Source organism: Accipiter gentilis, chromosome Z, assembly GCF_929443795.1.
Source record: "Accipiter gentilis chromosome Z, bAccGen1.1, whole genome shotgun sequence".
NCBI classification, from domain to species: Eukaryota; Metazoa; Chordata; class Aves; order Accipitriformes; family Accipitridae; genus Astur; species Astur gentilis.
This window is the reverse complement of record NC_064919.1, coordinates 8,575,047-8,647,135: the sequence shown is the minus strand read 5'-3', so window position 1 is coordinate 8,647,135 and position 72,089 is coordinate 8,575,047. Positions and strand designations below refer to the sequence as shown.

The window sequence follows — 72,089 nt, the reverse complement described above, 5'->3', positions numbered from 1 at the left end:
GAAAGACATGGAGGTGCTGGAGCGTGTCCAGAGAAGGGCAACCACGTTGGTGAGGGGTCTGGAGCACGAGTCTTATGAGGAGCAGCTGAGGGAACTGGGGTTGTTTAGTCTGGAGAAGAGGAGGCTGAGGGGAGACCTGATTGCTCGCTACAACTACCTGAAGGGGGGTTGTAGTGAGGTGGGTGCTGGTCTCTTCTATCAAGTAACTAGAGATAGGATGACAGGAAATGGCCTCAAGTTGCACCAGGGGAGGATTAGATTGGATATTAGGAAAAACTTCTTCACCGAAGGAGTTGTCAGACATTTGAACAGGCTGCTCAGGGAAGTGGTTGAGTCACCATCCCTGAAGGTATTTAAATGTCATGTAGATGTGACACTGAGGGACATGATTTAGCGGTGGACTTGGCAGTGCTAGGTTAATGGTTGCACTCAATGATCTTAAAGGTTTTTTTGAACCTAAATGATTCTATGATTCTATTTTGTTAATCTTTCAACCGCCCTAGATTTATAGCCTACACGGCTAAGGGTGCCTCCAAGTACAAGTCATGGACAGGAATGATACTATGCTAGGGACTGCATAATCAGAGTTAAAAACTGTTCCTATCCCCCAAATAGAGTGGATGCAGCAGTGCTGAAAGGTTAACTGGAACTTGTTTGGTAGGATGCTTTCTGAAATATGCCTCAGAGGTGTGATGAAACCCTTGTTCCCTGCAGATCAAATCTGACCTGAAGCCTTGCCTCCCAATTCTTTTGGCACCCTTTCTTTTGGCAACATAAAACGACAGCAAAATTTCATATTGCATACTTTGCATAGTCACTTAGTGCGGGTCCAGTTTCACACTTACATACGGACAGGTGGAGCAGGTGATGTGTGGCCCAGCAAGGTTCTGGCTGTCTCCTGTTTTTTTGCAGTAGGCAAGATAGCTTGGAGTTCTGCTAGATTAGCACCACTGTCACCTTTTGCAAAAGTAGGCAGGATTGGAGGATTTGGGTTACATTTTGCATCATAGACAGCAGCAGACACATGGGTTATCCAAAAGCGGTGACATGAATGTGCAGAACCAGCTAAAGTTGTATAGTGGGCTCTTGAAATATGCATTAAAAAAGTAGGCTGTGCATATGGAATAGTCGTCATGGTGGCTCAGTTTTGTTTGGAGTTATATTAGGAGAGGATTAGGTGGGCAGAAAGAGGAGGGACTAAGGAGCAGCAGTAAAGCTGATGTAGTAGAAGGAATTTGCACTGTGAAAAGTGCAGGAAACACTGATGGCACCATCAAAGTTCACTGATGTCTGCTTGGATAGCTTCTGTAGTGGCTTGATCAGACCTTAGTCTACGATCATCTCCCCTTTGCAGTTTCTGTCCCAAAGTCCACGTGGCTTTGAGTGTTAACAAGGAGCAAAACCAATGCTAGCCAAAGACTTGTTTTGCATATTTCTGCTTCCGTATTAATGCAGGTGTGGCAATAAGTTTTTATTGGTTTTTTTTAGTGTATTTTTTAGACCTTTTCTATAAAAGTTAGAAGACCAAAAAGTAACAATGCTGACTGATCTTAGTTGTTTGCAGCGGACATTATTTCTATTTTTCCTGAGTTTTGTAAGATCCTGAAATTTATACCACTCTTGTCTGCAATTTGAATGTTCCTGAGTACCTTTTCTCTTACGTGTTTCCACCTTTTGGTTAACGAAAAGATCTGTTCAGTCACTGTAAGAACTACTGAGATTTGTTTTGCTTTCATCTTCAATATTCACCAGCTTTTCTTTAGGTTAATAATATGACATAATTTCCTTAGTATCAGGAATGGTACAATCCATTGCTTTAAATAATCGGTTTTTTAGCTGTTTCTATACTGACTGGAAGGGAGCTGACACATTAGTTTTGAATAGATTTGCTGGTACCTACCTATGTATAAATTTACACTTATATAGTCTTCTGATGTATAGGTGAATAGATCAAAAAATGGTGGCTACTGTCTATAATTTTAATGAAAAAATCAGGTATATAAATCCACTTAAGCTTACCTAGTGAATAGTAGCAGTTATTAAATAACTTCTGATTTGAGACTAAGCTAATTGATCTGTGCCCAATGGGAATTTTAATGATGTGGATGGTAACCATCTCTACCGCATGCTGACAGTCCTGGCTCCCACTTCAGTTACAAGTCAGTTCAGGATTGAAACACTAGGAGCCACCAGTATGCTAAACGCCACCATTCAACAGGTTTACACTTTGCAACTTCTTCTGGTGCTTGACCTCAAGAAGATCATATGTTTTGCTTCTGCAGATCTCTCTGCATGGGTCAGTGATGACTTGCACATCTCCGTCTTCATGAGGGGCAGTTCATCTCCATCTCTGTTGTAGTGCAAGTCTCCAGCATTGCTCAGAACATTGCCACAGGTTTTTGAAGCGGGAGTATAAACAATCCCTTTGTCCTTAAAACTGCTCTGTGTTCCTTCCATGTCTGTGCAGAAGTATTTGCTAGGAAATAGCATGGTAGATTGTAGAAGAGGAACAGAGTCAGAGGCTTCTTTTTCTGAACACTGCAAGTCCCAGTAGCTTTGACCTGATCCAGCTCAATTGCCTCAGGAAGGTCCAAGGACTCCATGTATTATTCTCCAGCATAACTGGCTTTAGCTTAGGGCCTAACTCTGCTGAGCTGTTCTGACAGCTGCTGAATCTGGAGCCTACCTGAGGTCTACTGTCACTCAAAACTAAGTCCTGAGGGAAAACCTTGAGGTAAAGCCAGACATCCAAATGGAAGGACGCTAAGCCAGTGTACAGAGAATAGTGGGTATTCCACTCCATTCTATTTCCACAAGAAAATGTTGTAAACATGATTTTCTTCAAAATCAGTCTGCAAATTTAAGTCTTGGACAGAGAGAATTGCTTGAGGACTTTTGGATTCTTTTTTGTTTCCATAAAGAACAATAAATTATAGATTTTTTGTGAAGAAAGAAGGAAACACATCCTGGCTTTCTGAGTTGTTTGGTATTTAAAAACAAGGTCAGAATGGAGTTCATAGATTTCTAGTTATATTTTGAAAAGAAAAAAGAATTTCTTTGATTTAGTTACTTCTTTGAAGTCTTGTACCTGACGATGTACAATGAGTCAGCCACTTGGAGTTAAATTCACATGTGCATCTATGCTCAGCTAAGTTCTTTTCTTACAAAACTGGAGATCTCCATTTATAGCTTCAAGAGATCAACGTTAAATACTGACAGTGTGGATCTGAGTGAACATACTGCTTAATCTCTGCAACAAGCTAATTACTGCTTAAAAATTGGTGAAAATATGAGGATCATAGAAGTTTGCTGAAGTGATCTTTAGAGGTTTTCCTTTTTCCTGTCTTGCTTTTTTAATTCTTTTTGCAGCTGAGAACTGTCTCTGTAGGCTTCTTTCTATTTTTCTTCCAGCTTACTGAAACTTCTTTTCCTTAAAGTTACTTTGATAAAGACTCCACTACTTTAATATATAATTTTCATTGTGACTTTCATTGCTGCAATTAAGTGGCTAATTGAACAGTTTGTAATGTGTATGCCTAATTGCTTCTGCAAGAGGTTAACTGTGAAAGGCATAGAAAATTAACACACAAAATGTTGTCTGCATTACCTTTTACTGAGTAAAGCCTCAGAGATTTTGTTTGCTTTGATGTTTATGGGCAATGAAGCTCCTGACGATATTTTAATATGAAAATTCCTTTGATAGTGAATCTTAGATGTCAACTACAGTGTAATATGACACAATTTTTAAAAAAATTCCATGAAACATAACCATAGAAAATATATTTGGGGTATATAGAGCTGCAATTTTGAGTTTTTGGATTGTCTTTAATAAAAATAGAGCAAAACTAATACAAACTCTCAGAATACCTCCAACAGGTTTCTCACAGAATAAATAGACATTTAATCTGCCTTTGCTATTTCTAATAATACATGGGCTTTAGAACTTCTCTTACGCAAAAAAATACTGAAGTACTGGTCATATGGAAAGGTGTTCCCAGATTTCCCTGGACTCTGCACCAAGTGAAATGGAAAGCAGCAGAGTGTAAGATCAAATCTAACAAACTAGAAAAATGTAAACTTGTCAAGTGTATCTTCAGAGTTATCAATTGTTTTTCAAAAAATGGAGTTTTAATATAATTGTATTATTATTATTATTGAAATAATGTAATCATGTGTTTTCTGTATACTTTCCCACTTTCTTGTCACCCCAGTGGTAAAAAAATAAATAGCTTATTTGAATAGTCTCTGTTGACTAGGAGAGCGTGTACAATACCGCTCTTACAAAGGAACATTTCTTGTGTTTGCCTTCTTCTCTGTGTTTAAACTATTATCCTTCCCTATTTCTTTACCACTTCTGAAATTTACCTCTTTCCCCTTTCTAAATGATATTCACATCCCCTCCGTAATCTGCTTGATTACAGGATCTCTACATTTTTGGTCTCGTCCTGTTTTTTAATGTTATTTTCTTCCATACTGAAGGGAGACCTTGATGTTAATGATGCAGGCAAATATTCTTTATCTTTCTAAAACTGAGTGCTGACCCAAGGAGGTGTCTGTATTAGTTATGATGGGCAAGGCTGTGTACTAGTGATCTTGAAGAATTTCACCAGTCTAAATAGTGGTATTTGAAAGGCTATATAGGTATCTTTCCTTTTATTACACATAACTGTTCTATAAGCTTTCGGTTTACCAAAGTTATTCATACCCTATTTGAATTTTTTCTACCTCCATTAACTTTAACATGTGTTTTTTCCACACAGGATTTACCAATTCTGAACGCATGTGTGACAAAGAGTTCATAATACGCAGAGCAGCCACGAATCGTGTCCTAAATGTCTTGCGCCACTGGGTCTCCAAGCATTCTCAGGTATTCTCCTGTTGCACTGGTCTCTCCATCTGTAATATGTCTACATTCTCCCTATTTCAGCAGTGCTGCTGTATAGTGTTGCAGAGGTCAAACAGCCTGAAAAGTCAGTGCTGTAAAGATAACATGGAAAATTAGCTTGTAAAACCACACTGTTAAGCATGTGAAGAATCCTTCATCTAGCCTTGCAAAGCTGTCCTCAAAATATCCAGTTACAACATTGCCACTGGTAAGATTGTGTGTGAGTGCTTTATTGTTGTAATGTGTGTTGAAATACACAATGAGAAGTTTGGATTAATCTTTCACATTGTCACCGTTCATGCTACAGGCAGCTTGGTTCAGTTACTTTGACTGTGTTAAAATACTTGTGTTTGCATAGAGATATTTATTTATTTGTTGTAAATCACATAAGGAAAGAGTCACCATTCCTTCATCTTGGTCCCTCTACAACCATGACAGGATTGTGGGTCTGATATGTAGTCATAAAACTGTGCTGGCAGAGGAGGGAAAAAAAGAAATCTGAGTAGCTGGTAGAATTTCCTAGATAGAAATATCCTTTAAGTTGCCAGGTGAGACAAATGTTGGAAGGTTTTGGCATGCATATAGAAGACTACCAGGAAAATTATTAAAAGAAACAAAGGAGGGAAGGACAGAAAGAGGGATTGAGAGAAAGAGGGAAGGAAGGAAAGAAGGAAGAAAGGAGGGAAAGAGAAGGAGTGAGAGTGCTTCGAAAGCAAATGAAAGGGTTTTATACACCTTGGATAGATGGTACTTCATGGCAGTTATAGACTGCTTTGTCACTATGTGCTAATAATCAAGAACACTTGATCTAAAAAGGGTTTCTTGCACAGCTAACTGCAGCAATGTCAAACTGTCCTATGTCAAACTCAATTCCCTTTTTTCCATGTAGTGGGTTTAATTTTCATAGAGGTTAAGTTTGCTAGAGAATGAAGTCAGTAAGAAATGTGTAAGTGGGAAAATTGGTTGTGTTTGAAAAGCTGAACAGCCCAGAGGAGATTAATAAAATCTCTCTTGGTATCATGGGAATGATGAAACATTTTGAGTTATTGGAAACAACCCATGTACACCAAGTTTTCTTTGACTACTTGTTAAATGAAAATCATTGCATGGCAAAATCTTGAGCTGTAACGGGAACAGCAGAAGTCTGTTACTATTGTTCTCTGTTACAGTAGTGTACTTGCTTACTGTGTCCCTGCCACACTCCATATTAACTAACTGCTGTGAGTTGAGTTTACCTTCTATACTAATTAAAAGATGGTTAATTAATGTGATTGTGAAAATGTTAGGAGTCATCAGACTTTTGTCTACATTAAGCAACGGTCTATAACTAGTTAGACTGAAGTTTATGTTTCAGAACTGATTCTGAGTTGTGATGATTCTCTATCATAAACACAAAGTAACTGTGAAGAGCTCAAGCATACTCTGTCATTGTAGCAATTTACCAAAAATATACTTCTCTCCTTAAAAAATACAAGTGTTCTCTGTTTCCATTTCAAAAGTACCCATGATATGCGAAAATGTAATATTGTCCTGAACACTTTTGCACCTACTTTTGCACAATGTTTACAGTTAGTATTCTTTGAAAAATATTAAGAGGACAAAGATAATGAGTAATAGTTCAACATGGTGCATTTTTGAAGTGGAAGCTATTACCTGGTCTCCACTGCCTTTTATTTTTTCCATGGCAAGGGTGGCAGCTTTTAATTCTCTAGCTCTCTTAATCCAGTATTCCAACATAGCAAATATTTTAAAATGCAAGGGCTTTGGCACAGAAAGTAACGAACGCTACGGCAACAGAGCATGTAATCAGCTTTTTGTGTTGTTTACTTGTGAGACTAGGGAGGCAGAAAGGACAGAAGACCTAAGCTAACCAGAAATGACTGACTAGTTTCTGCCAAAAAAAAAAAAAAAAGGAACAGGAATTGAGGAAGACAAGTGAAGAATTACTATCTGGCCAAATAGTATGAAATGTTGGCAGTAAAGATGTATCTCTCCTGGGAAAGCAGTAGCTCAGAGCCTCGTTTTACAATAACAACACAAACTGCAAGCCAGAGAATCCTTAGCCACCAGTGTCTGGTGAAGAAATGCTTATTAGATTTCCAAAATGATAAAACAATATAAGCATTAAAATTCTATGGGATCATCAGACCTGCCAAAAACTTTTATTACATTGTAAGGTATTTGCATCATTCTCTGGCCACTTAGTACATTTGAGACATCCTTCACCTTCATCATCAGCCAAGGGCAGGTTTTGTTCTCTTAAAAAAAAAAAAAAGTTAACAAAATAAGTTGATATTTGCAAAGATAAATGTGAAATTCAGTATACTTTGCTTGTACTGTTTTCTCTCCATTTGGCTTTGAATTTGCTTTTGCTGCAAAAACTCCCAGCACCAAATAGGCAATTTTCGTCCTCTGTGGGAGAAGCTTCTCCCACTGTCTGGTGTCTACTGGTGTTCTCCTTCTGATGTGCCTGAGATCCTTGTGGTCATTGCTAACCTGCACCACTATAAAAGGTGACCTACTACGCACATTTTTTCTGCCAGAATGCCATTTCCTTATTACTAGATGCAAAGAGAAGTAAAGACATTAGATGGGTAAACTGTGGGGCTTTCTTTAGTTCCCTTTTTAGGGTGCTAGATGCTAATACAGACATGCTTAGTGTTGCAGCATGTGAATAACTTTTGCAGCATAACTAACTCTGTCTTGGTGCTCTCTGATCCACCAGTGACAGTCAATTCTCTGCAAGTTATTTGTCTGCCTAAATTATTGTGCTGATTTATTTCACTCTAGTGCCCAGAGCACGTGAGGTGCTGCGCAGCCCTATGAGAGTGTGCTGTGTTCAGAAATGTGTGCAACATAAAGATACTAATGTACAACCATCTGTTAAAAATGCTTTTACGTATATCATCCCACTTAGTTATTCCCTACACTCCCTCCCTCCCTCTGGATCCCTTTGGGTTGCTTCAGTGTGCTGCTCTCAAGTGTATCGCAGCATGGGTCATGGTTAGTGCATGAACCGAGGGACGGACAAATTATCCAAACAAACGGTTCAGAGCCTTGTGTTTCCTCACTTTTCTCTAGCAAATCCTTGGCCAGGGTCTTTCCTCTGCTGGGCTACAGAATGAATTAGCTTCCTACAGTATCTTGCAACTGTGTCAAAATCACAGTTGTGGATGGTTTAGGGTTGTTTCTTAAAGCATGTGTTTTTTATAATTTATCTGAGTGTAGACAGTATTTAATATGTAAACTTATCTGTGTCGAGAAAACAGAATCATTAAAATTAACAATTCAGCCTATTCAGTGAGGATGTGCTTTCATAAAGCAGTTTTGTTATCTTGAAATCATACTAAACAATGCTTAGAAAAAGGATTCATTGTTTTTAAAACTTGGGTCATACACTGTAGGAGCCTCACTTAAATTCCAAGTAAATATATAGCCGTAATGCCAGATCTGCAGCCCTTTCAGGAGGGCAGAATGAACTAATTAATGTCTCCAGGATCTCCCAAGGCACAGATAAAAATTTGGAAAAAAACATCCTCACATAATGTGACACATACTTTTTGTTTTTACCACACTGAGCAAGAGGAATCATACCTGTATTGCTCATCAGCCAAAACCAGCACACCATGAAAGATGGCTCATTTAGGTTTATCCAGGTTTATTTACATTTTTGTTCTGTTCATTCCCTATCCCTCATCTTTTTTCCCCTACTCTTCTGTCTCTTTTTCATTCAGCCACCTACAAGCCAACAAAGCTTTCTTTTTGCCCAAAATAACAGCAGAATGTTCATGTTTACATTTCATTTTTAAAATGTAATTGAGAGGAACAGCGTAGGATTGTCCCGTTGTAAACAATGAAAACACAAATGACAAGGCAGACAGTCATTGTGAAGACAAGAGTGTTGATGGGAACAGAGAGGGCTCACAAGGATAAAACTCCCACTGAATCCTGCAGAGGTGGAAAAATAGGAAGGGAAAAGGAGGCCAAGAGGAGAAACTCTTGGTATGATTTTCTTTATCCTAGTGAGGTCTTGCCTCATTTTCTTTAACAATACTTCTCTGTCTTTTATCTAAACACTTCATGTTACAAAATCAAGCCTATTCTGCTTCTGTGGCAAGCAGATTGAAATGGAACTTGTCCAAGAAGAAAGCTTTGCATCTGTTGATGAAGAAAGAGAGGCTGGCTTCTCCAGACTTCCCAGTTCTGAATGACAGCTGGGTGCTTGTTCCTGTTGGCTTCTTTGAAGATCTCAGCTGCAATGAATTGGCAAATCTTAACTCTCTTACAAATTAGGTGGCTGCCAGACAGTGTCAGTGAGTTATGAAGTTACCACAAGACCTGGGGAGCAGACCATGGCTTGAATTTTGAGAGTATAGGTCGTGATTGCGTGCCTGATGTCAGTCTTGCTCCAGCTGTGAAATAATCTACTCCAAGTCATTTTCTCACTCATACTGAAAAAGCTGTGTTGTGTTTTCAACAGAAGGTTTTGCAGATGTAGTCACTGATAGCACTTAGGGATTATGGAGGACACCTGAATATAGAGAATTGTCCAAGCAAAGATGATTTCAGTTAGTTAAAAATAGTTTTAGTGCACATGAATCGGCCAATTCAATTTTTTTACATTGCAATAAAAAATAAGATAAAAATTCCTTTATATGAGCCCCACTTGGCTCATGTTTAAAGGCATAAAGTAAGGAATATGATGCCTGGCAAAGTTATGGCAAGTTTATTGTAGAAATATGAACAAATTACACTTACTCCATACTTCTTGTATGATATCAAGATGTGCTGTATTTTAACTACACTTCAAATAAACCCCTAGGATCTGTGGCCTCTGCCTTCAACCACCAAAGAAATTTCTGGGGTTCTTTCTGGAATAAATAAACATCCTGATAACAAATTGTGAACTGAAGAAACAGAGAGGCTGCCCAAGAGAGAGGCAGAGCTAGGGAACCTTGAGTGAGCCTTCCAGCATGCCGTTGGTCACTTAGTGAAGAAATCCAGTTTGCATAAACTTTGGCCCTTTGCAGAATACAGTTATGTCTTGAATAGTAATGCACTTAATTGCTGCTATGCTCTGTCCAAACATCGCAGAAGCCTAAATGCTTGCTGTACCATGACCCTTCAGGGAATGTGAGTCACCCCCAGAACAGTAGCCAAGCTTGCAGTCAGTCAAACTAATTAGTGGTACTCTGCACCCACTTTTGTTGGAGCCTGACAGGTCCTTCTTCACTGAGGTCTTTCTGCAAAGCTCTTGAATGTACTACATCCCAGGACTTAGAGGCAGGAATGTCACATTTCTTATCTGTCCTGACCGCTTTAATCTGACAATACATAATGGCTAGATTCTTCTTCCAAGGTTTCTTTGTACTACAGGGGTTACACAGTGCTTAGATAAGGAGAGGTTTGTATTGTATGTGCTGAGAATTACTCAGACATGCTATTAACATAGCTTGTACTTTTAACCTGATTGTATTCCATCAGGAGTGACAAGCTAATGCTGATAGTGTAGAATCAGGACTGGCACTCTTCCCACAAACGATGACTGTCTCTTTGCACTTGAAACTAAGTAGAAGATAAAGCTGTTGTCCTTTGCTTGCTTCTTAAAGTAAGCCAGAATTCACTTCAAGTTCAGGGATGAATTTTCCTGATAGCCAGTTATAATATCTTTTATCTCTGCCTTCCACATGCAGAAATGTTTTGTTGCAGGTGAAACATTTCCCTCAGCACAATTGTATATTATAGTTGAAGTGTGTGCTTTTATACTGGAAAATTAAATATTGTTGTAGAGGACTGCAACACTGGAGTAAGTTCAATTAACTCTGATACAGTGTGATCTGCTGTGTACAAGATTAAGAGTCAGTCCACTGATGCCACTGAAATAATTATCTGTTTACACTTTGGCATGAGAGCAGATATATTAAAATTGTAGGGCAAAACCCATCTATTTAAACATATTCCAAAATTCCTTGTAAACAATCTTTCAATAGATCTCTCTCCCTCCCTGCCCCTCCCTCCCTCCCTCCCTCCTTTCCTTCCTTCCTTCCTTCCTTCCTTCCTTCCTTCCTTCCTTCCTTCCTTCCTTCCTTCCTTCCTTCCTTCCTTCCTTCCTTCTTTTGTTTTCTGTAGTCCTTATCACTGATGTACTCAAATATAAATTAGGTTCTCAGGTTTTAGCTCCCTTTTATTTGTCTGGGTTATTCAATGTTTCTTCACATTGTTTAAATGAAGAATGTTTCCTCTCACTTAGGAAGATTTATAGAAAGAGAGGAGGAAAAGATTTTGGGGTTTCACTGAGCCCATGTCAAAACTTGAAAATTATCTTCACTGTATAAACCACTGATAGTAAATCAACATATTTCTAGTTGTACCTCACCAGCATAGCTAAATTTTCCTTTTCTTGCTTTCCACTGCCTCTGCTGCAGTCTCCTTTCTTCTGGCCCGTGATTCCAAATCCATCATCTCCCCCCCCTTACCCCCGCCCCCTTTTTTTTTTTTAAAATCAGCTGGAATAGGTTGCTTCTGAAGCACTTCTCATACTGCAGCACAGTTTTCCTAGCTCCTCCTGGCAAGGGAATGTGCTTGCACTTTATAGAGAGAATGTTGCTGCCTAATCCTGTGCATGGCAGAGATCAACAGGCTGGTTATGAGTCTACTTAAAATGTAATGATGCTGATGTTAGTGCTCTGTAGTTATAAAGGAGGCTTTTGCTTTCATAGTGCAGGTGAGTGACAGCAAAATTAATACACTTCTCTATTGCTGCAGTCTTCTGCTGCTAGAAACTTCATTAAGGGGTGCTGAACATGGTGCACGGTGCTTTTGATGGGTTGGGAACTTCATACATCCTATTCTTACCCTAGGTGACTCCAGGGCAGACCTCCTACTTAACTCATCAGATGTCATTTTTTCTGTATCTGCACATTTCATAAGTGGCTTTGCTGTATAAATATTGATTAAATGGGGAAGAAATATCTTTTCCCATTAGTGACAGTAATGGACTTAAAATTTTAAATTTTGCTTGGAAATCTTAGTTAATTTCTCTGCTTAAGTCAAATAAAAATCTGAATATGACCCACAAATCTTCAGGCTACTATGGACTCTAAAATATACTAGAGGTATGTGCCCTTTCATGAAGGATTAGACCACTGTCACATTGAAATGTGCCTGCTGGAAAATTGAGCAGTTCTTGTCTGACCAACTGTATTCCTCCTGTGACGTGTAAATTTCAACTAAAAGTCTCTTTGAACATTGGGGTAGTCTAACACATGCAGCAATTTAAATGTAAGCCAGTATAGTGGGTTTACTCAGGCTTGCCAGGCTTCACTGCTGAGGATGGTGGCAGGGTCTCGTTGCCAGTCCTTCCAATGGCTGGAAGAAATAGTGAAACATATTAACAGGTGATACAACAGACAGAAATGTTACAAAAGTGGTCTAAAATTGTATCTAGAGATGTGATATACATGTATATAATATATCTAGAACTATATATAGCTACATATAGATCCATGTGTGCCTATACTATAAATAGATATAATATACATACATAATATATTAATATATAAACATATATAACACCCATAATACAGATATATATAATCTGCATGTATTTGTAGTTATTTATAAATTATATTTGGAATCGGTTGCTAAATATTTTGGTGTTTGTATAATTCTCATGTTAACCTTTCTAGAGTTAAGTATATGTACATGTCTAAGTGCAATGATTTCCCTAGGTTCTTTTGTATATTGCTCATCACACTATAATCTCAGTACCCCCTAGATCATGAACTTCAACAGAAAAAGAGATTAGCACTCCAGTTTTCTTCTCAATCCCAATTTTTTTCATTTTTTTTTCCTCCCCACATTATAAGAAGCAGCTGGCACATTGCTGTAAAAAAAAAAAAAAAAAAAGAGCGCCTCCAGGCACAATAAAGAGATTTGGGGCAGTAAGACAACAGCTGCAGAAATTGCATGGACATAGGGCCAGGTCTGCCCTGTGGGAAGGCTGTGCTGAGAAGCATCCCTGCAGTGGTCAGGGTGCCGTGGAGGTGTGACAGCAGACGGGACTGAAGGAGTCGCACAAACCAGTGCATCCTCTGTCTATAATCCCTAATCAGTCCCTGTCATCCACAATAGTTTGGGCTGGCTATGCTGATAAAGACTTCTTGTTTCTCTGAGGTTAGAGAACTGGATTTTTCTGCTATGAAGTTTCTTCCAAAGCCACTGTAATTGAAGTGGAAGATAGCCCTAACCCTAGGAACTAAGTACTTATATAGCTTGCCAACAATATGACTTTGCCCAGCAATTCCAGGATTACTATCTTGTGGAGATTACTTAGCAAATGTGTTTTGCTGTTAATGTACAATGTATTAATTCTCATTACTTATAAGAATTAGCTTGTAAGCCTGCAAAAACTGGAAATGCTTTGGTTTTGCTGAGTCTGATATTCACTGGTAAGGCTTCCCCATCCTATTCACAAATGAAATAATAACTTTTGAAAATATGGACTTTCTTGGTCATACATCTAGTTGCAAGACTTCTTGAGAAAAAATACAGCGTAATTAAATAATTAACCAATTATGGTTTAAAAAACATATTAGGAGATAAGATACTGATCATGTTGTTGTGATCTGCCCATTTACAGTGGCAGGTGGAGAATTTTACCCAAAATGCTAAATGGGGATGTTAGATTTGTCAGCTTTTGGATACCTTTTCTGTTAATTTATATTTTTGTAGCACAACTAGCAAAGATGCCCAACTTCTTTTATACAGTGTCCACCATCAAACTATAGGACAGGCAGTACTAATATTAATCACATTGGTTGTTTAAGCTTGTGCAGACTCAAGGTTTCTCCTTTAGCTAAATTTTGATAGTTTCCTATTCCAATTGTTGGGGTTTTTTAAATCACTGGTGCAAACAGTGCTCTCCTGTAGTTTAGTTACGTTCCTTGTGCTTTCACTAATTAGTCCCATTTCCATACCCTAAATAAAGAAATCAAAATCTCTGTCTTCTTTTGCAAACAGGCTAAAACAGTTCCTAAAGGAGGCATTTTGGACAATGGCTATAGAAAATTTATTTTATGAAATAAACACAATGCAGTACCCAGAACTATTTTTTGTTTGGCTTTGAGGTATATGTCTGATACCCCATCCAAAGCCTAATACTGTGTGGCTTCCTGTTCTCCAACATCCTCTAATACCGACAAACGTCACAAAAACCTAAGAGACAGATACTAATTGGTTTCAAAATACGAATTAGCTGTGGCCAAGGTGATAAGACTTTTGAAGAATGAAAAGGGAATGCTTGGAGCAGGAGGGAAATGCCCAGGGCATTGCTGGCAGACAACAACAGTGTGTTTCTGAGCACTGACATTTTGAACAACAAGCTTTCTCAAAAAGTGCTGTAAGCATGGCTGTGACACCACCTTCTTTAATGAACATTCATTTTCCTCCTCGGCTTAAGTATTTCATCCCCTTTCTGAATTAAGCATCACTTTCCTTTCTGACTTTGGGTGTGCTCTGATGCTCCTGCATCCCCTCAAGTGAAACCCATGGTGTGAAAATGTGTGTTTTCACCACGAGTGGTTCTCCCCAGAGGCACCCATCTCCAGAAATCCCGTCAATTTAGGAGCCTTTCGCAACAGAAGGGGTTGTAGCTGGTTGTTTGGGAAAATGAAATGCATGGCTCTTGCACAGAGGTGCCAAATATTTCTCATTTTCAGTAACTTTGTGGCTTCTGTTCCCATGGAAACAAGCAGGGGCTTGCCACAAACATGGTCCTGCTTACAAGTAACTGTGGGTTATCAAGGAAGATCTACGATGCACTGAAGGTTTCAGATTTAGTTTTCGTATCAAAATGCTAGCTTTGAGCTAAATACAAGCATTTTTGGAGTCTACTCCAAGACTTGCCTGTAAGCTCTGACCTTAAAGCTCATACATTTTTCTATTCTTTGGTTTTCTCCAATATCAGAGATAAACAGAACTGGTTGTTGTGTGTTCCTGTTCTTGAATTGCAGTCCTGTGTCAGATATCAGTCTGCTTCAGAAGTAATTAAAATGCTGAAGCTCTTAGGTGCAGTGCCAGAGAGCACTAGTCTGATTTATTGAGCTTATTAGGTTGACTACTCCACTACGTGGAACAAAAAGCAGACCTTTCTGAAAGAGTGAGTATGAGATAAGAAATACCAGAGTAGGAGGCAGATAAACAGAGAAACTCAAGAAAACATTGAAAACAAACCCCAGTGTCCAGCCTTGCTAGGCAGTGGTCTCAGTATTGCGATTAAACTTTTTTTCCCGCTTCTATGGTCATCACAGGAGAAGAGGGAGTCAGGCATTTTGTGGGTATTGCTGAGATGCGGTTCTCACTTCAGAAGAGAAATGTTAAGTAAGTGATTTGCCCATTTCCACACAGGAGATAAAGGTCAGAAAAGGAGATAGATTACAGCCTTTTGGGGCTCCTGCTTTTATGGCCTGTTCACTACAACAGCTTTTCAAGTTTCTCTAAATATTTGCAAACCTAATGGCAAAAAAAAAGAAAAAAAGGCAAAACTCACAAAAGTATATGCTTTCAGTTATTTGATCAACATTGTTAAGACAAAAGGAAGTGTTTTCCTTTGTAGGATTTTGAGCTGAACAATGAGCTGAAAATGAACGTGTTAAATTTGCTGGAAGAAGTTTTGAGAGACCCTGACCTTCTGCCACAAGAAAGGAAAGCTACTGCAAATATACTGAGGTAAGTAAGTACACTTCTAATAATTTAGTATGTTAACTATAGCATGTGAAATAGTAAGAGGATCATGTATCGTAGAATTCACAGGGTTTGGTTTTTCTCCAGAGTATTTAATTTTGAAGTATTATGTAGTGTTTTATTAGTTATAGAACAGAGTGTGTTTCTAAGTTTCATTCATAAAAATACCTGTATTAGAAAATTTTGCAGCAGAACAGCTGGCAGCCATGGGTTCAGTCTTTATGGAGCTGGGAAAAATGCTGACCACTAAAGCAACAAGACCACTCAGTTTGATACCTTGAGTCTCGGTAATGAGCCATCCATTCTGCTAAGCTCGTAAGAGGCTGATGATAGCCTAACGTGTCATGCCATCCTAAAAAGAGCATGCTTGTACCTCCCTTTGTGTTGACACTGTGTCCAAAGTTCTTTCGGTAGCTTACAGAGAGGAATTCTTTCTTAATTAGTGCCAAGAAATAAAAGACATTTAAGCTTCTGCATAACCAGAACTGTTTAAATTAGGCTTATAACACCTTGTTTTGTTACTTAGGGTTGGTATTACAGAGTTGAGTGTCTAGACATGCCAAAAAGACAAATCTTTATAAGTATTTATCAGTGAAAATAATTCCATCTACTAAGTGTGCATATTTTATAACCACTGATTTTCATGTAAATTGTTCTACATTACTAAGGAGCAGCAAATATTTAATTAGGCAGTGGTTAAAATAAGATAGAATGAAAAAACAGATAAATATATGATGTGCTTTGTTAGTATTTTTGTAAGTATTCTACAGGAAAGCCAGTAAGGGTGCAATAAATGCAGTGTGTCTGAATTTTCTAAGACCACTTGACAGGTTTCCCCATCAGATACTTAGGTGAAAAAGAACGAGGGGAAAGTTGTTCACTTTGGGGGGGGGGGGGGGACTCAAACAAAGGATAAGAAACAAAGGTGAGTTCTTAATAAAAGCACTTCACGTCAATGGGATCCTACTTAATTTTTACATAAATAAAAATAAACCTCCTTCCTAATAATACTGCACGTGCTGTTACTTCAAGTAAAAATAGTAAGTTTGTTTCATGTATTTCCTTGGAAGAAACAGCAAGCAAGGAGAGCAAAAAGGATTAGGATAATTGTTTTTAATAATATGTGTGACAGCAATGGTTCTGTCAGATTGCTCACACCGGGAAAAATTACCTTAAAACCTTCGGCTTCTTAAGAAAATATGAGAAAATAAACCTGGATTGCCCTTTCCTGGAAGAGTAATGCAATAGATTTATAGGCGTTTAACATACAAGTTTGTTAGCAATTTCCTGTATACAGTTTCCAATTAGCCAATTTCCATTAGCTGTTGCATCCAAAAATGGGACCTTGGTAATTATGTGTAAACTGAGTTGCCCCCATTTGCATCCTTTTACTGCTATTCTATGAAATGGTAGGTAATTGTTTGCCCTCTTTTCCCTTCTAGCACTTATTACTGTAGTATTTGAGCACACTGTATATACTAGTGAATACAGTTAATCAGATATTTTCATTAAACATTTTCCAGAATTTTTAAAAAAATCAGACTGAATTTTTGACCATTCTGTGAATTTTTACACTGTATTTTGTTGGGAAAAAAAGGGAAAAAAGTTAAATTCTGTAAGAATGAAAATTCTGCAAGAAGTGAAAATTCTGCAGAAGTTAAATTTTTAAGAACTGACAAATGGGGAAAAGAAAAAGCAAAAGGAAGGAGTAGTGAAATAAAACAATACTTGAAAATAAAATTTTAGTAAAAATGTAAATATAAATGCACAGAAATGGAACTAAAACTTAATCAAAATTAACTAATTTGAAATATTTTGTAGAAACAGATTGCATTTTTAAAAACCTGTCTTTCATAGTCATTATCCTGACAGTATTTCTGGAGAGGATTATGGCACTTTACTTTACAAGCAGGCAAGTAAAGCATGAATAAAATGACCTGTCCAAGTTCTCAGTGGGAGTTTCTGTTGGAAACAGGTAGAGAATGAGGATTTCCTGAGATATGGTCCTCAGCCAAGCCATCTTTCATCAGGGTTTGCAGCTGTATACCCTAATCCTGCCAGATTTTTCAAACAACGCAGTCTGATTGTAGATTTGGTCATAGAGAGTCATAAGTACTTGGTTACATCCCACAAACAAGCACTGGAAAAAGAGCCATTGGTGGCTCAGTGTGCAGAACTAGCCTTTTGACTGAATGCTGCATGGATGTCCTACTTTTCTTCAAAATGAGGCATGAAATTTAAGCCTTGTTTAACATTGGTTATCAGAAATTTCTTACTGCTTTTCAAGACTGGCCATGCTGTTAGCATATATGCATGCTGGACAATTTGAGTGTGGACTATTTCAATACTATTTCAATTTCAATTAAATTTCAATACAGTTTCAAAACTATTTCAACACTGAGCCAATAAGCATCAGTGACACAGTATTGCTGTCCCAAGGGTTTAAAAAACTACTATGTTCCATTTTCAGTAGCAATCATATTTCATTAGCAGCTGAATTACTCCTATGTCTTATCCGTTTGTTTATTACATACACAAACTGCCCATAAATTTTCAAATAAGAGTTGTGGCATAAATAAACTTTCAGATGGAAGCTGTTGCATAAATACAACTTTCATAATTTAAACTGTTGTTAAGATGCAGTCAGCAGGATATCAGGACATTGTCTCCAAGTTAAAAATGTTGTCGCATAAAACAAACTGTCCCAAAGTCTTATGCTGAGTGAAACTGCTGAGCAAAACTGTAATCTGAAGTGCTTGGGCTCATTCTCCAGCCACACAGGAGGCAGTTATTTGCCAGGCATGTAAAATTTGTTAACAGTCAGCTAGTAAGGAGAAATTAATTTCCCAGGAATGGGAACTGCTTTAGTAACCTTATGAGAAAGAGTGTATTGGAGCAATTCTGATTTTGGACAAAAAATCATTCAGCTGGGGTGAAATACACAAAGGTGTTGTACATCTCACCCTTTCACTGAAAGGAGGAGCTTATGTTCCTAAATCACCTTAGGAAGATGGGTTGTCTGGTAATTAAGAGTGGGTTCCAAGCTTTAAAAAAGCACTGTAGTTACTCCTGGACATACACACTCTCAGCAAGGCTATATAGTTAACTGATAAGAGGAAATAACAGGATTTAAGGACTAATTTGCAGTTGAATGTAGTTGTTTGTGTGTAACTGTATACTTGTGGTAGTGACACAGGGGTGCATGTTCCTTTACTCTTCCACAAGCCTTCATTTTTACTGCACATTATTAGAATAGGAATATTTATAAGCTTTAAAAAAACTTCATCAACTTGCTAGTCCTGAGCAGTGACCTGCTGTCCTGTGGACATTGTGAACACACACTTCTGGCTGCCTCAGGAACCATCTCAGCTACTGGGGCATCAAGCAGGAGTCCCTCTGGCCCTCCAACTTCTCAGATTTTTAGTGGATTGAGAGGTGGAACTAACTCCAGACTGCTCTTTGAAAACTTAACTTTTTAATAATCAAAAATATAAACCCAAGGAATAGTTTCTATCAGGAGGGTTTAGCTTTTCTGGCAGGTTGAGAAGGTCCTTGCTCAATTCTGGAAGCAGAAGAGAGAGAAGCAGAAGAGACAATATCCGTGTGCCTGCATCCTGTCTGACAATACAATTGTATGATCCCAGTTGGCAACCAGGTTTCTAGTGCCAGAAGAACAAAGGTTTTTTTATATTTGCACCAAAAACAAATATACTGCTTCTGGTGCAAAAAGAGGACATGGTGAAACGGAAATGGTTCTTTCGCTGACATTCTTGCCTGATGCCTCCCATGGTGCCATATCTGGTTGTGGAAGTAGGTCAAAGCAAACATTGAACATGCTCTTCCCTAAGCTGAGAGAGTTCTATTACTTGTCTCTGAAGATTACTATTTATTGTACTAGAGACAACCACAACTATGTTCCTCTTGACCAAGAACTGCTAATCTTTAAGCAAATGCTCCCATACTGCACCAAGACATTGTGAAGAGGCACCAGGTTCTACACCAGTGTATCTTTCATATCATTGTTTTCTTTTTTTCTGCATCAGGTTACATATTTTCTATCATTTGCCAACATGGCAGATTACAGTCAATGTTCTGAATGTTAAGAGAAGGCCTGTAATGGAATAAAATTATTTCTTGAGTTCCTTGAACCACCCATAGGTTATAATGACAGGGTGAGGGGAAAGGGATTTGTTCTCCGCAGTGACTTACAAAATATTCTTTGGTGGGACCCACTGTGCCTAACTAAAGCACGTAACCATGAAACAAACTGTAGACAGCTAATGAAGCACTCCTTCCAATGTAACTGCCTATCACAAAGGAGATTCTGTCCACCAAAACTGGCTAAAGTTAGGCACCCTGACTGTTCCTCTAGAGGTCATAGAAGACACCTTCCTTTCTCAGACAATTACAGAACAGAGGCAGTGACTTGCAGAGGATGTGAATCCCACCCTGGATGTCCTAAAGGTATCTAGAGTCTTTCTTGTAGAAATGTGTAGTTGCTCCCAGGTATTGTGTTCCTCTTTTGGTTCATGTACCAATGTCTGGTTTGGAGAAATGCTCCTCAGTCAATCACCACCACATACCCACCTCCTTGGAAAGATGTTATCTTTCTGGTTTTCTTCTAGATGGAGGGCTTTCATCTAATACTACTTAGAGGAGGAATATAAATTACTCCCCTAGAACTGAAGGGCTTTTTTACTGCTATTAGAAATGAATTTGTTTGAAGATTTTTGACAGCATATGTTTTATGTGAAAGCATAGATTTGTCATAACTGGAAGTTTTGATGAAACTTTGATTCAAAAGGCTTCTGTAGGACAGGATGAAAATGGGAAGCAGGGGTGAGTCAGTTGACATACCCCTCATGAAAATAGTCATTCACCCAATTGCTAGGTGAGTGTCATAAAATAGGGTTTTTAGTTGTTCTGAAGAGGTGCTTGCTGTAGGCGTTTATAGCTAAAAGGCCTTGGCATATCAAAATTTGTATTCTGTCAGAATTCTGGTTTGCCAGTCAGCTCTCACTGTAGGTCTTGGCTTACCCACATTTCAGTTTTCGTAGTCTACTCTCAACTCTGAAAAGCAGAGGAATTCAGGGTGAGGTTAGGAAAAGCATCTCTTATCATAAATTCAATGTTCAAACACTTGTGAAAGAAAGTTCATGCTTTCTGAGCCTACATACGGGTATATTCCATGGACGGTCTTCTTGAAGGATATTGGGTATGAATATCTCTTTTTACAAACAGACCCAGCCTTTGAGTGTATGTGTGCATATGTGCATATAAATTTCTTGGAAAATCAGTCCCTTTGTTTGCAAAGATTAGAAGAGGAGGAAAGGTTGGTTTGTATTCCGAAGATATTATGGTCAGCTCTGGGAAAGACTCTGTACAGTATATGAATGGCAAGGAAAGTGTTTATGAGAGATACTGAGCTGCTTCATGCTTTCTTGAGTCATCAGACAGAACAGCTGGTATTTCTTGCATGATGAGATTTTTGTTGAATGGACTGACAGGGTTTCTCTGCAGGGTAAAAAATCTTCTTTTTATTCCATATCTGTTCTGAAAGCTAGGCAAACCTACTGAAGTATGTTTTGCTTGACATTTTATCAGCCTTATTTACTAACCCCTGAAATCTAGGTAAAATTTAGTTGATGGTGAAGGAGGAAGGTACAAGTTGCAGACTGAACAACAGTAAATAACTTTGATAAATAGGCCTAACTGGAGAAAAAAAAGGGTGGTTCAAGAAACAGTTCCTCTTTCTTCTTCCTCAGTATAAATGTAAATGAAATCCAGGGATATGTAGAGGTCAAAATTTGATGAATGACTAATTCCTGCCCTGTATGATTTCACCAGACAATACATTTCAGGCTCTGTGACTTACACCAGCTTTTAAAATATTTTTAAAATATTTTATGTGCCATAAAGGAATGAGGAGAGAGATGTTAATATTTTCCTCTAGAAAATTATTTTCATATTTGGACTGGTCAGGCATGAAGAATGGTTTAAGTGAGAAACAGGTCTAGTCTTAGCTGCTGACTCTTTAAGAATTAGAAAGTTATTTCTTATATATTTACTTCCTTCATTTGTAAGTATAACAATGGAGGTATCACCCCACTCAGTCCTCACTGAAAGGGATACTGTTAAACAGTCTGGCAGAATCTCTCCTTAGCTTTGCTTTCTCTGATAACTCTTTTCACATGGACCTGTGCTTCTTACCCAGCTTCTAGGAGGCTCTCCAAGGAGTGCAATGGGAACTGCCCAAGCAGAATGGATCAGCTCAACATATCCTCCTAGACCTCTGTTGAAACTAGGTATCCCAAAGCTGACAACAGTGCGGACTGAAGTGGAAGCTACTATTGATGCTATCAAAAAGTAGCTTTATCCAGTCTAGAGATGTGTTGTTCTCTGCAGATTTAAACATAGAGCATTTATGGATAAAAGGAGAATTTTTTTTGTGAGACCACTGTGGTAGAGAAAAAGCACCAGTCATCTCTTTAGAATGAGGGATTGGAAGTCTACATAAAGTGTGAGTTATCATGTTAGAGGGTATCAGGAAACAAAGATGGTGAAAAGTTAAGTATTTTCAGGCTTTTAAGAATCTCATGTTAACTATTTCAAGCACATACAGTCATTTCTGTATCAAATATGAGAACTCCAGCCAATATAAAGTTATATGTAAGGAACCCAAATGATGAATTTACAAGATTACTGAGAATACTTGGGGCAGCAGGGCAAGCCCTCTCTTTTTTTTATTGCCAGGAAGTGTCATACAATGAACAATACCTTTCTGCAGGCAATCAGTCATGAGATACATCACAAAATAAGCTGCTCAGGAAAGACAGATTGCCTGTCTAATTACAATTGCTGAGGCTGCACACTGTTATTATCTGGTGAAGAAGCTTAGGGTTCTCCCAAAGAAGTAGACATTCAAGACCTTGCACGTCTTGCCCATCAGACACAAGGTGTTTCCACCTCATATGAAGAATGGGGCATTTTCTGTGGATTTTATAGGCTGACAATGAAGGCAAGATTTCTTAGATCCTTTCTCTGTGTATTTGCATTTGATTTTAACATTGTCCTCCAATTTGGCAAACCAAAAGGAAACAACGGCAACCCACAACAGAAAAACCTAGTGTACTAAGCATTAACACTTCCTCCCCACCCACATAGTACAAATTCCATATCTTACACTCATAGCTAAAGTCTCCAGGCAATATAATGCTTTTCTTTTAACCCTTTCCCCAGCTGGTCCATGGAAAGTCTGCTACTACAGAGTGCAAAAATAAATAATTGGAGGGACCACAAGAAAATACCTGGTCCAGTTGCTGTGCTTTCTGGAATGATCAGTAGAACTGGGTCTTGTTTGAAAATGGTCATCTAAACTTTCCTTGAAAATTCAGCTGATGGGTACTCTACAGCTTCTGCAGAAAGCCTGTTTCAGTGCTCACCTATACTTGCAGTTGGAAAATGGAACTTACAGTTGGAAAATGGAACTTAATGCTGAAACTAAATCTCCCCTGATGCAAATCAGTCCAGTGACTTCTTGCCATATCATTGGTGTCTTTATAGGCAGTATTCTACATACTGACATACTGTTCTTTCTCCCTAAGTCTTTTCTTTCCTATATTATATAAATCTGGTCTATTCAAGGTTTCTTTGAGTCTATATTTTCCAAATTACGGGGTGGCATCTTAGAATCATGTGCCAAGATTACTACATCAGGGTAAATGGGGTTTGTGGTGAATACCTATTACTTCTGCTGCATTCATTTTTGACCCATTACTCTGAAATAACCCTAATAATCACAGGTTTTCTATAGCAGAATTGGAGGCATGAGTTAACACTTGTATTACTGAAAGCAAATCATATACTTGCTACAAGTAAAATCTGCTAGCAGTTTCTTGTCTATCTCCACACTCACACATCTTTGTGTGGGACACTGAATAGGACAGTATAGGGCCAATAAACAAGAACACTTCTCAGTGAATCAGTCTTTTATGCATGCATATTTTGCTGTCTTTGGTTCACTTCTCAAATGTTGATTTTTCAAACATTTCCCCAAAATATCATTTAGCACAGTAGTCTGATTTTTATAAAAGAGAGAAGAGGCTTGAGATGTAATTTTCTACCTTTATGTTTCCTAGGATTATTCAGGATAGAGGGCTTCTGATTAAATATTATTGTTATAATATTTATCAAGAACTGCAGTCCAGTTCTTGAAAAGGGAATTTTTCTTCATTCACCAGATTTCTTTGCACTAAGTCAAAGTGGGATAGATGCAGAAACCTTATAACTCTAATCAGCAGATAAGTGCAGTAGTTATTGTCATTGACCATTCTACAATGTATGCTGTTCTTAGAGATTTTTAAGCCTCCATGACCATCATTTTACCTTATATGACTGTGACATCATACCATCTTGTACACTTTTACATAAAACAAGATATGAGATTTTAGGTACCAGGGTTTTTTTAATTTACCTCTTCAATTGCAGTCTTAAGATTCCTTTTAGATAAACATGACTGCCTATCTGTAATAAGGTTTTCTCATAGCCATAGACAATTTTATTTATATAGGTTGCTCTACTACTTAATTTTTCAGGGCTCTTTCTCAGGATGATCAAGATGATAGCCATTTAAAAATAGAGGATATCATTCAGATGGTAAGTTCATCTTGAAATTTAAACATAAATACTCCTATATAAAATGTCATGGTTTTAAGTGAATAAAATGTAGTGCAACTGCAACTTTACAAATCTGGACAGAAATACTGTTCTTTTGTATCAGGAATGTACATTTCAGTTTAGAAAAAGTAAGAATTTGGAGCCCCTATCAAAGATGAACAGGTCAAAACTTTAGGATTTGGATTTAAATCACATGATGGAAAAAAAGGGCAAAGTTATTAATATATATGAAAAGATAAGTGTCTGCCATCTCAGCTGCCATGAGAACCATAGCTGACCTTGACTGACAATGCCCATCCTCCAAATTGTAGTCACCACCATCTGTCCTGGTTTCATAAGTTCTTTGCATTAATCCAAAGAAGAGTGTGGGCAATGAACTAGGTGCAGGGTGATTATGTGGAAAGTAACACAGAATGCACAGACTTCAGTTAACCTATATACTTACTCATGACTTGGTATGTGTCTGTTTTCCTGTGAGTTTCCAGCCTGACATTTGCCTTTATGTTGTTAGCAATTTTTCTTAATTCATATTTCTTTGTAGCAAAGAATTAATTACAACTCTATGCTGAAAGTTCATATAAATGAAACATACCCTGTGCTTTGAAATGACCTTAGATGCAACAAGAGATCATTAAGCATTCTTCTTATTTTTGCAGTCAGATTGTCCAAAACCTGAGTGCTTTGAGACTTTGTCGGCCATGGAGCTTGCAGAGCAAATAACTCTTTTAGACCACGTAGTTTTCCGAAGCATACCCTATGAGTAAGTGTTCTCCTACGAATGACTGAAGTGAGTACAGTGGATGAGTTACTGACTGGCAGTGTTAGGCACTACACTAGTTCATTGTACTGACAAAAAGGTTTGTGTACATAACAGGATAATGTCCTTCAGCTGTTTCTATCATTGCGTCTGACTCCCCTATAGTTTGATCATGTTTTGAAAGACTGAGTTCTTTGCTAAGAAAAAAATCTGTGGTCTAAGGCTCTGGGCTAGTGAAGGGTGAATATAGTATGGAAGTACTGAGTCTCTAGAGAGGGAGTGTCAAATCAGCTTCATTCATACAACAGTTTAACATGGATATAACCATGTAAGCTGACAAGACCAATCTCAAATAGCATCACAATGCTGAAAATGAGGATGGGAGGATTGGGGGAGGGGATTAAAAGACAAATAAATCTTTATAATATTTACTGCTTCAGACGGCATTAAAAATGGTATATAGTGAAATGCTGGAATTAGTGTAAAGCTGTGTTATTAGCTTCTAACAAAATGAGGTATACTTGAAATCCACTTAGGCTATGGTTACAGACAGAGACTCTGTACTGTCCTTATTAAAGCCATTTTTGTTTGTTTTTTTCTCTCCCCTCAATGTCTAGAGAGTTTCTTGGGCAGGGCTGGATGAAAGTGGATAAAAATGAGAGAACGCCCTATATTATGAAAACAAGTCAACATTTTAATGATGTAAGTACTCTTAAATATAGATTGCTTTCTAGGAACTCTGTTGACGTGGTCTATGAGCTCTGGAACAAATTTTTTTTTTTCACAGTGTGATGTAACTTCTTATCTAGTAGTGACTGAATGTTACAGTGGTTTTGTGATTAACCTTTTAAATCAAATCACATGAAGATTCTCATTTTCAAGAATTGGTATTCAGCATTTCAATTAATAGAGTAGAACATTTTAAATGGTACTACAATGCCTTGTGTCTTCCAGAAGAAACTAAATTTTCTCCAGAGTGAAAATACAACACTGATTCTATTTAATGAATGCCCTTTGTATCCCCAACCATACCTTTGCTCTTTACCATTTTCCTTGAATTTTACTGAGAGACTTCCCAGTCAGTTTTATTACTGTTGACTTGGAGATACTCCCCATTGCATCTCTTACCCTTCTTTAATATCGTCACCCCCCCGCTTCCGTACAACACTGTTCTCAATAACACTTTCTTTGTTTTTATTAAGAGCCATATGTTCTGTTGTGCATTAGTTTTTCCTGCCTTGTTCATTAAGTAATTATATGTTGAAAGGGATTATATTTAAATGTCCTAAATTTCTTATTCTTTGTTTGATCAGATGAGTAACCTTGTTGCCTCTCAAATCATGAACTATGCTGATGTCAGCTCCCGGGCTAACTCAATTGAAAAGTGGGTAGCGGTGGCTGACATTTGTCGATGTATGCACAATTACAATGGTGTGTTAGAAATCACGTCAGCCTTGAACAGAAGTGCAATCTACAGACTTAAGAAAACTTGGGGTAAAGTATCCAAACAGGTAAGAAAGATACGATTACAAGCAGGGTTTCTAGATTTTATTGGTCAGTCTATTGTTCAGAGAACAACATGTTGAGATAGGATTCCTCCCATAAATAGTTCTACTTCTAAAATACTCTGACTATTTGCTGGAAGTGCCAGTTGGTACTAGTATTTCATGTCAAGGTCTTTTGTATTTAATTTTTCCTTTTTTTTGGATATCATTAATTAAATGTCTGTGGGACAAACTGATTTCTACAGAATTAGCAGGTGCCTAAGACTATGACTTGAGCCTAAAGTACTGAAATATGTGAGAAATCTAAATTTAGATATTTTCAGATATACACATCTAGGTGGTTACTATCTCAGGTGCCTAAAGTAGGACCCATGTTTCTCTGCCTGTGCAGAAAGTCTGTAGAAAGGTCAGCACTTCTTCTCAAGGTGGTGAGGTTTTTGCTATGCAGTAAGAGACTGTATACAACCAGTCTTCTTTCTCATTTAGGGGCAGTTTAGATGCAGTGAATGCCTCTCTTTAACCCTTACCTTGCTGCTGAGACTGTCAGCAGCATGGCTAAGGCTGTGAGAATGACTGCCCGTAACAAAAATAAGACACAAAAAAAAAAGGCTAGCCAGGATGAATAGTATCCGGTCTTTTATGTTCTCTGTTTTAAATGGTTTGGAGAAATTGGTTGAATGATTTAAATCTCAGCTTTCTGCTATTTCAAAAAAAGTGAATATTTTAGTATGGTGGAATAACAGAGCAAGGAGGTCAGTAGGACAGAGCCAGTCACTTGTAAGTTAGGTAGTATTTGGATATAGAGTTTACTCCAGCTATTGGGAAGATTTCAAGTTGGCCATTTTAGATCTGGCTAATTGGCATGCAAAAGGTGGGCTTCTATCATTGCGTTTCTTCCTCCATATGTTTCTATAGGTTTTGCAAAGCACTAAAACAGCCCAACCAATGAAATCCCCTTAAAATACATTCTGACTGTACTGCCTTCTCCAGTCAGCTTTTTCTCAGCTGCTTTGTAGCTGGTGCTACATTCTTTTATTTAAAAACATGTTAAAAATCCTTCCAATACAAACTGTTATATAAGAGTTTACCTCCAAAAAGTTTTATGTTTAGAATTTGTTTGATTTTTAAACTTCTCAATTTAAAAACCCCACACAACAGATTAATGCTGTTGCACAGTTCACCAGTACTTACTGGAAACATAATCTGAGTGTTTCATCAACCTGCTATTTAGAAGAAAACTAAAGTGTCTGTTTCTGCCTACAGCTTTCTCTTAATTGGAAATTCAGTTTCAAAAAGGACAAATTCTCTATATGGTCTCAAGTCTATAGCATAAATAGACTGAAACCTGAATTTATTTAACTTATGAAGTAATCAGGCTCTAATGAAGCCCACTGAAAGTAATTTGTGTAAGACAGTAATATGTTTTCAAATACATATTCAGCTTTTATCAGAAACTTGGAGGCAAAACCAGTGTAGTGCAAACTGCAAGACAGTTAACATCCTTTACTGACACTAATTTCAGTAAATGCAGCTGAAGATCCTTGGCAACATACAAGATCAAGTCCCTAATATTCTTGTATACACAGTAAACTGAATTGCTGACCATTAATTTAATGAATTTGTGTTTTTCCTGAATTTGCAGGCTAATAATATTAGCATGGATACAGGTTCTGTGTATCACTCAAAGGAAAATCTTTAATGCTGCCTAATCTCCATTTTCAGAAATAGACTAGGAACAATAAAGCTAAATTCCTAATGCTTATGTTATTACTTTTGAAAATGGGGTGAAGATGCTAAGTGAATTACACCTTTTCTAAAATCTAATCCCGGTCATTTATGTGCAACAGCAATGACATTTGTAATGAATTTTTTTTCTAGACAAAAGCTCTCATGGACAAGCTTCAGAAGACTGTATCATCTGAAGGAAGATTTAAAAATCTTAGAGAAACACTCAAAAAGTATGCTTCCCTACAATATACAATTGTGTTTTGTAATAAGCAGTGGATAGTACATGTTAAAGATGAATTGGCTTTAATTAAGCTTTAATAATTAATATAATATTGGATAATATTTTTACCTAATAATGTTTTAAAAAAATTTTAGTTTTATTCTATTTGGCATTATTGTTTTGCTGAATATCCTGTGATTTAGTACCCCTTGTAGATAAATATAGTATCTCCAGAGAATTACTGAAACAAATGAAACTATTATTCTGTGTGACTATTCCCTGTTGGGGTTTTACTTACACTGATAAACTTTTTCAATAAGTGTAAAGCCAGATTTATAAATAAAAGTTCTTATTCAAAAACAGGATTCCAAGGAGTCCTTGTTCCAGCTAAGAAGTTTAGGACTTAGGACTAAGCCCGAGTCAGATCAAAGATCCATTCACCCCTTTATCTTGTTTCTGACAGTGACCAGTAGCTGATGGGGGGAACATAGGAACAGGACAAATGCACAGTGATATTTCCTCTCCTATAGCCTCCCAGCCCCCTGTAGACTGGCACCCTGGAAAACAGCCTGCTTTTTTGTACAGTAGTCCTTGAATATTTTTATCTTTAATTGATTTGCCAGGTTTTGTTTGACCTTATGTAATTCTGGTATCCAAAATATCCTGTGGCAAGTGTTCCACAATTTATGTATGAACTCCACCTGCATGCATACAAAACCTGTATTTTTGCAAGTTGTGTAATTAGAAGTAAGCTTTCCAGGATTGAGTGGTACAGCTACTTTAAATGATCTTGAGAGGAGCAAAGAATTAAACTACTGGAATAGTTATTGGAATGTTTAAAAATATATATAGTTCAAGTTAGTGAATGTTTACTTAAAAAGTATTGTTGGGGATATAGTAATTTTTTAAAAAATGTTTTTACTTAAGATGTATGAAAAGGTACTTTAATACAACTTTCAGTTAATATGTAGCTTGCCTGTGTACATCAATCATCCTTATAAAAAATACCCAGAATGAAGTGCACTGCTAAGCAATGTCAGCAGTCTGCCTAAGTTAACGGTACAGCCATCACCCTGCATTCTTCTTATGCCAGACCCTCAGAAAACCAAGTTTGCTACTATTTCTGCAGAGGCAAGAATCAGTGAGTGTGGAGCTGTGATTATTGCATTAGAGGAGCAACAATCATTATTTCATTCCTCCTGTACCTCCAATAAGAGAAAATCCTTGTTCTCTAGGGTCTCTATTCCCAGTTTTCCAGATCATCTTCGCTACCTCTCTATCTCTCTCTTTCTTCGTGTTCACCATTGAGAAGTCCTGAATAGACTTTGACTTTGACAGAATGGTATATACATGCCTATGTATACAGATACATATACATATGTATATATATGCATACATATGCATATGCATGTGTAAGTATGTGTGTATATATATATGCATGTATATACATATGTGTGTATATATATCTCCACATGTGCGCGCATGCGCTCACACACAGACACACACATGGGCACGGACACATGTACCCTTGCTATACTAGGATGCTTATACAATTGCAGAACATCAACCACTCAGAAGCATGTCCATGTGCATTTTGAGCTTGTGTGTCGGATCTGTTTCCAAGTTTGTCTGTCAACCAGGATTGAAATATGCTTGAATGTGTTCTCTGATTCCAGACTTTACCTGTCCTTCCTCTCACTCTTAATCATGTTACCGTTCTACCTTTTACTAAGGATTGTTTGCCATTAATATTAGGTATAGGCCAGAATACATTCAATTTGTCACAGGCAGAGCAAATACAACTCAAGTGAAGTCAGAGAAGCTGTTTGTGAATGTATGAATGTACCCATTGATTAGAAGTATGTTAAGTAATAAAGAGTTTGTGTGAGTTATAAAAAAATCAGTTTGCAAATTTAGCTACAGGCTGACTTCTTGTTTCACAGTTGTAACCCACCTGCCGTTCCCTACCTTGGAATGTACCTGACAGACCTGGCATTTATTGAAGAAGGAACACCAAACTTCACTGAGGAAGGCCTTGTGAATTTTTCGAAAATGAGAATGGTAATCTTCATTTCCTTATATGCTTTCCCACCAGGTGTTTAATTATGTGAGTTAATTATAATTCCTTTGAATTTAACTTCTAAGATGTACAAGTATATTGGCATCATGCCAGATAGGTAGCTATTTGAAAGCAATTACTTGATGCAGTCTTCTGTCACCACCTTCTGGTAAATTGAGTATTTTTACATGGAGAATTTGCCTCCAATTTGTTCTCTGCAAAATGACAGACAGAAAAAGCAGCTGTCCAAAGCTGATGAAGGAGCAACAAAAGGGCTTCCAAAATAACCAACATTAAAGGAATGTAGTGATTCACCAAAAAACAGTAATCACAATCTTCTTTTCAGGTGTGCTAGTGTCTATCTAAAAAAGCATTTTAAAGTGTATTTCACTCCAACTAACATGTAATGTTGTTTTGTAGCAACTCTTCAGAGAGAAGCATGGAAGTTTCTCTTCTAATCTGAGTTTAATGCCCTTCTTATGGCTACACATTGCAGCAGTCACTCGAGGCAGAGAAGAGAGGTTGTCAGTATGGGGAGAGGAGAGATAAGGTGGTTCACTTGAGGGTGAATGAACTAGTGAATGGTTAATTTAGGAAAGTGAAATCCTTGGAAGTCATTAGGAGATGATCTCTGCCCTTCCCCTCCCTCCTTCCAGAATAAATTGCATAATTTGGTGCAAAATTCTTGCCTTATGTGGCTTAGATGAAGTCAAAATGCAGTTGTACTTACTCATACACATGTATTCTTTTTGAAAGATCTCACATATTATCAGGGAAATACGCCAGTTCCAGCAGACATCCTACCGCATAGAACATCAGCAGAAGGTAAGGCTCTTCTTAGGTGCTGTTACCTAATAATGAAATCAAAGCTGTGGTAGCAATTCGTTTTAAAATACAGCTGTTGTTGAAAGCTAAAATCAATGTATTCTGCTCCCACACACAGAGAGGAGAGGACAGACAGAAATATGGACAGGTACTCTGTAATACCCTTGCCCTGGCAGAAACTCTTTATTTGACACTCTATATAGAAGCAAGTTTTTCCCTCCTTCTCTGGAAGCTCTCTTGGGATTGCAGCCTTTATGGGTCTGGGGTACGAGGGAACGGGTTCAAAGGGAAATACGTTCTCCCTGCCCAATTAGAAGCATAATTCCCCAGGGAATCCCAGAATTCCCGGATTAGGGGACAGGAGATGGTCTAAGCATCTGCTGATGTTGTGTGCATCCTGCAGTTCTTTTCCCCTTGTCCCTCATGGGAGTGATGAAAATTTGCCCAAAGCCAGTATGTGCCTTCAGAGAAGATTTCATCTCAGACCCCAGAAGTGCAACGTGAATTTAGGTAATCTGGCTAAGGATTTGCCCATTGCTAACAGGCCATGCTTTATTGCTTGAGCACTGCTGGTGCAGCTTTACACCGTTCAAACGAGCTGTTGTGTTTCTCCAGAAGGCAGTGTGAGGATCCAAAATGGGCTGAAGTGGAAAAGGAAAGCAGAGAAATTTTTGTGGAAGTAACACACAGTCTGTTCATCTGTGTTTTCTCCATTCCAGGTCACTCACTATTTGCTTGACAAGACACTCATCATAGACGAAGACACCTTGTACGAGCTTTCCCTAAAGATTGAACCCAGACTCCCCGCCTGAAGAGCCAGCTTTGCCTCAGAGTCTACAGAAAGCTTTAGTACAATGAACAAAATCATGCATGCCAAGTCCTAAAGACAGCAAGGGAAATATTGAGAAGAATGCCAGCTCTCTTTTCCAATAAGAGATACAGAGCCTCACAGCATTTCCCTCTCAGGCAAAGAAAATGAGCATTGGAAGTGGAAGACAAAGGTGCTTCCCACCTGGATTAAGTGATTGCTGCTTTGCAAAGATAATGTTTTGCAGTAGGGACCATACATTTCATGGAAAATAGGAGACTTTCCTGTGAATGGATACTCGTTGTAGCCATCTTATGTGTCAAATTAAGGGGACAGATGTAAATGGTGGTAATATACTCAGGTATATTACGATAAATGAGCAAAATGAGATGGCTGTGATGTGTTCTGGGTTGATGGTTAACTATGTGTTCACTGAGGCAGTACTGGTAGTGGTGCCCTCATATCGTGTTAACTTCATTTTAAAAACAGGATCTTAATGGTTGTCTGCTATCTTGGAGTGACATTAAGGTAGCATCTAGTATCTTCAGATCTGCAGTTTTACAAAATGCTCGCTATACATTAATGCTACCCATTATATAATGTTACCTTCTTTAAATGTCTTGTTAGCCTTTTCTAAGGTGACTGATTTTACCTATAAATTAATTGTAAATATTTTTTCATTAATACACAATGAGTGTATTTACAGCATGGAAAGCAAATGAACTAATTGAAAAGCTGTAAATAGTTGCCAGCCTTGCAAGCTTCAGCTGGGAAATACAAGGTTAGGAGCTATACCTGAGACTTGAGAAATCTGGACATGCAATGAATGGGATGGTTAGTCATGTTGCACACAGCCCTGGAAAAGGCACTTTATTTTTCTGCAACTCCTGCAGCTTCTCTGACAAGTCAGGCTACAGAGCACTTTCTGGACACACTGTGGAGAGAAATACGTGTTTGGTCTGGCAATGGGTAGTGATCAGCAATGAACATTAGGAGTTGGAGTGACAGTTTCATTTTAAGTGGAATCAGTGGTTTGAAAAATGTCTATTTTTTGTTCAGCCATTTGGCACTGACTTGGGTCTAAATTTGTTCACAAGTGGTACACTTTGAAAACACAATCTATATATTTTTATCTGAGCTAGTAATTATCGACTGCATATGGGTATATGTTTAAGAAAATGTGCTATTTGTAAATGTTTTCAAAGCCTATGCTTTTGTGACGTACCAGGTAGATAGATGTCATTTCTACAGCTAGTTGGTACTTCCTAAATTTTCCTGGTCAAAAGTGGCCTGTAGCTGCATGGAAAGTGAGCTCAAATGCATGCTGCAAAGTGCATCATAGTATAATGCGAAAGTATTAGCACTGCTGAAAAAAATTGGCTGGAAAAGTGTCCTTACTTTTCCAATGATATTCAGCCAGTTGAAGAAATAGGGCTATATCACTGTATACCTCCCTTAAATCCTCTCAGGGAGATAGATGTTTAAAATAGATTGTGACCTAGGCCTATTTGATCTGACATTTCTTACCACAGTCATGATGGTTCTTAATGCTGGCAATGAAAAACGGATCTGCCTGGCTTGTGTTTTTTGTCTTTATTTGCACTTTAATTATATTGCTGGCCCAGCCCAGAGCTGCACAATAAATTCCATTTGTTCTGTCTGCGTGTAACTGCTAGCATTTATAAATGTACCTTAGCAACTGTAAATTTCATTAAGGTTCTTCACCACAAGGACCATCTCTTTGTAAATAGCTGCATGAGGAAACATCACAAATACTGGAAAATTCCTCAATTTGAAAAGTAGAGAGCAGCAGAAAAGGAAATTCCAGAAACAATTAAAACAGTTCTGGCTAATGATTGCTGTAGAAATGAACATGGAAAATAGTACTTATAGAAGCTTTTTATTGTCAAAAATGTGCTTGTTCTTTTCACTGATGACTGACAAGAAGCTGATTACATCCAATGCATGATATGGAAAAAAAAAAAAAAGAAAGCATGGTTTATTTGGACCACAGAACCAACTTACTGTGTATTTCCTGTACAAAAGCAGTTACCATATGGTGGTTTCATAAAACACCTTGAAGTAATGAAGAAACAGGGAAAAAGTGGTCCAAAAAGTGATTTCTTAACTTGGTTTTATTGTTTCTCTGTTAACAAAGAAAATATGTAACAACTGTCAATGTCAATTGGCATCTCTGTTGTATGCTATTAACTGCTGCTTTATCTGCCTGTACCCCATTTTACCAAAATTCCTTGATGTTCTTAGGGTTACAGGGTACAATTCTTCATCTTACTCTTTTCACAGTTTGTTGTTGTGTACTTTATGTGTGTGTATTGGTTCTTCAGAGTTTCAAAACATTCAGTGAATTTTAATGCTTGCAATATGCAGGGCCACCCCTGCTGTGCTTGTGCTCATGCTACAGTATTACAAATAGAGAGGAAGACAAAGGATTAGACATGGTTTTTTTCAAAGGTGCTGAGCATCCATATTTTAAAATCAGTAGACAATGTGGTAGCTCAGACCCTCTGGAAAAGCATACACTATTTATATGCCAAAAGTTACCTCCTGGGTCAGTGGAACAATTTAGATGAGAATCACTAGAGTAACTAGATAACCTGATTTGTGTTCAGAGCAACAGTAAACCAAAAATAAACAACAAACAAACAAGGTTATGGTCACAGTGATGTTTGATTTGCTGATGACTAATATTAATCTTTTTGGTTGAGGATACAATGCATTTATGAAAATACAGGAGGTGACTGCTCAAAGGAGTCAGTATGCGTCTTGTTATCCACAACCCTCGCCAGTGTTGCAAACCTAACTAAAGCTGGAAACAGCTGTTCTGCAGAAATCCTACACAGCGAGTGTAGAGTGGTGTCTCTGCCTCATGGTCAGGTTGTGTACTTCACGTGTAAGTGGCCCGAGTGCCTCTGCTACAGTACTGCTGCAGTGTTTGAGCTATGGCAATAGTTAGTAGGCAGCAGCAACCTGCTTTATGTAAGGCTTTGCCTAGTACATCTATATAACCAGCTAGTGCAGTGATCTCCCTGTACAGCACACAGGGATTGTGGAGTTCCTTGCTACCAGCTTCTTTGTGCCACTCCACCACAGCCATATAATATACAGAGATAGAAATCCCAGTCATAAAACACCCACTGTTTGCCTCTGGTGTTTTAGGGAGGGTGTCTCCAAGTGAGGACTTTGTCATGTGGATCTTGCTGTCTTTCAGGATCTTGTCCATTATAGCTTTTACGTTGTGGAAGCAGAGCAGACTAGCTTTTCTGCAACTGGAGCTGAAAAAGCCCAGCTGATTCAGGATTCATAAGAAAGAGAAGGGCTGAAGCGCCTATCTACTTGCCTTTCTTAGCTCCTCAGCCCTGCTGCACCGGTCAGATGCAACAGCAGTTCTCACTTTGGAGGGGCTGCTCCCTTCGGCACTCTCCAGACAACAACGCCTCAGGGTGTATGGGCTGGCTAGCTGCAATGGGGATAGCATATTTCACCCACTGGTTCAGCAGTGGGCACATTTGCCAGCAAAGTCCGAGGGGAGTTTTGCGGTATTTTTTATTGCATAAGTAGCAGCCCGGATTCAGCCCGTAGTTATCTGGGAACCTGGGCAGCAGCACAGACACGTCCCCTTCCATGTGACAGAGGGTACTTGTCACACGCTGATATGGGGTTAGAGTTGCCTTCACCCCAGCCTTCACCCCCCTCCCCATCCCTCTCCTCCCCCCACTAAATTCACCAGTATTGTTAGTGGACTAAGCCTGCGATTAGTTGTCATGTGGAAGAAAACAGATCCGTTGAATTTAACAGTGGCAGCAAGTGTGTATTCTGTCCCATTCTTTCGGCTAGTCCTGTAACACACAAACACATAGCTTAAAAGCGGAAGATGATACTGGGACTGATCACCCTCAATTTAAAAGTAAGAAAGAGGTCTCCATCCTCTTTCTGCTTTCCAGGTTCTTAACACTGATTATTGTTTGGTAGGATAAAAAGGAACTTAACTATTTAAAGTATTTATTAACTTTAACCATGTTGATTTTGATTTCAGGACATGTTCATTACCCCAAATTTCCCTTCATAATCATTATTTATTTTAAGGGTTTTACAAAAACAGTTTTATTTGTATCAATATTCAGTCTTTCCTTCTTTCACTCTTTATCAGCAACATTAAACTTAGATATATGATTTAAAATTCTCACCATTAGAGACATTTTTACCCACTCATAATTGTTATTCATTAAGGGCAAAATCCTTCAGACCTCATTCTGATAATACCTTAGGCTTCACTGAGAGCTTTTCATAAGTAAGTATTTGGGGATCTGGCTCTCAGCTATTTGCCTGTTACAGTTTTTGCCTCCAAAGGTCAAATGTCTCTGTGTAGGATGCTTTGTGTCCAATACGCTGCTCAACTGTGGTTGTTTTGTTGTACCTTCACTTTTGAAATAGTCTCTGAAGATTTGTTCTTTAGGAGAATAGATGTATGTTTATTTGACAGATGTACCTATATCTAACATGTTACTTAGTGCACAATCCAGATGTTTTTGCATGTGTTGTAACTTATCTTTGGACCCGAAGTTATTGCTTTGTATTGTTAGTAAGGCATATCAGGCAGGGTGTTGTGCCTATATGCTAATTAAACATTCTTTTTTGTCCTGAGTTTCAAGAGTCCTTACTGGTATCTGTTTATATTCCCCCCCCACCCCAGTGGTGAATAATTAAATCTACTCCTTCTGAATTACTGAGTCTTTTAGAGAAACATGGGAGGGGAAGGGACAAACCATTAATAAGAAGGGCAACAATCAGAGAAAATTCAGGGTCTCTACTGGGGAAGAATAGTTTGATTTACTGTATTTTATTCTTTTTTCACTCATGCTGCATTGCAGCTGCTGTGGGGGCATCATTGGGAATAATGCTGATTTTAACGTGGAACAGAGAATGAAGCCTAATTCGTACACAACTAGAAATGTTGATCCACTGTGAAGTGTACAGCACAAATAGCTAAATAAGACATGTTGCAGATTGAGCTGAATTTAAGCTGCACAGCTCATTCTTTTTCAGCTGAGGAAAGCCTCTCCCATTCCACACTTCTATTCCCTTTTTAGGAAGTTAAAAGTAAGTAGAGTTTAAATATAATTTCAGAAGGTGTTTAAGGACTTCTGTTTCAACAGAATATTTCTTTAGGCAATAGGCAATGAATTCTGTAAATAGAGGGTAAATGACATTGTCCCTAACTTCTTTATCGTGTTGTTTTGGGTTTGGAGTTTTGTCTAAACACCCATTCTCTTGGCTTGGTGTCCTGCCCTGGATTTAAAGAAATAGTATAGCCACATTTTATACCCACATAAACACAGAAAACATTTTAGGTTTGCAAGTTGTGGTATGTCCCTCCTCTTGCAACAGGAAATCAAGTCACACACAGATAAAATGACTTGCAAATTGAAGCAAAGTAGTTAATAGAGTTTAAGACTACAAAAAACAGGTCTCCAGCTTCTCTTACATGCTGTCCATGTAAGAAGAAATATTCTATTGAAACAGGAAGTCCTTAAACACCTTCCGAAATTATATTTAAACTCTACTTACTTTTAACTTCCTAAAAAGGGAATAGAAGTGTGGAACGGGAGAGGCTTTCCTTACACATCAGTGTTTACTGCTTTCCTTTGTTGAACTAGGAATTTAAGATAGAAAGATGCTGATTAAATTTGTTCCCAGAATTAACATATTTTAAGTAAAACAGTAAAGGCACATCAGCTTTGTGTAAGATGGAGATAAAGCAAGTGGTATATTAAAATCGGCATCTATTCAGTACTCTGTGACCTTGCAGTCACAGTTTCTGCAATCTTTTTACATTTTTGGTGTTTCACATAAAAACTGAAATTGACTGAGAGAGCAACTTAGTCTTGAAGTTGTCAGATATTTTCAGTTCAAGAAAAAAAAATCAAACTACTTGCCAAGCAGCTCTGTTTAAAAGTACTGTAGGATAATTTTAATTTCAAGTTGTTTTGCCCACACTTTAAACCATTTCATTAACCTTATGCCAAAAAGTTGGCTGGTTTTACATCTTTCTCCTAAGGCTGTCATCACAGGATCATAGAAACACAGAATGGTTTGGGTTGGAAGGGACCTTTAAGATCCTCTAGTCCAACCTCCTGCCATGGGCAGGAACACCTTTCACTAGACCAGGTTGCTGAAAGTCCCACCAAACCTGACCTTGAATACTGCCAGTGATGGACCATCCACAACTTTTCTGGGCAACCTGTCCCTGTGCTTCACCACCCTCATCAAAATTTCTTCCTTATGTCTGGTCTAAATCTACCTGCTTTCACTTGAAAACCATTGCCCCTTATGCTGTCACTACAGGCCCAGGTAAAAAGTCTCCCTTTGTCTTATAAGCCTCCTTTATATATTGAAAGGCCGCAATAAGGTCTCCCCAGAGCCTTCTCTTCTCCAGGGTGAGCTCAACCCCAACTCTCTCAGCCTTTCTTCATAGGAGAGGGGTTCCATCCCTCTGACCATTTTTGTGGCCCTCCTCTGGACTTGCTCTAACAGGTCCATGTGTTTCTTGCACTGAGGACCCCAGAGCTGAAGGCAGTACTGCAGGTGGGGTCTCATGAGGGTGGAGCTGAGGGGCAGAATCAGTTCCCTCGATCTGTTGGTCACACTCCTTGTGATGCAGCCCAGGATAAGACTGGCTTCCTGGGCTGCAAGCACACATTGCCAGCTCATGTCCAATTTTGTGTCCACCAGTATCCCAAAGCCTTTCTCTGCAGGGCTGCTCTCAATCCATTCATCCCCCAGTCTGTATTGATATCAGAGATTGCCCCAACCTAGGTGCCGGACCTTGCACTTGGCCTTGTTGAACTTCAGGGTCGCTCTGGATGGCATCCCTTCCCTCTAGTGAATCAACTGCACCGCTTGGCTTGGTTTCAGCTGCAAACTTGATGAGGGTGCACTCAACCCCACTGTCTATGTCGTTGATGAAGGTGTTAAATAGGATTGGTGCCAGTATGGACCCTTGAGGGACACCAGTGGTTACGGGTTTCCACTTTGACATTGAGCCATTGAATGTAACTCTTCAGGTGCCACCATCCAGCCAGTTCTTCATCCATCTAACAGTCTGTCCATCAAATCCATGTGGAAGAATGTGTCAAAGGCCTTACAAAATCCAGATAGATGACATCTGTACCTCTTCCATTGTCCACAGATGCAGTCACTCCATTGTAGAAGACCACTAGATTAGTCAGCCATGATTTGCCATGTGTGTTGTCTCTCCTCAGCATCCTGTGTTCTGTGTGTTTCGACTGTTACGAGGCACAGTAAGATCATGGATTATTGTTTAAGAAGTATTTAGCAGGAGGGTGGCTGTTTTCTAGTTTTTAGTACGTTGCAAGAAAACAACTAAATACTCTGTAAAATGATGGACTTACTGAAATGGTCAAACCTCCAAGGAAATCTGACAGGACACAACCCTTTTTAATCTTGACCATGAAGAAAGAGGGGGAAGCTAGCTGGTACAGCCTGTTCAAAATCCTAGTTCTGAGAAGAAAAAAAATGAAGTTGGTCTTGACTGATTGTGCAAAGATAATGAATGAGAATTGTGAATACTGAACTATGCCGTGAAAGTTATATTCTAAAGTTCTGGCCCTATCTGTGTATAGCCTAGAAGAAGTAAAATTTGAGAAGAGCAGATTTTTGCTTGAAATGTCCGCTTTTGAAGTGGACTGAAACAATCCCTGGTGGTTGTTCCAGTTCCCTGACTGCCGGAGCCAAACCTGTACGTGGTTTGGTAAGTGCAGTAGCAGAAGCCATTTCAAATTTGTTTTCCTAGAGGTAGCAACTCCACTGTGTAAGCTTCTTTGAATCAGACACCACCCTACTGTACTAATGCTCATGGTCTACACATGCCTAGATGGATGTATCAGAAACAGAGCAATTATTATTAAAGACTGGTGTTCTCTCCTGCTACTCTTCCTGGAAGTTCTTCATTTGTACAGATTGGGGACAATACATATAAATCCTGTCAAGATCCTACATATGTTTCACATAAATCAAAAGCAGTAATTCTTCCAGGCAGAGAAGACACAAAGGCCTATCCATGCTTTCTTTTCTGCTCTAAATCTAAATATTTTATTTATTTCATTTTGTTTACTGTTAAAATTTCATCTCCCATGGGAAAGCCATCTGAAAAAGAGCACCTTTTTCCTTCTCTAACCATGCCTGCTGGAGCTTGCATGACAACAAAGGCTGGATCAGCATGGTGGAAAGAGGAAAGGTGTTCAGAGTTCAACATATGCAAATATGCTTGTTGGCTGTGTTCCTCTAGCCATTACTCTTTTGAGTTCCCTGACAATCACAATCTCAGAACTGATTCATTTCACCATTTTGGTAATTTTAAATTAATTGCTGCATTTTCAGTACTGTTTTATGAGGGGCATAAGAATCCACCTGTGGAAAGGCTAGTGTTAGAGATCCAGATCTGTAGTTGGGATGTGTTTTGAGAAGAAAGCAATGGCCTGCTGGACTGTGAGCCTGTCACCATCAGTGGCTGGTCCTGCAGCAGCAGCATGTGGTGGGTTAACCCTGGCTGGATGCCAGGTGCCCACCAAAACCATTTTATCAATCCCCCCTCCTCAGCTGGACAGGGGAGAGGAAATATAACAAAGCTTGTGGGTCGAGATAAGGACAGGAGAGATCACTCACCAATTACTGTCATGGGCAAAACAGACTCAGCTTGGGGGAAATTAACTCAATTTATTGCAAATCAACCAGAGTAAGGTAATGAGAAATAAAACCAAAACTCAGAACACCTTCCCTCCACCCTTCCCTTCTTCCCGGGCACAACTTCACTCCTGGATTTCTCCACCAAGCCCCCCCAGCGGCACAGGGGGATGGGGATTTATAGTCAGTTCATCACACGTTATTTTCTGCTGCTTCATCCTCCTCAGGAGCAGGACTCATCACACTCTTCCCCCGCTCCAGCGTGGGGTCCCACCAACAGGAGACAGTCCTCCACGAACTCCTCCAACGTGGGCCATTCCCACGGGCTGCAGTTCTTCACGAACTGCTCCAGCATGGGTCCATTCCACGGTGTGCAGTCCTTCAGGAGCACACTGCTCCAGCGCGGGTCCCCCACGGGGTCACAAGTCCTGCCAGAAAACCTGCTCCGTGGGCTCCTCTCTCCACAGATCCGCAGGTCCTGCCAGGAGCCTGCTCCAGTGTGGGCTTCCCACGGGGTCACAGCCTCCTTTGGGCATCCCCCTACTCCAGCGTGGGGTCCTCCCTCCCCGGGCTGCAGGCGGAGATCTGCTCCACCGTGGACCTCCCTGGGCTGCAGGGGGACAGCCTGCCTCACCAGGGTCTTCATCACCACGGGCTGCAGGGGAATCTCTGCTCCGGCGCCTGGAGCATCTCCTCCCCTCCTTCTGCACTGACCTGGGGGGCTGCAGGGCTGCTGCTCTCACATGTTCTCACTCCTCTCTCCGGCTGCCATTTCCGTCTGTCCCAGCTTTTTTTCCTTCTTAAAAACGTTGTCCCAGAGGCTCTACCACCATCACAGATAGGCTCGGCCTTGGCCGGCAGCGGATCCATCTTAGAGCCGGCTGGCATTGGCTCTCTCGAACACAGGGGAAGCTTCCAGCAGCTTCTTACAGAAGCCACCCCTGTGACACCCCCCCCCCCCCCAAAACCTTGCCACTCAAAGCCAATACACAACAGCAGAACAGAATGAATATCTTCCACTGGGTTGGAGAGCAGAGGATGTCAAAGTCTCCTCTTGTAAAGCAGCAATGTTTGTTTGTAATCGTGTTCTCAATGTATACCCTTGAGATACAATAGCATTTCAGTGAGATACAAATACACTTTTTTCACTTTTTAAATGAGACAAAAGCTTTGCCAAAATGTGACACTAGAGCAACTTTTCAAAGGGCTGAAATTATCTGAAACAGAATTGTTGCCTTTTTCACATGCATGATCTACACTAGACGATTCCTACCTTCAGTCTTGCCACTCTGATTAAAAACATGCATTGTGATACTGTGCAACCATAGCTGGCAAAACTGGTGTGGTGTTGAAAGCCACATGGTTCTGTTTTAAGGATTTTGGATATTCCTGCTTTTCCAAGGGGTTAGCTCCATTTTTAGGAAAACCTTTTCTCCTCCCTTTGGCCAGAAAACGCACTGCCAATTATAGAGAACCTTTCCTATGGTATGTGGTGGATGTCCTGGGAAAAGCAACTTCAATAACTTAAAATAACTGGGGTTATTTTTAACAGGTTGGTTGGATCTAGTTGAGCTCTTTATTTAGTAGACATGTATTAGCACCTTAAAGTCTCTTTCTTTGGAGTAATCATAACTGTAGGAGGACTGTTCTGTGTCTACTTACACATTTGGTCATGGTGAATTTGTGCCCATGCTTAGTACCAAGTAGCACAAAGTGCTTAAATTCCTTCAAATTCAGTGGGATGTAAGTGGTTGAATGCCACCTCAAAACCACATGTTTTTCCAGTTTGAGATCTCAATGACTGCATATACTTTATGTAAGTGGATATTGAACATCCACAGTCACAGGGAAATCTCAGTAAAATGTTTGGTAACTATTTAGTAAACCATCATATTTACTTCCAAGACGGTATGCTTCACTGCATTCTTCTAAGTCTGTCTTTAGGAATCTCAGGAATTAAAGACCCATCGAACTCGAAAACCAGTGATTGCCATTGCGTTGGGGGCAAGCCAACTGCTAGCTTATAAGGATATTGTGCGTAGTGGCTCTTTGCAGCTGTACAATAGCAGAGCTCTGGCTCCAACAGCAGGAGAGCTAGTGATTAGTGTCCTTGCAAGCTCTTCAGAACAAACACGGCATCCCCTAATTCCTAATTTGATACATATACTAAGTAAGAATAACTAGGCTTATAATTTCTGTCCTGATTCATTTGATTACTAATAAATTATTACCCATATATGGAAATCTGACTTTATAGACATTTTCTTTGAAAGAAATGTGCTAATCAGAAAGGCCTTCCCATTAAAGAAAATTACCTTCGTCTGCTCCGTATAGGTTATTTCTCTGTTCAACAGCTTCCACAACAAACTCCAATGGGGCACAAATGGTTGCTGAATTCCAGCTGAACTCCCTGTGCAGGGACAGATGGCGTTAATATGAATAGCAATTGAATTAACACTCAGCTACTGCTACCTCCCCAGCACAAGCAATGAAACCAAGCCAGCATTTTAATTGGGAGATTTCACATAAATATTTAGGTTAGATAGAGATGAAAATGGGGCATTATTTATGGACGGTTGTTAGCATCCCAACTGTTTCTGTAACTGCGTTCCTCACAAAATAGATCAAAGAACAGTAGTAAGAGCAAGCTATTTTTTAAGTATTAACAATATATTCTTCAGAAATCCTGAGGGAACTTGGTAACACTGTTTGCCAGGTGTTTGTGACGTTAGCTAGCAGGCTGAGTTTTGTTTGCATCTTCTATTCTTTCAGGCTCTGAGGTGGCAAATAGCTTAAACATCTGCATGAGGTAGCAAGGCACTTCAGTTCATGGTATCACCTAGTTCGAGGTGAAGGTCTTTGTCTGTTCAAGGGCTTTATGGAAAAGGATGCCTTTAGTCAAAGATTTAAAACGAAGTACACGCCTCAGCCGTGAGCTGCTGAACCGGAGTGCGAGAGCTGCTTTGCTGACAAAGAGATGAGAGCGGCTGCCACAGACGTGTTTGTACGCAAAGCTCTGCATTAAAGACAGGCTGGGGGGCTTACAGCAGGAGCAAAAGATGTGACACAGCCACAAAGGAGTCTCACCGAGTACGAAAGGAAAAGCTGGTTTCTGTTTTCTTTGCTAGTTCCTGCACAGGGGCAGATTTGTTGTGCTCATGTTTCTGTACTCATGTTATCTCAAGAGATCCTCAGCTGGCTTTTTTTTTTTTTTTCCTATCAAAACCAGAAACATAATGTTGGGTTGATATAAAGCAGGTGTGGTAAAAACAGGGTGTTTCGAATACTTGGTAGTCCAGATGAATTGATCTGGAGTGGCTGTTTTGGCTTTAAGTATGGTGGGCATGCATGGCTCTCATTAATCTGAACAAGTCACAACATTTTGGGGGAGAGATGTCTGTGATTTGTAAAGTTTCAAAAATCTGAGCTTGGGGTTTAGGAAATTGCTATGTAAAATTCAAGGAATATTAATTTTACAAAGGGAAAAACATTTTAAAGTCTTGGATTTTTGAAAGCTGCACAGTACTGGCCTCTGTGTTCCTCTGTCAGTCTCGATAAATGTTCTGCTTCAGTGGGAGCAGAGCTGGGTGAAAGAAATTCATTATTCCTTTTTGTTTTCCGAACCATCGCATGTTATTTCTTTCGGTACTTTACCACTATGTAGCTATAGTAATTCTAAATGGGAGGCTTCAGATATCCTTCTTTTACATTTCAGGTGTCTGGACCCTCTGCCCTACAAAAAGTCAAGAACTGATGTCATGAATTTAAAAGTAAAGGGGGTAGAGGGAATGCCCACTGTGATCTCAGCTCATTCTGGATCCCGTTCCCTGGTCTGACCCATTTCATCTGGGATGTGTGCAGGTGGATTTATCCTGCTCTTGTGTCTCTCAGGAGTTGTTCAGGCAGGCAAGGCAATCCAGCACAGAAGCTCCTCTTGACCTTTCTCTTTTGGCTGTTACTAAATGGGCCCTTGGGGGTGAATCGGCGGAGGTGCATCTTGTTGCAGTTAAGCATCTGGCCAACCATTTGCTGACATGAACTCTTTCTCCTTGAGAAGCGTTTGAAAGATGATGTTGCTATCACCCAACGCTACATGGCCCCCTCCTGCCACATTCCTCTACATCCTCAAGGGCACCCTTGTGCGAGCAAATGTCATTCATGTAACCCAGTGAAACAGGATTGGCCACCGAAGCAATTATTTTCGTTTCCGTCACCTCCTTTTCCCGCTCTCATATTACCTGGTGTCCTGTCAGCGCACCAGCTTGTTATTCCCTTTACACTCTGGGCTCTCTGCAGGCAGCAGGACGTCTCTACCTTCAGCTTCAAGGTCAGTTTAACTACCTGTATTGCTTTCCTAGCCTCAAATGGTAGCATTTCACATACAAGGGTTATTAAAAATGAATTCAAAGCACCACAGGATGTGGTGTAATTTGGTTATAATTTATTGATTCGCATAAGTGCTTGGTGCAGGAAAAAATGTGTCAGCCCACTGTGCAGCTGCTTCAAATGCTGACCCTTAAGTAACAGCTTAAGTAAGGGAAAAACAAGTCCCTTTGCAGATGTGTAACAACTTCAGAGGAAACATCTCTAATTCAATAAGTTTTCTGTGATTTTGATTGTAGGTCCCCGCAGTGTGGAGTTGAGGGTTTTATACTGTAAAATACTGTTGTATTGATTCAGAAGGGCAAGCACTCCCTGCACCTCGGTTGGGCTTTGGTAGGAGAATTTGGGCTTCTGAGTCTCACCAGGTCAGGTCTGACCAGCCAGACCTTCAGCTGCCAGGAATCAAAAATCATGTTGTTACCAAGGGTAGTTACTAATGGGGTTGTTGCCTGATCTATGAAGAGTCATAGGCTTTTCCACATCTTCTCTATTCATATGAATCTATACATAGGTTCATAGTTTGGATTATTTTTTAAAATCTACTCATACATTCATAGTTTGGATTTTTTTTTCCCCCAGATTATTAGATTTTTATAACCATTCACTGACCTCTGGCATTACAAGGAGAAAGAAACTGAAATTTGGTTGATTTTTCATAGAGATATTCCATGCTGTGATTAAGGCATAGTTAGAACAGTGTCTGCACTGGCATTGTTTCTGCACTCCAGAGACTATCTTAAACCCAGACTAGTCAAAAAGGTTAGAATCTTGCTCAAGGTGAGCTATGAGAAACTGAAAAAACCCCACCAATATTGCTTTATGAGATTTAACGGTTTAATTTATATCTTATCCTCTGAACCTGTAGAGTGATACGCCAAACCAATAGCAATGTAAACTGTTTTCTGAGCATCTAAAAATGGTCTCTCATGCATGTAGTCACTTGTGACATTTATTGCAGATGTTTCTAAGGTGCCAGCAACTTCCATAGATGGGCAGAGAAAACTTTCCACTGGCATCTGTAGGCTTTAGATCAAGCTAAGGATGACTCAAAGGAATTACTTCTCAAATATAAAAGACCAGCCTCCTTCTTCCTCCATCACTGCAGTGATACTGTTAGCTAAATGCATTAACAGTTTAAGCCATGCATATACATGATCTGTGATCATGAGCCTGTGTGAACTTTAGCTACGACTCTGCCATTCCTCTAAAATGTCACTCAGGATCACATGGTGTGGCAATTAATACCACCCATGACATGGTTCAAATATTTAATCTAGTTCTATTTCTAGAAATGTCATTGTAACCCTTGTACCTTCCTTCCCTCCTTGGCTAAAAAGCACATGTGCTGCCTAGTCAGAAATATAGGATAACCAGTACCTCTGTTCAAATACATTAAGAGAAAAACAGAGCTGACAACTTCCTCTTTAAAAGAAGTTCAAGAAAGTAAAGAAGTAATAGCAAAAGCATTATTTTTAAAATATTAAAACTATGAGTACAGTTTGCAAGTTCCTTAAAGGATAAAGAGGTGGTTTGTGCATTTCTGTTGATTCGTTTGCCTCTGAAGTTCCCAGACTGGGATGCAACAGCTTCACCTACGTGCAGATCACAGGATATCCATGTGCAAAGGGACTCGGCTGAGGCAGTGCGAGCACGGTGGTAGCTGTGAATCAAATGTCCTGGAGATCCTCTGCAGCCTCTGGCCAGAGCAGCAAGGGGTTTTGCTCTGTCAGAGTTTTCTTAAGTGGTTGATTTAAAATGACTTTTTTTGGTGTTGGTGAGGAACCTGCTGTACAAAAGCCATGTTTCTTCTGGAGAGCACCTTCGCCTTTAACAGAGACTTTAAACTAGGTGTATCATGAATAAGAGGGAAAACTGGTCTAAGGTCCTGAAATAGCATTCTCCAATTTTTTTCATCCTGGGGTTCAAACTGTGGTTACAAACCGCCCTTCCACCTTAAATGATACTTGCAATCCTTTGGGCTGTTTCTCAGCCAGCACCAGATGTGCAGTAGTCGCTTCTGCTAAATCTTGCTGCTTGCTTTTCTCTCCGCCTTCTGTGCATGCTAGGTGATACACACATTAAAATATGGTTTTAAAATCAAAACACACTCCTGACAGGCCATTAATGCCCTGAAGACTGGTTACAGGTAGCTGAGCGTGTCTTAGGGGATACCAGAGAGGTAAAGGCTATGACCTCTAGAATCATGACCTTTCAGACAGGTTTTGCTGATTCACTGGCCTTAAGTCATCATGGCGTATGGGAATATTGCTTTGGAAAAGGCAATGCCAATTTGACTCTGAATTTGTTTACCCTTTATGGTGCCGATGTGGTGAGTCAAAAGGAATGATTTTGCTCTTCTATGAAGAAACCTTGTTCTTGCAGACACTTAACACTACATGCTGTAGAGCTTAGTGGCTGTTACTTTAAGTCAGTGTTGCATTTACTTCCCTTACAATTAACCACTGCAGACATTGCTCCACAAGATGACTTGAAAGGAATTAATCAAAACTATTCCTGATGCATGGAAGATACACGGCAACTGTTTTTGAGCCAATTGTTCTGTGTTTCTTCTCTCCTGTACAACAGTAGATTTACTTTCTCCATGCAATAACACAAACACAAGTGACCTTGGAAATAAAACTTTAAAGGACTTGTTGCCAGTGACAAATTCCACTCTCAGAGCCCCTGAGCTGTGCTCCGTGCCCTGCCCTTGGGACAAAGGCATGCATCCTGGAGGGGTACAAAAGACTTCTTAACTAGTTATCATGAAGCAAAGCCAGTATCCAAAGGATAAGCAGAATGACATAATAAAGGGAAAATGTGCAAGGCAAGATGTCCAAGCATTTTGTTAAAGCTGTCAGATTCAAATACCAGGAGCCATCAAAGTGTTTTGCAGCACACTTGACTAAGAAGAAAAAAACCCCCACCTTCCCTGCCACTTTACCTATAGAAAATCCACTTGATGCTGGATGCCATCTGAGATGTATATCTTACGCTCCACCTCCAGCAGTTAAAGGTTGTCCAGTTGTGGGCACTGCTGACGACCGTGCTATCTGCAAAGGAAAGGGAGAAGACAGATGTGTTGTAAGAGCTGGGTGACAGTAGAGCGTATCAGCCCTGAATGTGGCAAGGAAAAGCAGGAGATAAGTGACTTGAATAGGACCATTGCATGAGAGCCAGCAACCTGGACACTTACATCAGCGAGCTGGTGAGCCAAACCCAAGTGCTGCCACGTGCAGCAGAAGCAGGTGCACCCTCGCAGTTACAGCACAGGCTGGCACCGCACTGCTCATGAGGCCCATTTTTTGCATTTCTGCCAGCTGCTAAGGGATTTGAGAAGCTCAGGGTATCTCCCTGGTATTTCCTGCCTGCTCTTCTTTCCATCAGCCTGCAACAAGGTCAGTGCTGTCCTAACCTGTGGACTCGAGCTAGCACTCCAGTGTATACCTCCCCACTGCAAAATACTAGTTCTCATTAATTCACTTTGGACTGCTGTCTCCTGAAGTGGCAGCTTCTGCTGCTCTGCATACAGAATATATACGGTGCTCCAGCTTTGTCAAAGCCTTACACTGAATAGTTCAGTTTAGAACACAACTCTGAATATTTTGTACACAATGGGCTGAAATCCCTACATCATCAAATTAGTGAGGAAGGAGCTGTGTCTTAATGTGCCTATCCGTTACATTTTGGAAAGACAGTCTTTTTACCATCAGAGTATTATCTGAGTGACACATGGTTGAGGTGTCATGCCATGAATCCTAAGAACCTCGTCAAAATCTATAAAGTAAAATTACTAAGCTTTATACCTCAAAAAGAGTGTTTTGTCCAATACCATAGAAATTAGACCTCATTTGGACAACTGAAGAAGAGATGTTCACAGAACTAAAAATCAGTGCAGGTATAGATGCAGCTAATTCTGTTCTACGTGTTACCAAAATAAAGTCCACATGCACATGTAGCTTGTGGTGCATTGAAAAAACTTGAAGCTCCTGCAAGGTTGGTGCAGTTATAAAACTTTTAGCAGAGAAACAATTTTTAATTAGAAAACCATACATGATAATTGGGAACCGTTTAAGAATATTTTGTCAGTACATTCAGAATCCCACAACAGACGAGAAAACTTCTCTGCTTATTAGGAAGCATTCCAGTTTAAAGGGAAAGTGATAATAATAGTAAAAAAATTGATGGAACTGATAGAGACTGAAGGTAACCAGGTTCCTGCTATTGCAGACAACCCCATCACATAATCTTACTTGGAAGTGTATCTATGTCCATAGCAGAAATAGTTCCCCGACTGCTCTGGTCAGGAAGCTCCCCAGGCCACGCTGAGGACTGCAGCCATCACGATGCCTTACTCATGGTTCAGGGAATCGTGCGAGTCCCAAAAGGGGCCAGCACTTGGCAGGCGGTGACCATGGCGTGCACTCCTGGCGAACTGCTGCGGTCCCAAGGGGCTAATATGATTTCCATAAGCAAAAGCCGTTTAGTCAACACAGAGAAGCTCTGCTGCTTCCATTTGGAGACCTGGTGCAATCATTACTGGACTGACAGGACCATTCCGGTATGAGGAGGTTGTTGGGGATGAAACAAAATGGAAAGAGTTCAGGGAAGAGCTAAGGAGTGATTAACAAATTCAAAAATATGATAAAAAACTGATGGGGAGACTTAAAAAGTGCTAGTCTTTAAGTCGCTACGTGTGGAACAAACAATGAGTAGAAATTTCTACAACAGAACTAATAACAAAGGCCAGTGATTCAAACTGAAGATAAACAAATGCAGGCCAAAAATAAGATAAGAGATTTATTTAATTTTCTAACTCAGGTTGATTAACCCTTGGAACTCCTTTATCTTCATCCAGACCATTCTCTCTCTAGATAGTTTTAAATGGAAGATGGATGCTTTCCTAATGCAGGTGTTTTCCTTCCAGCACACCCTATCAGCACAGACAAGTGCCCGATTCCTTTTCAAAGGTTAAAACTGGTAATCACTAAAGTTCTTCTGATCTTGAGAAATTAATCTTTCCTCTTCCCAGCTGCGCTATGGTAGCACTATAGGCATCTACAAGAAAATGGATTTTCTATCATCATGAGCACAAGGGAAGACCTTTAGAACACCTACAAAAGAAAAATGCACACTTTCATTTTTTAGCCTGTGCAGTGGTTAAATTTCCCTGATGAAAGTGAAATCCTTACAGTGGAGGCCTAATGATAGTCCGCAGTGAAACCTCAATCACAGCATGGTATTTCTGGTAAAGTGTTCTTAGAAGAACCTTACACCTTTAATGACACCTTTGGCTGTAATAATTATGTTTCTCTGAATCCACAGAGGTGGTAATGGTGCAAACTTATTGCTAGGGCAGGTTGACATTTTCTGTGGGGAAAAACCCAGCTGAATCTGCTAATGATCTGAGGTCAGATTTGACAAATAGCTTTGATGAGAATTTTTGTTTAGGTTGAAACTATTCTGTTCAGATTCTTAAAATGGATCTTTCTGAGATGTTTGTTTTGAAGCATTGCATTACTCAGAAATCATGCTATTTTGGGGGGTGGGGGGAGGGAGGGAGGAAAGAAAAATAAAAAAACCAGTCTTGTTCCCTGTCAGAAAAAAGTGCCTTTTTCATTATGCACCCTCATTATGTAAAAATTTTGTTTGCTGAACTTGTACATCAGGTTTTTGTGCAAGTCTGTGTGCTGTTTTGATTGTAAGTGGACTACCTGTGCAAGGCATAACATGGTTTCAGTTTGTGCTGCAGTATTATATGCATTTATATTCAGAACTATAGCCCACCCTTGTGGCAAGAGGTGTTTATTAGGTTAGGAGTTACACCATTTTGACAAAAAAATTACAGTCCCCTTTCCACAGCAGTCCAGATGATGTTTTTCTTCTCATAAGAAATTCTAACTTTCATGTTCCCCTAGACCCTTTGCATTTGACAGTCACAAATGACGGTCCCTGCGATGGCAATGCCACGCCGCAGTCAGAAGGTCCTGCCTAAGGAGCAGAAGATCAGGCCAGCTGTCGTCTCCCGGTTCCTGCAGGCAGCAGCCGCATGATGCTATGATTGATGCTTGTCAGGTCACCTTCCCAGCAAAGTCACCTTTTCTGCAGGAGTGACTGGCTTTAAAAAGCTGAGGCACTTACCGGTAAAGACAGAAACTGAACTTCTGCTCACAGAACTGCAAAGTTTGGTGAAGAAAATCTTAGAATGAGGAGTGCTGGGCTTCAATTGTAAGAAGAGATGTGTTGTTAAACATTAGTTTTTAAAAAAAGAAAACAAAGTCTGCCTTAATCTGATTTTTTGGTGGGGTTTTTTTTTTGGTGTTTTTTTTTTGTTTAGGTAGTTAACCTGCACAGGCTGTGGCATCACCAGTGTTGGAGGGGTTTGAGAGCTGTTACAGAATCAGGTAAAGTAGAGCCTGCCTCAGGGTAAGGGAAACCTTTTCTATGATCCAACAATGCAAGAGTGTCCTGGGGGACAAGGCATGCAGCCACAATGGAAGAAGATAACATTGCCAACAGGAAAAATACTTGCGTTATGGGACTTTATTAAAACTCCAAAAGGAAAACAATTTTATGAGCATAAAATCTGCCTTTGATCAGGTGTCCAAAAGTCAGTCATGCTGTCCCAAAGGTACAGACCTGTTTAATGTATCACACCTTGAAATGGTGAGAAAACTGCTGACACTGCCTGAACAAGGGAGGAGGGGACAATGAAACTGTCCATGCTGGGAGAGAGGGTCTGCTTTAGGGATTAAAGCTTGGCTTTGCACATCCAAAGACGGGCATAAATAAGAGTGAGGAGGAGTCACTCATACTGATTCAGTGGAACAACGCCCCTGTATTTCCCAGATCAGCCGTCGCACAAAGCCTTGTTCACCGTTTGAGTTACCGAGGAAGTCTCTTTGCCTTTTCAAATTGGTGCGTTTCCCCCAGGGCTCATCCATTTCTTTCTCCAGGTAGTTTACTCCTCTTTCTATTCACTGCCTTTGATTTCTGATACAACCCTATGCCTCAGGCACACAGTGTAGTCAAGGATGTCAAACTACCTGCAGCCACCCAGGGTATCGTTTGCACACCACGTTCTGCAGAAGGTTGTCTCTGCTCAGCTGCTCTCAGCATCGGGCACTCTCTTATCCAATAGCTGTTGCAAGGGCAAAGCAAAGGATGCAAGAAGCACTGAATCAGCAGCTAAACAACCTTTAGCTTTTAACAGCTTCAGCGAGCATGGTTTGTCTCTGAAAGAAATCAGAGACCAGCTTCTGTCATCCTTCAACCTCACAGAGCTCCCATGTACTTCTCAGCTCCTCCAGAGCAAATTAATGTCAAATGCCTAGCGAAGAGCACGCTGTGCTTACCTTCCAGTCCCAGACCACAACATCGTGCTGATCCAGAGAGTATCTTTCTGGCTGGGACATTGCTTCTATCCGTTGTGCATCCTTGATCATTAGAAAAGGCTTGAAGGTGAAAAAAATATGCAGCCACTCAATCGATAGCTGCTGTTGCGAAGGATGGGACTTTCTCGTCACTTGCACTAGTACAAGGAATGGAGGTTATGTGACAACTGCAAACACCACAGTGCAGCCTTGCCAGCAGATATGGGACATGACTAAATGTAATGACCTGTCTGAGGCTGTTAGCTTTACCTGTTAGGCTGTGGTACACGCTGCAGTCAATAGGTGCACTGCTCTCGTTATTGCTGAAGCATAATTATACTGTTGTGCCTCATGCTTCTTTCTAAATACATGCTGCACATGATTCCTCTAATTTAATCAGAGGTATCGACCAGATTTGTCCCTTAAAATGACACAGGATTTAGAAGTTCACAAAGAATCCAGGCTGGTGGAGATGCTGATAAGTGCCTGGGGTCGCTGAAGTCATAATGTCATCGTCTGCAACGGGATTTTGATAAGGCTTCTAGTTTTCAGGACAGGATTTTGACTGCCAGCCAATTCCTTGCAATAAAGATGGCATCTGTGAAACAGAACTATAAATACATATAGCTGCTGTGACAATACATGTATTGTTCCTCAGACACTTAGGTATAACAATAATAGTTCTGTGCAGATTAGTCATAAGCAAATATTTCCAGAGTGTAGGATGGGGATGCTATTCTGTGAAAAGGCATAAGAACCATCTGCTAAATGCACAGAAAAGAAAGCAACACAAAGACCTCCATCACAAACCTCATATTTGATTCTGATTTACAGTCAAACATTCTCCTACTGCATTTTGGGAGGCAGGAATCCTGTTGCAGTCGTGACAGCCTGTCCTGCACCTCTCACCTAAATGAATTCATAGATGGAGGGGAGCCAATCCCAGAGATAAGATAAGGCTACAGTCGATGATCTGCCTCCTGTCCCAGCCTGGTGTCAGCACGTATTTCATTATACTCTAGTGCTGTGCAACTAATTCCTGACGACTCGGAATAGCTGAGGAAATCACAATGTATTCTTAATGGGTTAAAAAAAAAAAAAAAAAAAAAGCCCTCCCTGTGTGGTCTCTCCCCATTTCTGTTTTACAGAAATTCTTTCAGTGAAAAAATACTGAAATTTCTGTCAGTCAGTCAGTACCTCTCTCTGGAAGGAAAGTTAGATAAATGTATATTGCATTTGAAAGGCACGGAGGAGACAGAATAACAAAATTCAGGTATAAAATTGTTTTGATAAGATACATGAGATGAAACAAATTACTCAAACTTGAAAAACAGTTTTGTGTTTCTGTCCTGGTTTTGGCTGGGATGGAGTTAATTTTCTTCCTAGTAGCTGGTAGAGTGCTGTGTTTCAGATTTAGGATGAGAATAATGTTGCTAATACACTGATGTTTTAGTTGTTGCTGAGCAGTGCTCACTCCAAGTCAAAGACTTTTCAGCTTCTCACACTGCACCAGCAGCAAGAAGGCTGGAGGGGCACAAGGAGTTGGGGGGGGACACAGCCAGGAACTGACCCAAAATGACCAAAGGGGTATTCCGTACCATGTGATGTCATGCCCAGTATATGAACTAAGGGACAGCTGGCTGGGGGCCACTGCTCGGGAACTGGCTGGGTATCAGTCAGCAGGTGGTGAGCAATTTCATTGTGCATCACTTGTTTCGTATATTCTAATTCTTTTGCCATTATTATTATTTCCCCTTCCTTTTGTGTCCTATCTCAACCTACAAATTTTACTTTTTTCTTCCAATTCTCTCCCCCATCCCCCTGAGTGAGGGGACTGAACAAGCAGATGTGTGGTGGTCAGCTACCTACTGGGTTAAACCATGACAGTTTCTCATATCACACATGTGACTAAAGTACAAAGAAGATACTGCTTTTCAACAGAAAACCATGCAAGCAGATGAGAAGATCTTTTCATGAAGTGAGAATATATAGATGCAATATTGCATGTGTCTTTAGACAGGAGGGGAAAAGGCAAAGAAGTACAAGGTTTGGGGCTAACTAACCCAGATCTACATGAAAATTATTGGATTTTAGAACACTTTGTTCACTGAAAAGAAAACCAAATGCTTTGAGGGGTTTAGTGTAACCTCCGAAAGAATGGTGAAGAGATTACATAAACAATTACATTTTTTAAACTTTGAAAAAACAATTGAAGCAGTATATCCTGGGGGAAAGGCCATGTTTTCTTGTAAATCTTCCGTGCCCACCTCCCAAAGAAGATTTACAAGAGTCCAGTTTTAAGAACAAGCTTCTGTCAACGATAGAAATTGTAATTTGTGTCCTTTATTTAAATAGGAGTTATGTCTTCCTGAGGTACTCACAGTCACCGGCACTACCAGTCAAATTCTGATTCTTGGCAGAAAAGTGTGCACTGTCTTCTTCAGACTTTCACAGAACGTGCCATTTTCTCCGCTAGACTAGAGGTCCCCTGTACTCCAGACATAATCCCAGTAGAATTAAACAGAAAAAAATACATGTATGGAAATAATACATGTAATTACTAACCGTTTTTCCGAACACACTACGCAAATGCAAATCAATAATAAAAATACATTTCTTCTCTTACAGGGCTACCATTTAAAGTGAGGGTTTACTTGTCATTTGCACTGCATGAGGACTTACGGGTTGACGTTGGGCTGTCTTCTCTTCCAGACACCGTATCCTCCGAGAGGAATGGCTAGCACTTTCTGCCGTCTCCTGGCTGGCCGTGCAACCACTGTACTCTTTGCGGCCGCAGGCACCGGGGTGCTAACCACCGGGTACCTCCTCAACCAGCAAAATGTGAAGGCTGCTGTTCAGGAAAAACGGAAACTCTTCCCTCCAAGGTGAGGACGTGGATCAGGCAGTCAGCTGAGCACAGCGCCCGCTTAGCTGGGCTACCAGCAACGTCCAGCTCTTCGGAGGAAGAAGATCCCCAAAACTGCAGAGTCCTCATGTGGACACGCCATCTGTGTGTCTGTCCATGGGCTGTGTGACCTGAAAAACAGCACCCTTTATTAATAACTCCAGTGTTAGGTAGCACCAGCAATGGCCTTCAAGACCAGAAAGCAGGGATGTGCGGTAGTACCAACGCTCAAAAAAACCCTATTGCCGAATAATGACAAGCCTAAGTAATGTTTCAAATTTTAGGCAGAGCATTCTATTAGTCCTTATTTTATCTCATCAGCTACTAAGCACTTTGCAGCTCAACCTATTGGACTGGCTTGTAGAGACTCTACCATCAGGAAATGTGAAAAAATTTTCATTATGCAAGTAGCAAAGAAATCTCCCATATAACTGCTGTACTTTGAAATAATTCCTAATTCTGTTACAAACTGGCTGGCTGGCTGATGATTAGAAACTAATTACAGACCTTCTTCTCTGTAGGTTGACTTTGCTGGCCATACTTGTGAAAAACAATATGGATCAGGCTCTGACAGATTTTTTTTTTAATTTTTTTTTTTTTTGTAGTAGTGAACACTATCCTAGTTAAAATATATTTTTTACAGAAATAATAGAGTTGTGCATAAGGCAAATCATTACCAGTACAAGGTAGATGTGGTCTTACTCAGTTGCAAAAAAGCCTTGTTAAGGGTTACATCTTTATTTTCCCTGGCTTAGTACAACATCCAGCTTTCTGTAAATAATGATACCATTAAAGCAAACCCAGGTATTATAGAAGAATGAGCTTCCCAGCTGACATAGATCAGACAGTCCCACTGATGGTCCACAAAGCTGTGAGGGCACCCGGGCCCTGAATTACAGAGAACTTCTTCAGCTAAACTTAATTCCCTTCCTACTTGAACAAAAAAACATTAGAGCACTTTTTATTTCTGAGTGTCTCAGCAGGGATTTAATGGGGCTTAGTATACTTTCAGAGCTCATTAGGATTCATTTTCCTGATAGCCCTGAGTAGCAGAAAGCTGCAACTGCCTGCCGGTGTGGTGGTCCACCGGTGTGCAACGTGGGGTACCTTCAGTGACCTGAATCCTCGTCCCTTCCCAAAATTCAATGCAACTTATAAACCAAGAACAAATTATACTTTTAGACCACGCTGTGTACTCTGTTTCTCATGATCTCTTTAATAGCTTCATAAACTAGCAAGGATTACTCTTCAGAGGTGCCACATTAATTGCTTGGGGTTCTTCTTCTCTTCAGCGCAGACTATCCTGATCTCCGCAAACATAACAACTGCATGGCTGAGTGCCTTACACCAGCCATTTATTCTCGTCTACGGGACAAGATGACTCCCAACGGCTACACTCTGGATCAGTGCATCCAAACCGGGGTTGACAATCCTGGCCACCCTTTCATTAAAACTGTGGGCATGGTCGCAGGTGATGAAGAATCCTATGAGGTAAGACGCTTCCACAGTCCTGTCATATTTGGTTCCGTTTTCACGGTATCGCTCACAAGAGCTCGCTAGATGAAGACAGATTCCCAGTAGGGTATGTGCTCCTAAGATAAACTGTATCTCAGAGAGTACACTAAGGACGGGCCATGTCCATAAAGACAGTGTTTTTCCCTGCTCCTCCACATTAGGAAGTGCATGAACGTGAGGCCTTACTACACGCGCCCTCTCTGCTGCAATTGAAGTTAATTAAATGTACCTGCTTGGGAACAGCTGCTACCTGCCTCCAGCAGCTGCCCTCCTTCCTAAGACTAAACTTAGTTTATGGCAAACCTATGCAACCCTGAGACACACAAAATAAAGGTAATGTGGAAATTACATCGTGGAACAGCAGAGGCAGAAGTGAGAGAAAAATGTCTTCTGGGAAGTGCCAGACATTATTAAGCCACAGCTTTTGGATCATGACGAAAACAGAAGACAGACAGCATTAGGGTGGACAGGTTTATTTAACTCTGGAATAAGAAGAGGAAAAGAGAAGAAAATCCTTATTTTTATTGATCTCTGTGGTCTGCTTCCTTCAGTCTACCTACAATGGTACCTGTTATTATACAGTCTCCTAAGAGTATCCCAAACACTGGGCTGCTGAGGATGGAGTTGGGACATCTGGCATTCTGGACTATCAACTTCTGTGGTTCGGTTTACTGATTTAGATGTGCCACCGCCACTGCTCCTCATCTGCATGAGGCTGTGGTTGTGATCGGTGTTGACACACCAGAGCCAAGCGGCTCTAACCAGGACTAGTATCCTGTGGCAGTGAAGATGTAGGGTATCCCTGCATGACCTAAAACCAAGACACAAGCTGCTGGGGGACTCAGAATGTGTGTTCTGGTTGGTAATACATCCTGAAACCTAATCTGGTTGCCAACACGTCCAGTACGCGTCTGTGGTAACTGGAGTAAGCTCATAACTGAAGTAAGCGGCAATTGCACCTTCTTTCTGTTGTGAAGACAAGCAACCACTACAGAGCATTGCCTAGGTCAAAAGCACCCCCTCCTTTCGTATTTACCCCTGTCTGCATTTGCAAAGCCCCCTTTACATCTGTCAGCCAGGAGCCTGTGCCAGGGCAGTTCTCCTGTGGCTGAAGCTGGTGCATTGAAGCATGTTTCTCTGACGCTGCAGACTCTTTCTAGATTCTCTTGACTCTATAGGTGTTTGCTGACATTTTTGACCCTGTCATTAAAGCGAGACATAATGGCTATGATCCACGGACAATGAAGCATCACACAGACCTGGATGCATCCAAGGTAGGGTCAAAATAAAATAATGAGACAATAAAGGCTTAAGGCTGCTTCTTACTAGGATGATATTGCATGCAATAGTACTTTTCTTTCTGCTGGTCCAACTCCAAAGACACTAATTTTGGGGTTAAGGAAGGTGGGATGCCACTCATGGTCCTATCAGCAAGACAGCTGTATCCCTGCTTTGTTCCTAGCAGGGCGGTCAGTCCCAACTGTACTAAACATTTGGGCCACAGTCTCACTTGGCACTGTGGGTCTGTTCGTGAGCTTACAGATAACCATGTGTCTAAGGGTTGGAATGAAAGCAGGAGTTGACTCCAATACACCCCCACACACGTGAACAAACCTTACCTGCTGCTTAATATTTCCTTCATAGTTCGAATACACTGTGGTTTAGCATCCTTTTGGGCTTTCTCTTTCAAAGAATCTTCCTTAGCTGGTCCCCTGCCTCTGCCCATACCCACGTTTCCAAAAGCCACGCAGATTCCTTCATATTTTGGGACCATGAAGGACGAGCTGGTTACTCTGCCACATCCATTCACTCAAAGAAACACGTCGTTCCTAAAAAAAACCCCTGGTGTCTGAAACTCTGAGGGGCTCCTGGTATCTTGAGTATTTGTGATCTCATGGAGAGGTCGTCATGCCCGGGCAGAAAGATGCCCCTCTTTTTGTACAATGGGATTTGGGTTTTTTTTTTTTAATGGTGGACTACGAGATGGGGGGATGTGTGTGAACCAATAAACCACTTCTTCCTTCAGATCACCCATGGTCAATTTGATGAGCGCTACGTCCTCTCATCACGGGTGCGGACGGGGCGCAGCATCCGGGGCCTCAGCCTTCCTCCTGCCTGCAGCAGGGCAGAGCGGAGAGAGGTGGAGAACGTTGTGGTCACCGCGCTCTCTGGGCTGAAAGGAGACCTCTCTGGAAAGTACTACAGCTTGACCAGTATGACCGAGAGGGAGCAGCAGCAGCTTATTGATGTAAGTATACCTCCAGTGCTGGCGGCACCTGCATTTGCTCATTTATCTTAATCTTCGTCTTTCTTTGGGGTACCTGCTTTCCTGTGTAGCTGAGGAGGATAATCACAGCACTAACCCAGTAGTTAATGGGCTGTCAATATTTTTAATGCAATGGCAAACCATCCAGGGTTTACATTTTGGCTAAGTACATAACTGTGCAGGTCTGAAACATGGAGTTATATTCCAGACAGCAAGATCTGTGTCAAATCAAATATACATGGCTGCTGCCACCTCTTTGGACAAATAATGAAGTAAGTTCAGGACCTTTTCTTGGTCATTTCCTTGAGAAAAAATTGGTATATTCTATCTTAACAACTGTTCTAACTAAAAATATTACATTGAGATAAGCATCACATATTACCTGTATTCTAGACCGTCGGGGTGGGGGGTTTGGCTGTAGTTTCTTTATGTCAAAACTACGCTAATTCTGATTTCCCCAAAATGTAGCCAACTGCACCCAGGTGACCTTTTCCCAGTCCTGTAACTGTGTTTAGGGACTTGAAGGATCAGGCCCATAACAAGAGTTTTCATTGTCACACAGATGGAAACACAAGGATTTTCATCATGGATTTTGTCACAGCATGTGACATGTCAAACAAACCTTGAATGTGCATTTTAAATATCCAAAGGAATGGCTGTACCCTGTTAGCTATATTCATGGCACATTAATCCATAACATCAACCAAAAGGGAGCTGATGAAGTAACATAACTATTTATAACCCTGGAACTAGGTGTCACAAACTGGATTAACCAGGAGTTAAGAATTTATGTAAGGTCAGTAACTTTTTAAATTGAATGTCCTTGGTAATTTGTTTGTTGAAAAGATGTTGATGACCTATTGTAGGTTTTATTTCAACGCCGTTTTCAGCAGTAGAGAGCTCCTCAGAAAGCAGAGGCCGTAACAGGAGTGTGGAGAACATAATTCCTTCACGGTTTAAGGCTACATCCTTTGGGAAGTGTAATAGGCTTCGCTGATTCAGCATCTTACCTTGTTTTTATGGTAATGCAGATTTATAGAAATCAAGGCATTGAATGTTGTAACCTCAAATTCCATCTTTAACTCATACCATTGCTTATCTTCTCCAGTACTTTAGGACCTTGAACATCTAAGGTGTCAGGCTTTCTGCCAGCCTTTAATAAGCACCATTTGATCTCGGTAAGATCAAATCAGTGCTGGCTGAATGGCATTCAGCACAGAAAGCATTTGGTACTTCGCAGATTTGGGCCATATGGACGTAAAGAAAACTAATAGTGCTCAGCTGTTTTCTTGCAAAAAGGGGAAATTTTCTTTCAAGCAAAAGTGTTGAGTGGAGCAAGCTGAGGAAGGAAATGTTGTGTCACTGTGATGAGCAAAGAGAACTTTATACCTTTCCCTTCTGCATGGTTGGGGTTCTGGCTGCATCATGTCCATTACAGGGTATTCAAAGATGAAAACCTGAAATTCTCCACTAAGGGCAAAAAGAAGTAAAGCATATCAACTTGTCTACCATGTCATATTTAATCTGGATAGCTTGCCTCACTATTCTTAATTAATCCCTAGACTTTTTTTTTTTAAAAAAAGCAACTACCAATCCACCTCCCCCAACCCCCACACAACATTTGATATGACAGTGTTTGAGGAATTAAGAACTAATAGTTTTTCAGCACACACATGAAAATCAAATACTCATTTGCTTTAGGAAAATAACAGCTGAGTTAAAAAAAAATCTAAATGATCTGGAATGTGACAAGTTGGTGGTACAGCAAGTACCAAAAGGTCAAGCTTAGCACTGATTTAATTCCTACCTTGACTTCATGCTCAGAATAACTTGCTAAACCTCTGCGCTGGAGAAATATCTTTTCAGAACTAGCTCCCCCCCCCCCCCCCCTCCCCAGTCTTTAAGAACTCGTTGCCTTCTCCTACCCTGAAATATGTCCGTATGCAGAAAACATCACTGGTGCTAGCAGTCAGGTCCCTCCAGAGTACCCTTTGGTGTGTGTATGTGGTATTAGGTCCCCACCTCCCATTCCTTCCTACATTTGAAAAATGCATTTGGCATAGCATGGTCATAATACCAATGTTAGTGAGAATCTGAAAGATTCAAGAAAATCACCTGGGTAAAGTGCTTTTAGTTTTCAGAAGAAGGAACCAGATTCACAAGCTGTACTATGTGATCTACTTGAGCATTGATTGCCTTCACATAAAATGTATTAGACAGAGTTATACTGCTTCCTTGAACAAACTTGAGTTTTGTTTTGTTTTCTCTCTCTCTTTCTCTCTCCCTCTGGCCCCATTTTGGTGTCCAGGATCATTTTCTCTTTGATAAACCAGTGTCCCCTTTGCTAACGTGTGCTGGGATGGCACGTGACTGGCCAGATGCCAGAGGAATCTGGTATGTTGTGTGATGGGCAGAAGCTTGTGTCATGTTTTAAAGGTTGTGTTACAAATCTCCTTGCTTGTCCTAACCTTGCAGCCACTCTGTCCCCATACTCACAGCATGTTCAGTTTGCTTTTAAAGAAAATGTTTTCTTGCTTAATTTAAAAAAATAACCCCCCAAAAATCCAGTAATGAACAACAGAATAGGTAAAACCTTTATATTCAAGAGGCCATCACTAATATCATCCACACAACACAGCAGCATAGGCATGTGGCATCCTTCCTTGTGTTTTTATCTCAATTTTTTTCTATTTCTAGATAAAAATTCGATTTGGGAAAGAGCCCGTGAGTCACCATGCAGACAGCAGAGCTGAGGTTAGAAGAGCAGCTCTAACACCAGATTGTAGCCATGCTGTCAGCTAGAAACCACTGGCCGTACAGCTGCAGGACACCACATTGCAAAGTCCTGTCACCCTCCTCACTGTCAAGACACAGAGAGTTATTTTAATTCCCACAGCTGAAAGTAACCCTTTCTTTCCAAATTAACTGGACAAAAAGCAGATACAGAATTTGAATTTCCTAATTTGTTCTAGGTCTGTTTCTACTTTCACAGCACACTTGACATATTTTGTGCCCAAATACAATATTTTCTGTGGAGAGAAAGGGATAATAGCTCCACGATCAGTGCACACACCTGCTAGCAGAGGATGGGGGCAGCTGTGCAGTGCATAGCATCTGCATCCATCCTGGTATAATTCTATCACCAGATGCTTTAATTCTGAAAAATTAGGCTAAAAAGGATTCTAAGGAATCACCTAGCCTACCTCCTTGCTCTAGGCTGGTTCAGGACTTTCAGAGAGGATGGGACTTTATGTGGAAAAAACCCTCAACTGTTGTCCAACGAGTGTCTGACAATACTGGGTCCTGTTCAGAAGCACAGCCGGTATTACTGCGATGAGCTAAGTCTGATTTCTGTCAGGGAGCAGGCACTGTGAAACTTGATCACCCGTGAAACCTGATGACCTGATGGAAAGCTGTGAGGATTTTTTTTATTTCAACAAGCTTCAGATTAGTTCCCCGGACCCCATCTAAATCTGAGGAAGAGGAAAAGGATAAAGCTGAGGCATCCCATTCATTGCTTCTACAAACAAACAGGAGAAGTACCAATAATATAATTACTATCCAGGGATCTCCTGAATAAAACAGACCTAGGTTTTGGCTTGTTTTACATGTGAAAAATCAGACAGACTGGAAAAAAATTAGTATGATTGGAAAGTATTTCAGTAAGCCACATTTGGAAAACCTGCCTTTCTTTTGCAAGAAATTGTTGTCAAAAAGAGTACATGTTCTGGAAATTATTTTGCTTATAACCGACTCACTGGTGGCAATGGCACAGCTTAAATGCACTCAGCACGGCTTCCCTCTCGATTCCTTAAAGTAACGGGGAGACTTAGTTAATTAAAGGGGGAGCTGAGTCAGACCAACCTCAGACTATTTGGAACCCTACCCCTGAACATTTGTGCATGACTGAAGACGAAGTAACCAGACCTCGGGTGACCATAATGTCAGGGCACAGGATGTTTACACCTGCTTAGTGTTGCATTGGCAATCTCCATGTGCAAAAAAAAAAAAAAAAAAAAAAAAAAAGGAGGTGCAGTAAAAGACCAGCAGAAAGTCAGGCTCTTTGTGAACTTGAAATTTCAAATTTCATGTGTTTCAAATCTGGTAATATTCCACTGTTTGTACGAATGGGTCTGATCCCATAAAACACCTGCTACATGCTGTAGAAAGGCTGTAGTAAAAGCCAGAGAAAGTGGAGAAAAAGCCAGAAAGAGTGACCTCAGGTTTGACCCAGCACTTCATAAACCTAGCCACAACTGATCTGTTTGAAGCAAGAGTGGGTATCTTCAGGCATTTTTATCTTGACTGACAAGCCAGCATCACTAATGCGCTGTCCGGAGGCAAAGTGCAGCTGCTCTCCTTGGACACGTAACTTGGCTGATGTGGCAATCCAGTACTACCAAGTGATACAGAGGACACTGGGGACTTGATTTAGGGGAGAATGCAATTAAGTAAAGACATATTGCTTGGCCCCCAGCAGCATGTAAATGTTAGGGTTTTTACTTAGCTGCACGGTTTTCTAAGAACTATAAAACCCGTCCCTGCTGACACAGGATGCAGAGCTTGGCTTCTCCCTTTGCTGCACCTCCCAGCTGCACTCATGCTAGAGAACAACACATTTTTCTTGCTCAGTACCGTGGCAGCATGATGTGATCAGAAAAACTGCTCTTCTCGCTGTGCCCGAGAAACCTGCGTAACGCCATTGGCATGAGGGATCCAACTGTGAAAGCAGCTCAAATCCTTAACTCTGCAGAACGATGTTACTATGCCGTGCTTAACCTCTCCACAGCCCTGAAAGACTGTGATAAAACTAACGATACTGAGAATTATTTTTCAGGGTCTGTCTTCTTAAAGATACTCTGTTTTTCCCTTCTTAACCAGGCATAACCATGACAAGACATTTCTCATCTGGATTAATGAAGAGGACCACACTAGGGTGATCTCCATGGAGAAGGGTGGCAACATGAAACGGGTGTTTGAAAGGTTTTGCCGTGGTTTAAAAGAGGTAGTATGTCAATGAGTTTATTATTCCCGTTTGTTTATTGCTGGTCTGTTGTCAGCACTGCTCACTGTGGTTCATACTGAACTGACATCTCCGGGAGCAACACAATGAAGTAACACCAGTCCACATAGCAACCCACACTAATGCAGTTAAAGAAGGAAACACGGGCAAGTTGCTAGCTGAGTTGTAGGGAAAAATAAATAAAACATCTTTGTAGCTTTTCCATTAAAATCTTAAGCATAGGCTGGCTAAAGAAATAATGGGTTTTTGCCATTTCGTGCCTGCAGGCTGTGGGAATTCATAATCAAGCACTTTATTTGGATTGCTTGATTTGCTTGAATGAAGAATTTATTTGGCCCAGCCTCCTCGTTCTCATCCCTGATGCCGGGAGCGGAGCGGATGCTGCTGAAGTTATGCACGGGACTCAGGGCTTAGGACGCTTTGGCTCACTGCCACTTTTGGGGAGATATGGGGGTTTGTAATTAAAATACTAAGAACTGATAGATAGGGCTCCACGATTTTATTCTGGTCTAGCTATTCAGAAAGGAAAAAGCCTTCATGAGATGGCGTGTGCGTTAAAACAGTTTTGTCTAGACAAAACATCCAGGTATGGCTCAAGTTGGCTCTGGGCCCAGTGCAGCCCTGCGTACTGCTCTGGCACAGAAAAAGTTGCTTTAACAGAGAAAGAAGACTTTACTGCATCCCACAGGCAATATAACAAGGTGCAGTGGAACAGGTGACGTAGCCAAACACTGTTCTCCACTACTCTTGTCCACGTCATTCCTGGATGGATTGCCATAGTACTGGAAAGCCTAGAGGTTAAGCTATGGAAGGTTGAAATGGGCTTGAAATTGTCTTCAAGACTGTAAGAATATTCAGGCTGCATAAAACAAGTATTTCTCCTCATTCGGGTCCTTGGCATGCTTACTTCATCTGAATTGTGGAGAAACATCTGTCTCCATCACACTGCTTTTCTTCCTGGGTATGGAAATGCACATTGGGCCAGCCTTGGGTGGTGTGTTTCATTCCTCTCACCTTGGCAAAACAGCTTCTCTGACTTTCTGGAGACACCCCTGTCTCAGAACTCCCCCAGCAACTGTAGAGCTAATACAGCTGTGCACCCCTTCCATATCACTTCACAGCCCCCAGCCAAAAAAGAGCAAGGCCAAGTAGGGCAGCAGGGAACTACAACCTCCGATTGTGGAAGTGGTCTCTGAGAAGCAGGGGAAGGTAAGTTCAGAGCATCCATAGGGAAGTTTGAGTACGTAGTGTGTTTGGGAACACACAGAAACAAAAGCACCTAATGGATGCTTCTTTGGCATTGGGGTGGTTAATGGGGACCTTTTTAGGTTTCCAAGGTATACCCTTGAGACTGACCAGTGTACAGGGTGGTGGCCCAGGTGACACGGCTTGCGGATGCTGTTCCCAGCTTTGCCTCTGCTATTGCGCTTAGCTCATGTTCAACAGAGGTGGGCCTACGGACGTGGCCATGGGAAATACTCAGACAGCTTTGGAACTGCAAGCAGAGCAGGTGTCTGAGGCAGGAAATCAGGTCTAGTTTCCCACCATCAATTCTGGTGTCCTCACACAATATAGGAATGATGTTAGGAGAGTCCTCTATTCTGTATCCTTCTGTAGAATGGAAATATCCACCTATATTTGCAGAGATCTTGTGAGCATGAGCTGGTTTATGTATCTGATTCTCCTCTGAAGGAGAAGAGAACTGAACTGAAATTGTATTTGGATCGCAGAAGTAAGTCCAGGAAATGTAGATGAGTGAACAGAACACCAGCCTATTCGAAGGTCAAGAGACCCTTGTGATTTTTCTGCGGATAATTGTTTCACTCTCCTTTATTATCTGGTCAGAGATCTACTAATGAAAAGCATTACATACAAGCTATGTTGTCTCCTTATAATGGAAATGTGAGTGTTAATACTAGTTATTTTGAAGTCAAGTGTCCTCCTCCGAGAGTCATGGCATCACCTTGAAAATTACACAACACTCAGCTTCAGCTCCTTTTGTTTGCTTCGTAGCGTTTGAGTCCTTTGGGCTTTTCTGTTGCAATCTGGCTGCAAAAATACAAAGGCTAGAAATGCATGGCAAAAGCCATAATTCTTATGTGAAGATATGGCTTTCATGGCCTAATGTTATACCAAACCACCATGACAGGGAGCTCTGTGATAAAGTGACAGTCTGCAAGCTAGTGGTCACGAGAAAATGATGAAGAAATCCTTGTAATATGCACAGGGGATCTTGGTACCTGATGACCGTGAACATTTGCATCAGATCCAAACCACGCTGTACTTGGGCGTAAATTTATGCAACTCCACTGGTGTTAGTGAATTTCATCATCAACACGGATACATGGTTAAGAGAATCTCAGCTATAAGCAGACATCTTAAAATAAGACATTTGTATGCTGCTCTTTTCCTTTTGCTTTCTTTTTTTTTTTTTTTTTTTTTCCATCATAGGTGGAAAGATTAATTAAAGAACGGGGCTGGGAGTTCATGTGGAATGAGCGTCTCGGATATGTTCTGACCTGTCCTTCCAACTTGGGAACTGGTTTACGTGCCGGAGTCCATGTTAAGCTGCCCAAGCTTAGCAAGGTACATAAGTTATGTAAAAAGGCCAGTGACACAAGTCAGCTCTTCTGATTTATAAAGGAACAAATGAAAAATGACAGCTTACAGTGACTGCACGTTAACATGATGTGTAACAAGGTCCCAGGGATAATGTACGACTAATGGAGCACACTTTTATTCTGCAAATTATTGTATTTGTTATGGAAATTAATCTAATCAGTAGACAGCTGAGAAGACAGGCTGTAATCCAAGGACTGAGAAAACTATCCACCTCTGCCTGTCTTTCTGGAAATGCTATTAAGTCACGGATAATAGCATTGCAATAATTCAGCACAATATGCAGGGTAAAAAGCTCAAACCTGTTTCTTCTGATAGGATCCCAGGTTTCCAAAAATCCTGGAGAACCTGCGTCTGCAAAAGCGTGGCACTGGTGGAGTGGACACAGCAGCTGTAGCAGATGTGTATGATATCTCCAACCTGGACCGCATGGGTCGCTCAGAGGTAACCTGTTCTTTTTTTTTTTTTTTCCCTTGCTTTTTAGCTCAGATCTGTACTGATATGAGTCAGTTTCCCTCTGGTTGGGTTCAGTACGCTGACCTCAGTGGAGCCCTGGTGGTTTTTACTCCCGATGAATCTGGTCCAATGGAAACGCTTACTCAAAGAAAAATTATTAATGTGCATGAAGTGCTTGACAAATATTCCTGTTATGGCAATGAATAGAAAGACCCTGAGCAAGTTGCACAAATGTGACTTGCTTGCACCATGTGCTAAGTATCTCCGCTGAGAGCACACAGGTGCTGGAAAGGTTTGGCTTTGTTAACAGACAACCCCCAGGATGATGTTTCTCAGCATCACAGAACAAACTCTTAGACCTGCTGGAGCACCCAGCTATGAGATCGGTGTCCGGCGGTCTCTACAGTGCTGGACATGAGACATGTTTGCAAGCTGTACAGTGGGCACTGAGCTAGCTCCTACACACGGGGCAGTAGCTCCTGTAGTGCTGCAAAATGTTGGGGAAAGAAGCAGGGATCGAGTCCTAATCCACTCAGGTAATCAGGCACTGAAAGCAAGACTGGTTTAAGGTGTTGTGCTCCTTTTAGCATTCAGTCATGCGCTTTCTCCACAGTTAGACAGCAGGACAAGGCCAGTCCTTTCACTCCAGAATAATTGAGGAGGAGTTGGTGCTATCTTCATGTGTCCTGTGTGGCACTGAGGAGAGGACGCAGGAGAGCTAGGTTTAAATCAGGGTAAAGATTTAATTGTGAGCTCTGAGCCCTCCCCATTTGGCTGTAGGCTACGATGAGACAGGCTCACCTCAGACATCTGTTTTGAAGCTATTTCAGTTTGAATGAGTACTTTTTGTGCCAGCGAGTGGAAATGACCCTACAGCCTGGTGGTGCTGCTGATCTCCTGAGAGACTTGGGTCCCAGGCCTCCTTCCAGTTTCATATTTAAGTATTTTATAAAGCAGAACAGCTCCCAAGAGCAGATCTACTGGAGGCTGGGGGAGAAACAGCCATGTCAAAGACTTGCAGCCTCCTCCCACTAGCTCTGCCTGAGCCAAACCCTTACTCCAGGTCCTGGGCTGTAAGTCATGTGCCACTGCTACAGCTTCCCTTTCCCCACTGAGACCAGGGCTGTGTTCACCCCTGGCCAGGTCAAGCACAACCGAGACAAAAATTTACCATGCAAGACCCTGTAAGTCCAGTGACTTGAGCACTCTGCTAGGAGATAGGAAGCAGAGGTTCAAACCTTCTGTCAAGTATGTCCTTCACCCCCAGGTGTGTGCTGCAACCTCTCAGCTATGGTCAACAGGGCAGGCCCTGGTGGGACTGATGTCTCCTGAGGACCCTTCTTCTCCACTAGCAATGCAATACATGACTTGGGCTCCGATGCCAACCTCCTTGTATATGTCAGGATTTGAAGGGCTGCCTGCTTGCTCAGCAGCAAAATTTCAATTACCTAGGGGGCTTTGCTGCAAGTTAAAACTTGATTGCAAAGAAAAGCATGCCGTCAAGGTGTGTTTAGCCAGAAGAGCACAGCACTTGAGAGGCTTTGGCAGCTTAGATACAGATGTGGTTTGGTCCTGGTGTTGCAGCCTAGCACCTGAGTTCAGCCTGATTCTTGGTAGGTCTCTGCAACACGAATATAACCCTGCGATAATGCACATGGGTTACAACTAGATTCAAACTGGTCCCCAGCCAGCCAGCTGGCTTCCATTCCTTGCTCACCTCAGGTTTTCTGCCACTGGGACAGAGCCAAGTTAGGTCTTCTGTGCTTTCTCATTGAGATATGCCCCTGAATGTCTTCACAGCCAAGGCACATCCAGACAGGGGTTTGGAAATTTTAAATTTTGGAGTTTGATGTAGGCAGCTATGTTCCTTTGGATCTAGACCAAAAAAAATAAGACTGAAAAATTATTAAGCTGTATTATTTGCAAAACCAGTATGTGACAAAGACTTTTATTAATACTAGAAATATCATCATGTGTGGTTCTAAAATAACAGTAATAATAGAAAAGGATTACACGGCATGATTAATTAATGAGTTCTACTGACAGATGGCCTAAGCCTACAAATTTTTGCTTATATGAAGACTTCCACTGTAGTCAGTGATGCCTCATACAGCAAGGATTCAAAGGATTAAGCCAATAGATAAGATAGAATCCCTACCTTGAAGATTTTGAAATCTAAGTAAAACAAGACAAACTCAAGGGGATAGAAATGTTTTATTATAAGACTTTTTTTTTTCAGTACATAATAAAGTAAATTCCATTATGTGGTAAATGTGTTTGCAGAACTGAATTACGTTCCCAAAGGTGCAAGACAAAATTGTTTGTATTTTTACTTTGTTTCAGTTACTGGTCAATGCAAACTTAATATGAAATTCCTTTTCTCCTGGAGGCTGCAAATTCAGACCTCTGATTTCCCAACACAGCTGGTCTGTAAAAGACAATAAAATAAATTGCTAAGCCACTAAAATGCTTTATAGTAAAAACAAATCCCTTGAAAATCAGCAACTGTCACAATATAGAGACAACGGGATTTAGTCTTCACATTTGGTTTTAACAAGCCAGTCATTAAAGGTTGCTAATGAACCATTTCATGAAGATTAAGAAAAATCAGAGCTATAGCTTGCTGGCTAATAGTACCACAGGGCCTGTGGCCCTCACAAGTCACTGTCAGTGGAGAAAGTCTGCTGGGGACCAGGTACCTTGTATTCTTCAGCAATTCTGAAAAATCTTACAAAGACACTGCTACCCCCTGCCATATAGAATTGCAAGTTTTGGTGCCGCTCTGGGCCTGGAGCTAATCCCACCACTGCCAGTGTAAATCAAGAGCTGAAAACAAAGGAGTGATGGATGATGTAGAGCCAGCATGATTTTAGGATGAGTGCCCCTGCTTCAGAGATGTGGGCCCTGGGCTTGGCAAAACCACCTCAGCAAAGCCAGCACACCTGGCAGAATGAGTAGGACATCTTTGCCCACAGCTGATGAATCACTGCAGCAGCGTTCGTGGTCATCTGCAGGGGAACATACAGTCCCGAGCCGTGCCTGTGAAGAAGTGAAAGGCTGGTTTGACGAGCTTTCTCAGGCAGTCTCAATGGCTGTGGCCGAACAGGTAGCCCTGCTATCCTCCCGGTCCCAGCCACGTGAAGGACTCCTGAGCTGTGCCTCCAGCAGCGTTCAGGGCTGGGGTGAATCAGGGCAACGAGCCTCTGTCTTCCTCTCCTTGCACCACCATCCCAGTTAGTTTCCGTCTGACTCCGTGCTCACGTGAATGCTTCTGAAAGCACAGGAGCAGTGAGGGCTTGGGAGCTGGGAAGACAGAGCAAGGGCATTTTCTGCTTCAGTGAGAACTGCCTGGTAATGCTAAGCACTCACAGCACTGCTGTTTTGGTTTCTTCATCCTCACACATCAAGTGTGGGGAACACAATGGACAGGCACCCCTGGCTGTGCCAGGCATTACTTCCCAGCAAACATCTGGGGAGGATCCTGCACCCTCACAGTCATCACATTTGAAATAGGTCTCCCAACTCATGCCTAAACGTTTCCTATAAGGACTTTTGTTTGTTTGCTTTGCTCCTATAGGAATATGAGTAGGAGCAGAATTTGGTGGAAGTAACTTTAGGGACCTATTTGAAAATTTCTGTTGCTGGCAGTCCAAACTCACAGCAAAAAGGAGAAGGGAATTACTATGAGTTTCCACCGGACCAGCACGATCCACGCACCCTGTGCCACAGGGTGTGTGATCTCTGCCATGATCCTCCTTACTTAAAGCTTTACCTGCTATCATTGCAGTACGAGCTGATTGTCCCCTCCTCAATTAACAGCACTAGCTAAAGCTTCTATTACTACTATTTTCTTCTTCTTGTTGTAGGTGGAGCTAGTCCAGATTGTCATTGATGGGGTCAATTATCTAGTTGACTGTGAGAAGAAACTGGAAAAAGGTCAAGACATCAAAGTGCCACCGCCATTGCCTCAGTTTGGCAGAAAGTGATCTTGCTGCCGATAGTGGCAACTGATGGCAAATACGGCTGCCATTCTGACAGAAAGGCACCTCTGTATATCTCTGTATAAATATCTGGTGTAATAAAAGACTACCTGATACCTGATGTCTCCTTAGATGCCTGGCTGCACTGGCAGAAACTAGTCTTTGTGCAGCTTTACTAGGGTGCACCCAATACAACCACCTTGGTACACTCTTTTGTGTGCTTCCCTTTGTTTCTTGGTTGACAATAAGAAAAGTACTACCTCAGTAACGCAAAAAGCACAAATCTCTAATTCTATCCTGCATTTGCACTTATGGCTATACTTACAATGTCTCCTACAAGCACCCTACTTTCATTCACACACACACTTACCTCCAGTGACTGTTCAGGCAGCCGAAATCTGTCAGCCTGAGGGGCAGGTGCTGTGAAGTGCTCATTGCTTTTTCAGCAACCACTGTACACCATGGTGGGTTCAGCAGTTAACTGGGGTACGCAGCTGCACGTGCCTTCAGTCTCTGAAGTCCACCACTTGACCTGTCATCAGGAACTCAATGGTGTCTCTGCACAGGAGCGGTCTCTTCTCTGTCCGGGACTACACACGAAATTCTTTTACCATGTTACCCCAAACTCTCAGACTTTTTCAC

The 72,089-nt window shown here is 40.7% G+C and overlaps 2 protein-coding genes across 3 annotated transcripts in view; both read left to right on the top strand.

The window, feature by feature from the left end:
• Window positions 1-36,827, top strand: part of RASGRF2 (Ras protein specific guanine nucleotide releasing factor 2) — a 133,409-nt gene extending 96,582 nt beyond the window's left edge. For both annotated transcript variants that reach the window (XM_049796408.1, XM_049796407.1), the window contains exons 18-27: window positions 4,761-4,867; window positions 15,501-15,613; window positions 24,223-24,283; window positions 24,961-25,064; window positions 25,679-25,763; window positions 26,375-26,572; window positions 28,445-28,524; window positions 30,458-30,575; window positions 31,330-31,398; window positions 32,118-36,827. In XM_049796408.1, coding sequence (XP_049652365.1) covers window positions 4,761-4,867; window positions 15,501-15,613; window positions 24,223-24,283; window positions 24,961-25,064; window positions 25,679-25,763; window positions 26,375-26,572; window positions 28,445-28,524; window positions 30,458-30,575; window positions 31,330-31,398; window positions 32,118-32,210 — 1,028 coding nt within the window. In that variant the 3' untranslated portion in view covers window positions 32,211-36,827. The remainder of the gene's footprint in view (window positions 1-4,760; window positions 4,868-15,500; window positions 15,614-24,222; window positions 24,284-24,960; window positions 25,065-25,678; window positions 25,764-26,374; window positions 26,573-28,444; window positions 28,525-30,457; window positions 30,576-31,329; window positions 31,399-32,117) is intronic.
• An 8,350-nt stretch (window positions 36,828-45,177) lies between these two features.
• On the top strand, window positions 45,178-71,559 carry CKMT2 (creatine kinase, mitochondrial 2). Its single transcript, XM_049796411.1, has 11 exons — window positions 45,178-45,254; window positions 51,648-51,714; window positions 55,396-55,568; window positions 56,881-57,079; window positions 58,282-58,377; window positions 59,130-59,351; window positions 61,678-61,763; window positions 64,251-64,374; window positions 66,844-66,978; window positions 67,330-67,455; window positions 71,334-71,559. The coding sequence occupies exons 3-11, from the start codon at window positions 55,417-55,419 to the stop codon at window positions 71,451-71,453; spliced, it is 1,260 nt and encodes a 419-aa protein (XP_049652368.1). The 5' UTR covers window positions 45,178-45,254; window positions 51,648-51,714; window positions 55,396-55,416; the 3' UTR covers window positions 71,454-71,559.
• The last annotated feature ends 530 nt before the right edge of the window (window positions 71,560-72,089 follow it).

Excerpts from the sequence above, each read along its gene's own strand:
- CKMT2 (XM_049796411.1), top strand. The coding sequence starts at position 55,417 with ATGGCTAGCACTTTCTGCCGTCTCCTGGCTGGCCGTGCAACCACTGTA. Across the intron at positions 55,569-56,880 it reads CGGAAACTCTTCCCTCCAAG|CGCAGACTATCCTGATCTCC; the intron begins GTGAGGACGTGG and ends TCTTCTCTTCAG. Across the intron at positions 58,378-59,129 it reads CAGACCTGGATGCATCCAAG|ATCACCCATGGTCAATTTGA; the intron begins GTAGGGTCAAAA and ends TTCTTCCTTCAG.